Here is a 72089-nt window from a genome sequence, read left to right as displayed (position 1 = left end):
AGCTGAGAAATGAAAGACTTATGTGATTCTCTCCCTCACCTAACCGATATGATTCTGCAATCTGTATATGGGGTAAAAATGGGAGTTCATAATCCGTTTGAATCAAATGTATGAAATATGATATGTCAAGAGCTTTGTAATGTTTTGAACAACTAATAATAATAAAATAAAAATAAAAACAAATTGCATCTGTAATTCAAGTAAGAAAACTCTTTGACCAGAATTCATGAGAAAGTAAAAGCTGAAACCTTTGGGATATTTCCATGAATTCCATAAGCAACCTTTTTCTTAAGTGATTTCAAATCATCTTCCTCTTCAATATGAAGCAATATCCATCTGATACATTTAGTGATCTCTCAAGGTACTCTAATGTAGTAGAAAAAAGATGCTTCCTGGAACAAGCTAATGCAAAAAGCCAGCTTGTCAGGAACCCCTGTCAATAGACACGACATTCTAAGCAAAACTATTGATTCAAAGTCGGGCTGAAAAAGCACATGCTGGCGAAATTTATAAGATAATAGTACTTTTCTTTTTGTTTTTTAAACTAATAAGTGGTATCCATCATTAATAATTCTTCTTAATTATGGAATCTATTTCATGAGGTCCTTGAAAATCCAGGATTTCATCTTGAGTAGTCTCTGTAATCATTTGAGAAAATGAGAATCACTTTTGGAAATGAGGTCTTCCTGGAGAAATTCCATTTACTTTGTAAGAATTTTATGACTATATATATATATATATATATATATATATATATATATATATATTGTTTTAAAAATTAGATGCATTGTGCATACAGACAAAAGATGAGTCATGTTGGCACTCTAAATACAACTGGGTAACCACCAGTTGTATAGCTTACAATGCTCCATCTTCATGTGTCTCAAATTCTTTCAGATGGTAGAGACATCATGAGATCATTTTTTAAAATACTATTACTTTTGCACAACTTTCCCAGTTAAAAAAAAAATCAAACTATATTGCAATAAATGCAATAAAAGTAGTTTGCATAATACAATCACTACTATATACCTTTTGAAAGGAAAAACTAATTACCCAGTCAAGTATCATCATCAACCATTTTCAAGGCTTTTATAAATATTCACATATGACACTTTTTTTTCAGTGCTGGTGATTGAACCCAGGGCCTTATACCTGCCAGGCAAGCACTCTACCACTGAGCTACACCCCAGTTCTTCATGAATTTTAATTCAATGAATTTTAATTCAATACTAACTAGCATAAAAGTAACAGGTTTATATTTATAATATGATTAATAATACTAAGATAAATCAAGAGCTGAATTTCACTGAGAAGAACCAGTTGTTACTATAGCTTTTAATAAAATTATTAGAGGAAAAAATTAAAAATAGAAGTCTATTGATTATCAGATTTTTTCTGATAGACATGAGAAAATAGATATTATAAATTGAACATCCCTAATTCAAAAATCTGAATTTTAACTGGTAAATGTATGCAAATATTTTAAAGACCATCAAAATTCAAAATCTGAAACACTTTGGCCTCACAGTGTTTATTTTGGATAAAAATACTTAACTTGAATTCAATTTTAGCCTTAGGACAGTTTTGAGAATACATAATCTCCTTTATTTAAAAAATTTTTAATTTGTTTTAATTAGTTATACATGACAGTAGAATACATTTATGCACTTTGATATATCATACACAGATGGGATATAATTTCTCATTTTTCTGAGTGTACATGTTGCAGAATCATATTGGTCATGCAGTCACACATATACATACAGTAGGAATGTCTGTTTCGTTCTACTACCTTTCCTATCCTCACATCCCCTCCCCTCCCCTCGCCTCCCTTCACTTCCCTCTACCTAATCTAAGGTAATTCTATTCTTTCCCAGTGCCCCCCCACCCCACCTTATTGTAAATTAGCATCCACATATTAGAGAAAACATTTGGCCTTTGGTTTTGGGGGATTGGCTTATTTCGTTTAGCATGATATTCTCCAACTCCAACCATTTACAGGAAAATTCTATAATTTCACTCTTCTTCAAACTGAGTAATATTCCATTGAGTATATATACCACATTTTCTTTATCCATTCATCTATTGAGGGACACCTAGGTTGGTTCCGTAGTTTACCTATTGTGAATTGAGCTGCTATAAACATTGATGTGGCTGTGTCACTATAGTATATTGATTTTAAGTCCTTTGGGTATAAACCAAGAAGTGCAATAGCTGGGTCAAATTGTGGTTCCATTCCCAATTTTTTGAGGAGTCTCCATACTGCTTTTCATAGCAGTTGCACCAATTTGCAGCCCCACCAGCAATGTATGAGTGTACCTTTTTCGCCACATCCTCACCAACATTTATTGTTGCCTGTATTCTTGATGATTGTCATTCTGACAGGAGTGAGATGAAATCTTAAGAGTAGTTTTGATTTGCATTTCTCTAATTGCTAGAGATGTTGAACACTTTTTCATATATTTGTTGATAGATTGTATTTCTTCTTCTGTGAAGTATCTCTTCAGTTCCCTAGCCCATTTATTGCTTGGATTATTTGCTTTTTGTGTGGTTTTTTGGTTTTTTTTTTTTTTTTGGTGTTAAGTTTTTTGAGTTCTTTATATATTCTAGAGATTAATGCTTTATCAGAGGTGGATGTGGTAAAGATTTTCTCCCAATCTATAGGCTCTCTACTCACTTTATTAATCATTTCCTTTGCTGAGAAAAAACTCTTTTAATTTGAATCCATCCCATTTTCTTAATTCTTGATTTTACTTCTTGAGCTTTAGGAGTCTTGTTAAGGAAGTCAGTTCCTAGGCCGACATGGTGAAGATTTGGACCTATATTTTTCTTCTATTAGGCACATGGTCTCTGTTCTAATGCCTAAGTCTTTGAGGGACTTTGAGTTGATTTTTGTGCAGGGTAAGAGATAGAGGTTTAATTTCATTTTGCTACATATGGATTTCCAGTTTTGCCAGCACCATTTATTGAATAGACTATCTTTTCTACAGTGAATGTTTTTGGCACTTTTGTCTAGTATTACATAACCATATCTATGTGGGTTTGTCTCTGTGTCCTCTACTCTGTATTATTGGTCTACATGTCTATTTTGGTGCCAATATGATGCCATTTTTATTACTATAGCTCTGTAGTATAATTTAAATTCCAGTATTGTGATGCCTCCTGCTTCACTTTTCTTGCTACGTATTGCTTTAGCTATTCTGAGTCTCTTATTTTTCCAAATGATTTTCATGATTGCTTTTTCTAATTCTATGAAGAATGTCATTGGTGTTTTAATAGGAATTCCATTAAATCTGTATAACGCTTTTGGCAGTATGGCCATTTTGTCAATTCTGACTATCCAGGAGCATGGGAGATTTTTCCATCTTCTGAGGTTTTCTTTAATTTCTTTCTTTAGTGTTCTATGATTTTTCTTATAGACATCTTTCACCTCTTTTGTTATATTGATTCCCAAAGCTTTTTTTTTTTTTTTTTTAGGCTATTGGAGTAGTTTTCCTAATTTCTCTTTCAGTGGGTTCTTTGCTAATGTATAGGAATGCATTTGATTTATGGGTGTTGATTTTATATCCTGCTACTTTGGTGATTTCATTTATTAGTTCTAGAAATTTTCTGAATTTTTTGGATTTTCCAGATATAGAATTATGTCATCAGCAAATAGTCATAGTTTGAGTTCTTCTTTACCTATTTGTATCCCTTTAATTTCTTTCTTCTGCCTAATTGCTCTGGCTAGAGTTTCAAGGACAATGTTGAATAGAAGTGGTGAAAGAGGGCATCCTTGTCTTGTTCCAGTTTTTAGTGGGAATGCTTAGTAAATACAAAAAAGCAGAGATAATACCCTGCATTCTATCAGACCACAATGGAATGAAATTAGAAATAAAAGATAAAATAAAAAATAGAAGATACTTAACAATGGAGACTTAATACACAGTTGAATGATGAATGGATAGTAGAAGAAATCAAGGATGAAATAAATAAATTCTTAGAGGTAAATGAGAACACTGATATAACATATTAAAATCTCTAGGAAACTGTGAAGGCAGTACTAACAGAAAAAATTATTGCACTGAGTGCATTCATTAAAAGAATATAAATTCAACAAATAAATGACCTAACACTACATCTCAAAGCCCTAGAAAAAGAACAAATCAACACCAAAAGCAGTAGAAGACAGTAAATAATTAAAATCAGAGATGAAATCAAAACAAAAAAAAATTGAAAAACTTGACAAAAAAAAAGTTGGTTCTTTGAAAAAATTAATAAAATAGATAAATCCCTGGCCATGCTAACAAAGAGAAAAATAGAGAAAACTCAAGTTACTAAAACATAAGATGAAAAAGAAAATAGCAGAACAGACACATCTGAAATACAGAAGATAATTAGAATTATTTTGAAAATTTATAATCTAATAAAATAGAAAATATCAAAGACATCAACAAATTTCTAGAGACGTAGGACCTACCCAAACTAAATGAGGAGGTCATACATGATTTAAATAGATCAATTTCAAGTTATAAAATAGAAAATGCCATCAAAAGCCTACTAACCAAGAAAAGCCCAGGACCAGAAAAGCCGAATTCTACAAGACTTTTAAAGAAGAATTAACACCAATACTCCTCAAAGTATTCCATGACATAGAAAAGGAGGGAACCCTTCCAAACTCATTCTATGAGGCTAATATCGCCCTGGTACCAAAACCAGACAAAGACCCACAAGGAAAGAAAACTTCAGACCAATATCCCTGATGAACACAGAGGCAAAAATTCTCCATAAAATTCTGGCAAATCACATACAAAAACATATTTTAAAAAAAATAGTACACCACAATCAAGTGGGATTCATCCCAAGGATGCAGGGTTGATTCAACATATGGAAATCAATAAATGTAATACATCATATTAATAGACTTAAAAACAAGAATATGATCATCTCAATAGATGCAGAAAAAGCATTTGACAAAATATAGTTCACCTTCATGTTCAAAACACTAGAAAAACTAGGGATAGTAGGAACATACCTTAACATTTTAAAAGCTATATAAGCTAAACCCAAGGCCAGCCTTATTCTAAATGGAGAAAAATTGAGAGTACATAACATTGATTTCATAACCAATGAGAAATGGATATCATTTGGGAATTTATTATAACTGCTAGAGTTTCCTTAAGAACTTTATTTTATGTTGTTTTGGCAATTAATTTAAAGGAGTATTAAAATATATTTACACAAAAGGGCTATACTAAGAAATCAGAAAAAATAAATATTATATATATATATATATATAAAAGAATTTGGGGAAACTATACCTCTACACATCAACTTTAACTAAAAGAGTGTTTTAGTTATTTTATTAGTTACCAGTGCCTTAGTTCTGTTATTAGTTACCAGTGCCTTAGCTGAGACAATTTATCAGATCATTTATAAAATCAATATCTTTACCATGCTTCCTTTTCTGCTTAAAATTTAAGGAGTTACTTTCTTTTTTTAATTTTTTTGTTTTAATTAGTTATACATGACAGTAGAATGCATTTATATACTTTGATATATCATACATAGATGGGTATAATTTCTCATTTTTCTGAGAGTACCTATTATAGAATCACATTGGTCATACAGTCATATATATACATAATGTAATAATGTCTGTTTCATTCTACTATCTTTTTTATCCCCACATCCCCTGCTGCCTTCCCCTCCGTTTACTTCCCTCTACCTAATCTAAGGTAATGCTTTTTTTTTTTTTTTTTTTTGCCTTTATACATGTACTTTGTTGTTGTTGTTGTTGTTGTTGTTTTTGCATTATAATTCTTAATACACATATATACCACAATTTTTGTATCTCTGTTTGTATATAAAGTATGTTGACACCCAATTCAAGTCTTCATACATGTACTTTGGATAATGATGTCCATCACATTCCACCATCCTTGCTAATCCCCTGCCCCCTCCCTTTCCCTCCCACCCCTCTTCCCTATCTAGAATTCATCTATTCCTCCCATTCTCCCTCTCCCTACCCCACTATGAGTCAACCTCCTTATATCAGAGAAAACATTCAGCATTTGGTTTTTTTGGACTGGCTGACTATATTTAGCATTATCTTCTCCAACGCCATCAATTTACCTGCAAATGCCATGGTTTTGTTCTATTTTCATGCTTTTAATTTTTACCATGCTTCCATGAGTAAAATTCCATGTGTATATATGCCACCTTTTTTTTATCCATTCATCTACTGAAAGATATTTAGGTTGGCTCCACAGTTTAGCTATTGTGAATTGTGCTGCTAGTTTTTGATGTGGCTGTGTCCCTTTAGTATGCTGTTTTTAAGTCCTTTAGGTATAATCTGAGGAGAGGGATACCTGGGTCCAATGGTGGTTCTATACCCAGTTTTCCAAGGAATTTCCATGCTGCTTTCCAAATTGGCTGCACCAATTTGCAGTCCCCCAGCAAAGTATGAGTGTGCCTTTTCCCCCACATCCTCACTAACACTTATTGTTGTTTGTCTTCATAAAAGCTGCCATTCTAACTGGAGTAAGATAATATCTTAAAGAAATGCAAATCAAAACCATTCTGATTGCTAGAGATGATGAGCATTTTTTCATATATTTGTTGTTTGATTGTATATCCTCTTCTGAGAATTGTCTGCTCAGGTCCTTAGCCCATTTGTTGATTGGGTTATTTGTTTTTTCAGTGTTTAGCTTTTTGAGTTCTTTATATACCCTAGAGATTAATGCTCTGATGTGTGAGGGGTAAAAAATTTGCTCCCAGGATGTATGCTCTCTGTTCACAAATTTCCCTCAATGCTTTGCATTTCTTCTAAATAATATGGTGAAATACACATACTGATTGTGTTAATGATCCTACTGATCCATCATTGAAAATTACTTTTAGTTACCAATCATCTGATAGATGCAACATGTACTTTTTCAATATAATTTAAGGAAAACAATTGGAAATCACTACACTTGTAAATGAATGTTAGAGGTCATGAGAGCAAAATAATTTTTAAACTTATGGCAATTATGCCCAGATGAACTTCAAAGGTTATAAAATGACTATTAATTGAATCTTGACTCTTTACCTAGAAGTGCATTATTTAAATGGACAGTCAATAAGAGTTGAAAAAAACTTTAAAAATGATAATTTTAAGTTACCTTGATCAATAGAACTTTTGATAATTTATTTTTATTTTATTATTAAGTACTTAAACAATTCATCAAAACTTGGCACTGCATAATTAACTTTTTTGAGTTATAGAAGTTGTCACATAACCTCTTATTTTTCATAACATAATTAAATAGCTGAGGCTGGGTATTTTACAAATAAAAGATTTATTTAGCTCAAAGTTCTGCAAGTTCAAGGGCATGGCAATAACATCACCTTGGATCTGGTGAGGATCTCAGTGGATAGCATCATAATGGCGTGAGCCTTTATGAGAGGAAAAGACTATATCACTACACAGACAGTAAAAGAGGTTGGGGTGTGGCCCAACTTGTTATTTTATAATACTCACTGACTCTCTACTCTGCTATATATTTTTCTTTGCATTCACCTGATATATATTTTTGTGCTTACACCTTAATCTCACACTCACCAGAATTTAAGACCCATGACAATAAATACTTTTGATGTTCTCTTTTGTATTTCCAGCACCTAAATCTGTGCTACATTTACAGTGCATAACAAGTGAATGGGAGTATCTCCAACTTCAATGAACATAAAATTTAAAAGAAAACATACAGGGTTAATAATGGACTATTTTGTCAGGTATGAACACTCTAACAATGACTTATTTCCTGAAACAAAGAAATTTTAACACCAAAAAGCACCAAGAACCCATTATACCAGAAACAAATGAATGTATTTAATTGTTCTAGAAATTTACTGTAATTTAAAAATATTATAATAGTAAGAATTCCACTGCTTCAAATATAGTGGTTGTCAACCCTCATCTGGGTTATGCCAACATGATCTAATATTTGCACCTATTTGAGGAATGATCTGATACACTCTCTCAGCTAAGGCACTGGTAACTAATAACAGAACTAAAATATGAAGATATATATAAATGCAATAAAAAGAGGTTGGATTATTGATTTAAGATGAAATTGGAAAATGTCTAGTGAATTTTTAGAATTTTTAACCAAAAGGAAAGAGTTATTCTCTATTGGTATGGTTTGAGGAATATAAAATGAATAATATGAAGGAAATAATTTTTTCCATCTATCCTCAAATTACCTGCCTAACATTGTGACCACAGATGAAGCTAAAGAAAGTTGTGAGATTTACCTGATACCTGAGATCTGGGTGAGCCGAAGCAGACCTTGCTGACTACCTGCTCTTTTATGTTCTACCTCATTGGCACTATAAATGTAGCACAGTCCCATCCACATGTAATGCACACGAGATGTCATTTTATGCCTTTGCTTCCTTGCTCTTTCTTTTGTTTTTGGTCTTTTACTCTGTGACTCAGATCTTTTAACGCTAGTAATTTGGAAAGTACATATGCTATTTTACTTGTATGTCATAAGCAAGCCATAAGTCTCTAATGATCAACATCAAGAATGAAATAAGCATTTCCTCTTTCAATGATAGAACAAGAAAATTCACATAGATATCCATGCCCCAACACTTGTTATCCTCTTTTTGGTATGGTTTTGCTTTTTGATTATAACATGGGTTATAATCTGGAATTATTTTTTAGGTACATCATCAATTTAAAAAATGTTTATTTCATCTTGTAATCACACAACCATTGTTTACTATTTTGTTAAATTTTTTTCAGTACTCAACATCAGTATTTTCCTCTCATGAAATAGTTTTTATTTTGATGTATCTCTTGTTCTGCTGTATATGTCTTCAGCTTGTGCTTGTTGGGGCGTTGAAAGTGGCATAGGTGAGCATAGGAAAGGCAGGACTGTTCCTAACTCAAACTCCTGCCCTCCAGGAGGTCTTAAAGAGTAAGACAGGATTTTCCCCCATCCTGCAAAGGCTGCCATGTCTTCACTATTTCCCTGGAAAGCTTAGGAGTCTTTTGACTCCTGTAATTTGTTCTCATCTGTGATGTCCCATTTGCAGTATGTCTCTGCTGCTGCCGCTGCTCCCCTAGTGTTGTTCACTTATCACTCCATCAGACTGGGAAGAGCAGTTCTGAAAGGAAGACTTAATCAAGTCTTCAGATACCCTAAGTTAATGCCTCACCTATGAATATTACTCAAACTCCATGGAAGACCTTTATCGAGCCCAGGCTGCCTCGATCTTGCACCTGAGTGGGATATGCACTCATTTCGTTCTGGTCTTAGTCCCTACAGAGAGAAAAACCTGGGTTAGTCAAGATCCAAAATAAAAACAATCATTTATTTTTACCTATTTTATTTTTGACATTTTATTTGGCACTGAAATCTTTATTTAAAAAAATAATTCAGAGCAAATAAACATATGAATAGTGACTGAACATGGAAACATGCAATATAAATAAACACAGGACAATTAGCTATGAAATAGTGTCTTTGTATTTTAACAAACATCAAGGAAAGTGGCATCCCAAGTAAAGCCATCCACAGTCAAGCCAGCAAACACTTTGAAAAAAAATTCAGTGTTTTTGGCTAGGAATATTGGATTCTCAAATGTCAATAAACACCAAGAACTGTCCAAGTCAACCAAGAATATCATTTACTGGCAGTCCCTAGGAATCTCTCAGAAATTTTTTGGTCATTCATGACTATTTGTTGACAGACAAATCAAATATTTTTCTGTTCTAAAATCACATGAAGAACATCTTTTTATAGTTTATTATTAATATTCCTTTGCATATTACTTATTGCAAACATTCTTACAAATTCCTATGATATTGCTAGGAATTCAGAATAACTGTTGAACCTAAGTTAAAATTTTCAAAACATATTACTGTGTCTAATGAGGTCAGCTTCTCTGATCTGTTAAGCTATCTTCCAAATTACACTCAACTGGCTAGGAACATTAGGTCATAAGTTGCTTCACAGCAGAGAACAGGTAGGTTCACTGGACTAATTAGCTGGGATCAAAGAATAGACCTACAGTACCTTGAGCTGTTAGTTGCAGATGTCTAAAAGCTTTGTATAGGAATTTGCCTCCCCACCTTTTGTTTTATAACAACAACAACAACAACAATGAAAGTTTAAGTGATACAATTTGTGGGGCTCCAAACTTTGGGCAAATAAAATCAAGAAAATTGAGATAATACTTCCTCTTTTGGATAACAATAAACTCTACTTTCTAGTTTATGGTAATCATTTGAAATAGCTCTTGTTAGCAGTAAACTAGAATGTTTCTAATTGTAATTAAGCTAACATTTTGATAGTGCAATAAAGTGATTGAATTTTCATTTATATACACTTCAGACTTTACAATTTAAAGTATATGCATTTAAATGTTATTAGCTACTTTTAACCAATAGATGAAACCAAGCTACTACTAATTTCATATGCATATGCATGTTTCTATGAAGCAAAGGAAAAGAAAATGTTTAGCCTTTGTTTCTAGTTAATTAAACAGTTGTTGGATGTTAAGTACCTTTTTCCATTCCAGGATCTAAGAATTCAATAAAAATTAGGTGTTAGAGTCTTCCTATTATGCAAAGTGTTAGAAATTGGATTACTGCCTAACTATAAGAAAAATGGGTTTTTCAGGTAGAAAATCTCTAATGATAGTTTCCTTAATGTCATAATAAAATGGTTGTTGGCTTTTGCTTTGTTGCCAGAGACCCACAATTTCTATTGTTTTTTGTAGAGAAGGAGATGACTTTTATTAGATGGAACAAATACTTATTTGACACTCACCAACATTAGCCAATTTGGGAAAGGGAAGAATTAAGTATTGTGCTATTGCTCTATCCTTCACTAAGTAAGACTGCACCATGATTTCCTTACTTGTTTTTCAAGTTCTCTCTAAGCCCTTAGTTTGGAACATCTCAAGCTGGCTTGATCCTCTTTTTAGCTACACTCACTGGGTGATTTCAATCAGGCTTGAGATTTGATTCTCCATTCCTTTGTCAGTGCTTTCAAATTCTTATCTCTGGTCCAGATCTGGCTCCTGAATTCCAGTCTCATATATCCTAGATGTACCCTCCAGGACACGCCACCAGTGATCCACCTCCTGTAGCCATGCCCCACCTGCCCACTCTTACCGAGTACATTAATTTCACCTCCAAATATTCCTGCATTATCAGATTTCAGGGATACCTCATATTCAAATTATAACACCCACTATTTCATTTCCTTATTACTCCCACTGTAATATAAATTCTTTGAGGGCACCACTTTTCTTTCCCATTGGTTCATGGTGTCTCCTGAGCACCCAGTACACTATCTGCACATAGTTAATGCTCAACAATTATTTATTGAATAAATGGATGGCAATGAACAACCATGCTCCTCAATTTCTAGTACATGAAAATTCATGTGTGAACTCGTAACAGGAAAAATCTGTCACGTTACGTTCTATAGTACACCGTTTTCTTTTCCTGCCTGTCTAACTCTTTCATGTAACTACTTCTCCTTTTCCCCTTCACTTGTCCAGCATCTAGTGCTCTCTTCCTGCCCTTTGCTTCTACTCAGGACACTCAATTAAGAGAGGCAGAATAACACAGAGAAGAAGAAGCCTGTCTGAATTTGTTCCTCAAACTACTACCTCTGTACCTTTGTTCTCACTACTATATATGCAGGAACTTTCAGAAAACATCCTTTGGGTATTGATCAAAAAAAATATGTCCCCAACTTGCCCAGACTGAATCTCATTAAATATCATATTGGCCATTTTGGATTTTTTGCCTTTTGGTATAAACTTCAGAATCAGTTTGTCAATGTCCACAAAATAGCTTGCTGTGTGGTGCTGAGGATTAAATTCAGGAACTAAGACCTACTAGGCAAGTGCTCTACCACTGAGTTACATTGCGCCCAGCTGGGTTGCATGGATTTGGAACTGCACCAAATTTATAGATTAGGTTGGGAACAATTGATGTTTTTATGATACTGAGCCTCCATACCCATGAACGTGGAATATCTATTTATTTAGTTCTTCTTTGATTTCTTTTATTAGTTTTATAGTTTTTCTCACACAGATATTGTATATATTTTGTTACACTTATACCCAATTATTTGACAGTACTAATGATATGTTTTAAGTTCAGATTCCAACTATTCATTGCTGGTATATAGAAAAGTGATTGATTTTTGCATTATAAACTTGTATCCTATAATCTTGTTTAATTGGCTTATTAGTTCCAGGAGTTTGGGAAGGGGTTTGTTCTGTTTGGTGGTTGTTTTCTTTTGCACGTGTTCTTTACACTTTCTTTACACTTCTCTCTAAACAAACAGTCATGTCTTCCACAAAGTTCTATTTCTACCATTCCAATCTGTACACCTGTGTTGCCTTATTATATAAGGACTTTCAGTACTGGGTTGAAAATCAAATATCCTTAGCAGACATTTTTGCTTTGTATTCTCATTTTCACCTTGAATATTTCACTGTAAAGTATGGTGTTGGCTATATAAATTTAGATGTTACTTATAAGTTGAGGAAGATTTTCTTTATTCATAGTAAAGTAAATTATTGTTTGATTTTGTCAAATTCCTTTTCTGCATCTGTTGATGTGATTGTATTTTCTTCTTCAGCCTATTGACCTGATGGATTCCATGAATTGAGTTTTCCAAGTTGAACCAGTCATGCACACTGGAATAAATCCAGTTGGTTATGGCACATAATTCCTTTTAGGAGTTGTTCATTTCAACTTGCTAATATTTTGTTGAAAACTTTCATCATCTGTAGTTTTCTTTTCCTGTAATGTGTTTGTCTAACTTTAATGTTAGGGTAGCCCTAGCTGGGCACAGTAGCATACACCTATAATCCTGGTGGCTCAGGAGGCTGACAGGAGGACCGAAATTTCAACACCAGTCTCAGCAACAGCAAGGTGCTAAGCAAGTCAGAGACCCTGTCTCTAAATAAAATACAAAATAGGGCTGGGGATCTGGCTCAGTAGTTGAGTGCCCCCTGATTCTAATCCCCAGTACCCACAATATAAATATAAATATATAAATAAATAGAGTCAAGCTGTAATGGTCCTTAATGTGATGTACCTAGCTGTTTCAAAATACATGAGGCAAAAATTGATAGTAGATTCATCTCTTTCTTCTTATAATTATTATTATTGTAATTATACTATTATAGTTGGAAAATTGAGTACCCTCTATCAGAAATGGACAGATTCAGAAAGCATAAAATATGGAAAGACATAGTTGAATGAATAAACTAAAGGTCTCAGTACCCACAATATAAGTATATATGTGTGTATAAATATAATATATATATATAAAATTAGGGTAGTCCTGGAATGAGTTAGTGAATATAGTGAATATTCCCTGTGCTTCTATCTCTGGAAGAAATTGTAAAGATTTGGTATAATTTCTTCTTTAAGTTTTAAGAGTTCACCAGTGAACCCATCGTGACTTAGTGCTTTAAGTTTTAAAGGGCATTCATTATTGACTCAATTTCTTTAATAAATGATCAATGTTATTCAGATTGGTGTTTTTTTTTTTCCTGAGTGGGTTTTAGCATATTGCCTTTCAAGGAATTTATCCGGATTATCTAGTTTAACAATTTGCAGGCATGGAATTTTTCATAATATTTCTATATTATTAACTGTTATGATTTGGATATGAGGTGTGCTGCAAAGTTACTTTGTTGATGCAGAAGGTGGAATGATTAGATTATAAAAGCTTCATCCTAACCAGTGGATTGATCCATTTGATGGACTAATAGTTTGGGTTACTGGGTGATAACTCCAGGCCAGTAGGGCGTGGCTTGAAGAAGCAGGTAACTGGGGCTTAATTTAGGATTATATACCTTATCTTTGGTTCCTTGTGTCCCCTTCTTCCTAGCTGTCAGGAGCTGAGCAGGTTTCTTCCCTCACACCCTTCCACCATTAGAAATGGAGCTGGTCAACCACGGGCTGAGACCTCTGAAACCAAGAACACAAAACAAACTTTTCCTCCTCTAAATTGCTCTTGTCAGCTATTTTGAACACAGTGATGAAAAGCTGACATCTTTTAACGTCCATGGGTCTGTGGTGATGCCCTTTACTTCATTTCAAATATTTTGTTCTCCCCAGCCCCCTTGCTCTTCTTCCTTAACCTGGCTAAGGCTTATCAATTGTATTGATCTTTTTAGAGTACTTTGATTTTGATCATTTTCTATGTTGATTTCCTGCTTTCAATTTAACTTATTTCTGCTCTAATTTCTATTTTCTTCCACTTACGTTGGATTTTTCCCTCTTTCTAGTTTCCCAAGTGTCAAGTTTATATGATCAAATTTAGATATTGTTTTCTAATTCAATGTCTAAATTTCCCTGTAAGCACTGCTTTCACTACATTTCACAAATTTTTATTAATATATATTAAAAACACAATTTAAGTTTTAGATGGACACCATACCTTTGTTTTATTTATTTATTTATTTTTATATGGTGCTGAGGATAGAACCCAGTGCCTCACATGTGATAGGCAAATGCTCTACTACTGAGCTATAGTCCCAGCCCTGATAAATTGTTTTCATTTTCATTTAGTTCAAGAAATTTTTAAATTTTCCTTGAGAGCATTTCTTTGATTTGGGTACAATATAGAGAAGTGATTAATCTCAAGTGTCTGGGTTATTTTCTAGCTATCTATTATTGATTTCTAGTTTAATTCTATTGTGTTCTATAGCAGACATTGTGTTATTCCCACTCTTTTATAAATTTGATATATTTCTTATCTTTTTCAATGTCTAGGGAAAATGGACCCTTAGTTTCTTCATTCAACTATGCCTTTCTATATTTTATTCTTCCTGGATATGTCCACTTATGTTTTCTGGGTATATCCATTTCTGATAGAAGGTATTGAAGTATACAGCTATAATGGTATTACAAGGAGAAAGAGATGAATCTACTATCAATTTTTGCCTCATGTATTTTGACACTGTTAGGTACATCATATTAAGGACCATTACAGTTTGACTCCACTATCATGTATTACTCATTTTCTATGCATATCTATTTGAATATCTAGGGGAAATGGGCCCTTAATTTTTTCGTGTGATAAAATTGATACATTTTGTCCACATATATATGTATACAACTAAGACAATACTAGTTTTACAAATCAATAATCACCTATCTTACTATATTTAATGAACTTTTAGTTTCAGTATTATTGTCTACTCTAGTCCAATGGTTCTTTAAAATTTTATCTAAGCCAGCTGTAGTAGTACGTGCCTACTATCCCAACCACTTGGTAGGCTGAGGCAGGTGGATTGTCAATATGAGGCCAACATGAGCAACATGGTGAGACCACTGTCTGAAAAAACAAATTCTCAGTCCACTAACTTGAATTTACAACTCCGAGTTGTAATCCACATGGTGAAAGACATTAAGTAATGAAATTCAGCTTTTACTTCTTTTCTTCCATGTGATATTTATAGATTTATCAACTTAGATGCAAAGAATGTTTTAAAAATTCTGATAATTTTTAATGAAATTCATAACATATTCAGACTGTATTTTGACACATATGATGTTAGGTACATCATATTAAGGACCATTACAGTTTGACTCTACTGGCATGTATTACTCATTTTCTGTGCATATCTATTTCAATATCTAGGGAAAATGGGCCCTTGATTTTTTTCATGTGATAAAATTGATAGGCACATGCATATTCTATTTCACATTTCGTGCATGAAATTTCCCTACATGGGACAACAATGCAGTTGTGGGTACCTATAACAACAAGGTATTTTGGACTATATCTTGTCCTTGGTTTCTTGCTCTGTGTGCTTCCCAGCTGCCGTGAACTGAGCCCTCTACCTTGCCCTGTGTCATGATATCCTGCCTCACCTCAGGCCCCAAGTAACGGATTCAGTGTCCACGAAGTGAAACCTCTGAAACCGACAGCACAAAATAAACTTTTACTCTTCTAAGTTGTTTTTGTCAGGTATTGTTGTCACAGTAATAAAAAACTGACTAACACATTGAGGAGTTCCAACCTATGCTGTTGGTCTCAAAAGTTATATCTCAAAACTCTGAGTATTTCTAGACCAATGATCACAGACAATATGTGTGTGCATGTCTCTAAAAGGATTTTATATATTCTGTTCATTCTCAAACAAGCATTTAAAATGTTGGAAACTGGAATTTATTCACTCTGCTTCTCTTTCTAAATACTTATTTCCTGCATAAGTGGCAATTAATTTGACAGTCTCTATTTCATATTCTTTGAGAAGTGAGATTGTTTGTGAACCTGCATCTCTTTGAAGTATTGGTTTCCATAAGTTGTCTTTGATAGGAAAACTTCTCTTAAAGAAATTTTAAAAATGTCTTTTAGGAAATTGATAAGTATAGAAATATTAAATGCCAGAGACAACATTCTAAATACTGCAGACGGAACAGCACTCATCAAAATACTTGCACTTAACAGAGCTCATACTATAGTGGGGAGAGATTCACATCTTTGTTTTTATGCCAACACTGCATGGAAACCTTATGGTATCCCTTCACTTTCAGTCCATGTAAGTCCTTAGAGGTGCCTACGTTTTCTTATTAATATCTCATTCTTTCAGTTTGAATATCTTACTATTGCATTTCTTGTAGAACAGACCTGGTGGAGATACATCCTCTCAATTTTTTTTTTTTTGTATGGGGATGTTTTTATCCCTTCCTCATTTCCAAAGGATAACTTTGCTGGGCACAGTATTCCCGGTTGACTGTTTTTTTTTTCCCTTCAGTACTGTGAAATTCTCATGCTACTCTTTCCTGTCCTGAAGGTTTCTGCTAAGAAGTCTGTTGTCAGGCAAACCAAGACACCACTATGTAATCATTGTTTGTTTTTCTTGTAGCATTGAGAACTTTCATTCACCTGTGAGAGTTTAATTACAAGGTGTTATTTTGGTCAGTTTTTTCCACTGCTGCCACCAAAAGACCTTAGAAGAACAAGCAAGGGAGGAAAGGTTTATTTGGTGGTTCACAGTGTCAGAGTCTCAGCTCATAGATGGCTGACTCCGTTCCTTAGAGCCTGAGATGAGGCAGAACAACATGGCAGAAGTGTGTGGCAGAGGAAAGCCGCTGGGAACATGGCTCCAGGAAGCAGAGGGAGCTCTGCTCAACAAGGACAAAATATAAACCCCCAAGGGTACACCCAGGGATCCACCTCCACAAGCCATACCCTCCTTACCTCCAGTTACCACTCAGTTAATCCCTATCAGGGGATTAATTCACTGATTGGGTTAAGGCTCACATAACCCAATTATTTCACCTGTAAACCTTTGCATTTTTTTCTATGGGAAGTTCTATGTTATTATTTTTCTACCACTTTATCATTCTCAAGTCCTTGAACCCCAATAACCCAAATATTTGCTCTTTTAATACTATCCCAAATTTCCTATGATCTTTATTTTTTTATTTTCTTTTTAATTCTCCAATTGTGTATTTTCAAAAAACCTGTCTTTGAGTTCACTAATTCTTTCTTCTGTTTGATCTATCCTGATGTTGATGCCTTCTGTAGCATTTTTAATTTCACTATTTTTTAGCTTAACAATTTGATCATTATTTCCAACTTTTCATTAAATTTGTTAGAGAACTGAAATGTTTCTTTGTATTTTCCATTGCTTCCTTTGAAGAGCTGTTTTAAATTATTTGAGAGTTCTCCCATTCTAATTACTGCCAAGTCTGTTTCTGGCACCTTAATTTAAGGATACTAGGTAAAGTCATGATTTCCTGAAAGCTTTCCCCGCTCCCAGCCCCCCCCAAAGCTCTTGATGCTTGTTGGCATGTGACATCACCTGGGTATTGAGGAACTGTACATTTATTTCAGTCTTCCTAATCTGATTTTGTTTGTGCCTTTTTTTTTGTCAGTAATTTTAAGCAGGCTGCTTATTTTCTCTGAGCCTGTTATACTACTAAATGACACCCAGGTCTACATTTGTTTGGAGTCAGCTGTGTTATCATTGTTTCAGTACAAGAAGAAAATTTAAGTCCAGATTTGTCCCAAATATACTATTAGTATGTGGTTCTGAAAGAAACATGAGGGTACCTAGAAAGAATAGTCTGTTCACACAAGCGTCTCTCTCGAGTCAGGGTATGCTTGATGTCTTGTCCGCAGTTACCGGCCTATTGTCATACACTGCCTGGTTTCATGTACACTCACCAAAGATGGACCACCCCTAGGTCACAGCTGTCATCACCAAAACTACCAAACTGTGTCATATCCTAAGTTCCCAGCCCACCAAGACCAGCACAACAGTGGGTTAGGACCAAGGCCATACTGCTATGGGCTAACTACTGTTGAGGTGAAATTGTGGTTGGTACCACTGTAACCATTCACAGGTAATGCCAGCTGGAATAAAAGTTCCATAGACTAGGGTCACATGTCTTCCTGAGTATGATAACTGTTCGAGGGGCTCCATCTACATGCACGCATAGAGATAGAGAACATTAGGATCTGCCCAATATTAGGTTTAACCAGTTAAGAATTAAATTCCAAGGGAAAATCTTATGCTTGCTATTCTGTTCCACCCCAGATAACGGGATCTTGTACTATGCTAGGTCATCCAAGATTAATGTAGTGTTGGTGAAGCCAGTCCCTTGGCCACCTAGATGTAAGCTAAGCTGCATCATGCCCAAGTCTCATAGCCAGAAGAACCTAGAGTCTTATGGGTGCCTCAGGATCCATTCTATAGTTAGAGTAATACAGGCCAAAACATGAGTCCAACCCACTGAGATGTAGGTCTCTGTTTAATGTCAGGGGAGTTCTGTAGCCCTGTCTGTAAGCACTGGTCTAGTGATAGTTGTGCTGTGTAAGGTTTAGGGATGGGTGCCAGAGACAGTCTCTTGGCCACCAAAACTATCAATTATCTGGGTCATACCTGAGTCGACAGCCACAGGGAGCTGCAGAGTTTTGGTAGGAAGTCAGGTCTGTCTCAGGCCTACTCCAAGGCTGGAAACTGATATGGCCAAAACTTAAGCCTGTCCTACCAGTTTGCAGGTGTTCCCTTGATGCCAGAGCTTAGGGGCATCAATTTCTACTGGGCACTTGGTCTCATTGCAGTGGCCCTGGTGCTGAGCTCTGAAAAAAAAATCCCTGTGTTAGCTTTCATACCCTGCTCCCCACTCTGCCACCCAAGGTTGGAGGATGGGTAGCGAAGGCAGTAACCACACAGTTCCAGTGGCTCAGTCTGCAGGTTTGGTCAGGTGGTAAGGTGGGGCTTTGCTCAGCACTGGGCTTCACCAAGGTAGGTCTTGTCCAAGGCCTAAATTTAATTCTCTTTCCTTTCCCCAAGTAGGTGAGATCTCTCTTTGTGCGGGGTTCCTTGGAGTTGAGGGAGGCTTGACACAGGCAATTCTTTCCTTTCTGTCTTCTTCCATGTGAACTTTTGTTTTGTTGTACTAAAAGTAGGCACTATGGTCTCTCACCTGATGTCCTTAACTCTTGCAAAGGTATTTCAGTTTGTGAATAACTGTTTTACTTAAAGTGCTTGTGGGGAAAGATCATCAGATGATCCTACTAAGTTACCATCTTGCCCTACTTCTTCAAGTAAGTTTTTTCATGTGCCTTTATTGATAAAGGCTAGTAGCTTAAATGAACTAATCAATTAGTGAACTCCAATTATATAAGAATAAATAACTCCAGCGAATAGAGGCCATGAAAAAAGGAAATCCATAAGTCACCCTTTTTTATTAAAACCTCTGAATCAAGTGCTCTGGCCCTCTCTCCCTTTTCTGCAAGGAAGGGGCAATTCAGATAGAGCTACTCAAACTGCCCAATAAACCCTGATGATTGATGAGTAGTTTTAGCCTTTCTGTAGTATCCTCTTCCTTCAAAATAGTCCCCAGCCCTCAGACTTCTCAGGCCATCATATTGGAATGATGAGATTCTTTCCTCAAGGATCAGATACCTTTCAAATATACGTGGTGGGGGCAGAAAAAGTGTTTAACTTTATCTACCTGTGACAGAAAGTAAATAATAGCTGACCAGCTTACATCTTATGTCCTGTTCCTTTCTCTGTCGCCTCTTCTAATTCTTTTAAATCATGTGTGTGTGGTGTGTGTGTATGTGTGATCTACAGTCTAGTATCTCACCTTCTATCCTCTGGAATCGCCAGCTTTCCCCACCAAAATGTGGGTCCAACTCTTCAGATCCTTTTTATATAAACTTTACTGCCACACATGAGAGCCAGAAGGAAACAGAATCTACTCAAAGGCTTTTGGTGAATGCTTGAATTTCCATTCATTTTCCCAGCATTAACTGTTGTGCTTGATTTTCTTTCTATTTTTTTCAGAATTGCTGTTCTATTCTTTTATAGTCTACGGTACTATTTCCAGTTCCTTCTGCCACATAGAAAAGAAATATTTATTTAAGCATTTACAATGTGTTTATGAATTTTGAGAAGCTAGAGTATAGTACATACCATTTGTTTTCAATGAGTTTATAAATTAATTGATGGGAAGTCAATGAAATAACAATGTGAAACTAAAGTTCAAGAAGTATCATGAGGCAATATTGGATTAAATGTCCACTTAGTGGCACAAAAAATGATCATAATGTGTTGAAAGGAAGGCTGTGAAAGCTGTCGGTGAAGGCTAAAGAAGAAAGGATTTCACTTGGGACATAAAATATGGATATGATTTAGATAAACATCTCAACAATAAATGAAGGACTTGTAAGATCACAACCTAAGTCGAAGTTGTGAGCAGAGAATGTGCACACTTACTCAGGTAACAGTGAGCACACTTGATTGAAGAAGAGGATCTGAGTGTGTAATACACTAGCATTGCCACAGTTCTCTCTATTGCAAGGAACAGACTAGCTTAGAAGAGGTGCACAAAACACAAGGGACACTCACAAGTTATTGTAACTAAAAACGTCAGCAGTGGAACCTTCACATATCAATTGGACTAGATGTTCATATTATTTCTGGGTCCTCTATCTCTCTGCTTTGCTCTGTCTTGAGGTCTGGCTTTAATTTGCAAATTGGCTGCTTTCACATGATGGAGAAAATGACTAATGAAATTACCTCCTTCATATTCACTTAGCTTAGAAACTAGATGGGAAAAAAAAGAACTGCTTTCTCACAGCACCTGAATATCAATTCAGGAAAGAATGACTGACTTAGTATAGGTCATATGCCCCACATAGGATGCTGTATCTGGAGGAATCAGGTTATTATGAGTGCCTCTGCCTTCATCATGTGCCCCAAACCTGTGACATCTATGGGGAAGAGATGCACAAACACTAGAGAAAGGCATTCTCCAAAGTGAAAAGGAGGCCAGAAAATGATAGGATTAATTATAACAATAGATATTGACATTTATCCTGGGTTTCTTAGCGCAATACATTTGAGATGTACACTTTATCTTAATACAATATGCTATCTATGAACTATGAATCTCAATTCTAATATGACAATTTCTTGGATGATGTCTAATATTTGTAAAAGTTATCCATGTATGAGTTCCTAGGAGGTAAGTGCACTGTCTCTCCTCTCACCAGAGCACCAAATCACTGTTATAAAGAAACAAAGCAGGGAAGGCGATTCAGTCAGATCATGGGGTATATCAAATATATACATAAGGAAATTGGATTTTACTGTGTTTTTATTTGATATTGGCACTGTAACTTAGATATCATTCTGGAAACTCGAATAAATAAAGATATTGAGTCCAACTACAACTAAAAAATAAATATTTAAAAAAATATCCTTTGCTTTTAACTATCTACTGCAAAATTATGAACATTCCCTGCTAACCTAAAGCTAGAATATCCAAATCTGAGCCTCTCTCTCCTCCCTCATTCCAAACTCTCATAACCCTGACATTTTAACTCATAAAAAGTGCTAATAAAGAGTTACCAAATCAAGATGTCAGTGTCAGGAAAGCACAGCCAGCGTGGCTGAATAGAAATGTCCTACATGTGACTCTGCCACAGAAAAGAATCGGGGCAATCAAGGAAAAACTATATTTGAACAAAGATGATTAAAGGAAAACTTCTGAAATTAGCAAGGAGAGACAGGAGCCCCAAACAGCAGGGAGAGTCAAAAAGGCAATCTAGAGAAAAGAACAAAGCAATTTGCAACTTCAACCCTATCGCTCTGGATTACAGAAAAGACCAACACAGCCAGGTAAAAATCAACAGGAAAGTGCCAGCAATCCTGATCATATAGAAGAAGACAGCCCTCCTACAAGAGAATTCCGTGGTCCTTACAAGAAATACACCAATAATGAACTTGCTGAAAAAGAAATTAAGAAAGAAAATCCCATTTACAATAGCTTCAAAAAATAAATTTAGGAATAGACTTATCCATGGAAGTAAAAGATCTCTATGATTACAATTTCTTTCATCAATATTTTATAATTTTAGAGGTTACAAAAAATGTAAAGATATTCTATGGTTCATGGATCAGAAGAATTCATATAGGACATAGCACCCAAAGTGATCTATAGATTTAATGCAATTCCCATCAAAATTCCAATGACTTTTTTCATAAAAGTAGGAAAACAAGCCAAAAATTTATATGGAACCACAAAAGACCCAGAATGGCCAAAGTAATACTGAACACAAATATATAAGTTCATGTACACAAATATATGCATACAAGTGCATATATATGTATACATAATACATGTACACACACACACACACACACATACACAGGAGGTATCACAATATCACAATACTTGACTTTAAAACATATGACAAATCTATGGTACAGGCATGAAAACAGACATACAAAAAAAAACAGCGGCCACCATCTTGGAGAGCTGAAGTAACCACCGCCACTCTCCGACAGATTGCAACAATAAAACAGGTGCGTGTTACTTAGCTCATCTCCCAAACAGCAGGGAATTCGCATAAACTCTTTCCTAGGCTCTCCGGGGGAGGGATTATCAGAGCAAGCCTGCATAAAGACACGGGGAAAACTAGAGACACCCGACCTAGTGTCGGGTGTCTCTAGTGGGGGGGGGGGGCAAGTGGAAAAATTCAAAACAATAGAGTGCCGGGGCTCTCAATAGCCACCCTCCCCGCCCAACAAACAGCAGGCCCAGAGTACAGTCTGAACTGCCGAGAGGCATCACTCAGGGGAAAACTGGGCTAGCAGGAGAAACCAGGGGACTAGAGGCCAGGCCCTCACTACTGGGCGGCTGGAGAACGCACGCCCGCCAGCGAAACTCCACCCGCTGCCCGCACAACTGGGTGGCTGGAGTCCCCCCGCTGCCGGTGACCAACCGCGTCACTGGGCGCCTAGAGATTGCCTGCCCACCAGCGACAGCCGGCCCATTGCCCCTGCAACTGAGCAGCTAGAGACCGCACGCCCGCCGGGGACCGATCATCCGCCCACTGCCTGCACGACTGGGCGGCTGGGGACTGCCCGCCGGCTGGCGACCGACCCCGCGACTGGGCAGTTCTTTGAAAAAATAAATAAGATTGACAGTCCCTTAGCCATGCTAACGAAGAGAAGAAGAGAGAGAACTCAAATTACTAACATACGGGATGAAAAAGGCAATATCACAACAGACACTACAGAAATACAGAAGACAATTAGAAAGTATTTTGAAACCCTATATTCTAATAAAATAGAAGATAGTGAAGATATCGATAAATTTCTTAAGTCATACGATCTGCCCAGATTGAGTCAGGAAGACACACACAATTTAAACAGACCAATAACAAAGGAAGAAATTGAAGAAGCCATCAAAAGACTACAAACCAAAAAAAGCCCTGGACCTGATGGGTATGCAGCGGAGTTTTACAAAACCTTCAAAGAAGAATTAATACCGATACTTTTCAAGCTATTTCAAGAAATAGAAGAAGAAGGAGCTCTTCCAAACTCATTCTATGAGACCAACATCACCCTGATCCCGAAACCAGACAAAGACACTTCAAAGAAAGAAAATTACAGACCAATATCTCTAATGAACTTGGATGCAAAAATTCTCAATAAAATTCTAGCGAATCAAATACAAAAGCATATCAAAAAAATTGTGCACCATGATCAAGTAGGATTCATCCCTGGGATGCAAGACTGGTTCAATATACGGAAATCAATAAATACTATTCACCACATCAATAGACTTAAAGACAAGAACCATATGATCATCTCGATAGATACAGAAAAAGCATTTGACAAAGTACAGCATCCCTTTATGTTCAAAACATTAGAAAAACTAGGGATAACAGGAACTTACCTCAACATTGTAAAAGCTATCTATGCTAAACCTCAGGCTAGCCTCATCCTAAATGGAGAAAAACTGAAGGCATTCCCTCTAAACTCTGGAACAAGATAGGGATGCCCTCTATCACCACTTCTATTCAATTTAGTTCTTGAAATACTAGCCAGAGCAATTAGACAGACAAAAGAAATTAAAGGCATAAAAATAGGAAAAGAAGAACTTAAATTATCGCTATTTGCGGATGACATGATAATATATTTAACAGACCCAAAAGGGTCCACAAAGAAACTGCTAGAGTTAAGAAATGAATTCAGCAAAGTGGCAGAATATAAAATCAACACACATAAATCAAAGGCATTCCTGTATATCAGCAACAAAACTTCTGAAATGGAAATGAGGAAAACCACTCCATTCACAATATCCTCAAAGAAAATAAAATACTTGGGAATCAACCTAACAAAAGAGGTGAAAGATTTATACAATGAAAACTACAGAACCCTAAAGAGAGAAATAGAAGAAGATCTTAGAAGATGGAAAAATGTACCCTGTTCATGGATAGGCAGGACTAACATCATCAAAATGGCAATATTACCCAAAGTTCTCTACAGGTTTAATGCGAGGCCAATTAAAATCCCAATGGCATTTCTTGTAGAAATAGATAAAACAATCATGAAATTCATATGGAAAAACAAAAGACCCAGAATAGCAAAAGCAATTCTAAGCATGAAGTGTGAATCTGGAGGTATAGTGATACCAGAGTTCAAACTGTACTACAAAGCAATAGTAACAAAAACAGCGTGGTACTGGTACCAAAACAGACAGGTGGACCAATGGTACAGAATAGAGGACACAAAGACTAACCCACAAAATTATAACTTTCTTATATTTGATAAAGGGGCTAAAAGCATGCAATGGAGGAAGGATAGCATCTTCAACAAATAGTGCTGGGAAAATTGGAAATTCATATGCAACAAAATGAAACTGAATCCCTTTCTCTTGCCATGCACAAAAGTTAACTCAAAATGGATCAAGGAGCTAGATATCAAATCAGAGACACTGCGTCTGATAGAAGAAAAAGTTAGCTACCATCTGCATACTGTGGGGTCGGGCTCCAAATTCCTTAATAGGATGCCCATAGCCCAAGAGTTAATAACAAGAATAAATAAATGGGACTTACTTAAACTAAAAACTTTTTTCTCAGCAAGAGAAACAATAAGAGAGGTAAATAGAGAGCCTACATCCTGGGAACAAATTTTTACCCCTCACACTTCAGACAGAGCCCTAATATCCAGAGTATACAAAGAACTCAAAAAATTAAACAATAAGATAACAAATAACCCAATCAACAAATGGGCCAAGGACCTGAACAGACACTTCACAGAGGAGGACATACAATCAATCAACAAGTACATGAAAAAATGCTCACCATCTCTAGCAGTCAGAGAAATGCAAATCAAAACCACCCTAAGATACCATCTCACTCCAGTAAGATTGGCAGCCATTATGAAGTCAAGCAACAATAAGTGTTGGCGAGGATGTGGGGAAAAGGTCACACTTGTACACTGCTGGTGGGACTGCAAATTGGTAAGGCCAATTTGGAAAGCAGTATGGAGATACCTGGGAAACCTGGGAATGGATCCACCATTTGACCCAGCTATCGCCCTCCTCAGACTATTCCCTGAGGATCTTAAAAGAGCGTACTATAGGGATACTGCCACATCAATGATCATAGCGGCACAATTCACAATAGCTAGACTGTGGAACCAACCTAGATGCCCTTCAATAGATGAATGTATAAAAAAAAAAAAGTGGCATCTATACACAATGGAGTACTACGCAGCACTAAAAAATGACAAAATCATAGAATTTGCAGGGAAATGGATGGCATTAGAGCAGATTATGCTAAGCGAAGCTAGCCAATCCTTAAAAAACAAATGCCAAATGTCTTCTTTGATATAAAGAGAGCAACTAAGAACAGAACAGGTAGGAAGAGCATGAGGAAAAGATTAACATTAAACAAAGATGAGTGGGGGGAGAGAAAGTTGAGAGAGAAGGGAAAGCATATGGAAATGGTAGGAGACCCTCAATGTTACACAAAATTACATAGAAGAGGTTGTGAGGGGAAAGGGGGGGAAAACAAGGGAGAGAATTGAACAACAGCAGATGAGGTAGAGAGGGAAGATGGGAGGGGAGGCGAGGGGGGATAGTAGGGGATAGGAAAGGTAGCAGAATACAACAGTCACTAATATGCCATTATGTAAAAATGTGAGTGTGTAACCGATGTGATTCTGCAATTTGTATTTGGGGTAAAAATGGGAGTTCATAACCCAATTGAGTCAAATGTATGAAAGATGATATATCATGAGCTTTGTAATGTTTTGAACAACAAATAAAAAAATATAAAAAAATAAATAAATAAGTTTTATGCGAAAAAAAACAGACATACAAAGCAATGAAACAGAATAGATTCAAGCAATTCATCCATGTTTATATAACCAACTGTTTTTTTAAAAAGGCAAGAAGAACAAAATGTGGAGAAAAGACAATATTTTCAATAAATGGATATATAAGTGCAAAAGAATGGAATTAGATCCCTTCTTCTCCCTATACACAAAAATCAACCCAAAATGAATCAAGACCTAAATGTTAAACCTGAGAGTATATAATAACTACAGAGAAACATAGAAAATACTTTAAGATATTGGTGTATGCCGCAGTCTCTCGGCTGGGCACAAATCACGAGTCTCCACATAGATTGTAGATTCAAACAGCAATTCTTTATTCCCGAACTCACACCGGTCGTCTACAAACACGTTCTGGGGGAATCCACGTTCTCTTCCCAAATCCACTCCCTCAAATCCACATTCTGCCCTAATCCACTCTCTCCCAAATCCCCTCCTGCCTAAATCCACACCGCATGGGCTTCTGTCTCTCAAAAAATACTGTCTGACCCTAAGCACTCAAGAGGAACTCAGCAGCAGGATACGCCCTATTCCAAAAGAGGAACACCCTAATCTCCTATTACTAAACCACCCTATTCTAAAGGGGAAACACCCTACTCTCCTATTATGCTAAACTGCCCTATTCTAAAGGGGGAACACCCTAAACACGGATCCTGCCCTGGTCCTTGAGCAAGGTCACCTTTCAGAAGTCCTTCCACTAGACAGCATGGGAGTAAGCTGGCAAGGAATTTGTCATACCTACTTGGCTGATGGCTCCCAGCATCTCCCCCCTTCTGATTAATTAAACAACAAATAATGTGGCTTAAGGACCGTGCCTGGTAGGTTGTCCAGTTCAACATATGGCTCTTACCCGTCATTGGAAAACTGACCTTTAGGCGTCAGCCTCCTGTCTTAGGTTGATACCAATGCAACTGGATCATACCCGTCACTGACTACCGGTCCAGCATACAGCCATACTTGTGGATAGGTCTATGCACCAGTGGGGGGGTGAGGTTCTTTGCCTCACCTCTGTTGGCCCCCAAATTTGGCCTTGGTGCCAGTGGGGGAGTGAGGTTAATGTGGCTTAAGGACCGTGCCTGGTAGGTTGTCCAATTCAACATATGGTTCTTACCCGTCATGGGAAAACTGACCTTTAGGCAACTGACCTTTAGGCGTCAGCCTCCTGTCTTAGGTTGATACCATTGCAATTGGATCATACCCGTCACTGACTGCCGGTCCAGCATATAGCCATTGGCCCCCAAATTTAGACCATCACTAGCAGAAGGGAGGAGGATACAGAAATGCCACGACACCAAGCCAATTGACAGTTCCTTTGGAAAAATTGCATCATTGGTGACACCATCAGCAAAGATCACTGGTGACACCATCAGCAAAGATATGCCAGCATTACCACAATTTGCTGCACTAAACGTAGTTACATAGTCCAGGCAAGTTCTGTAAGCAGTTCAAAGGGGAGGAATCTATCAATCTGTCCGTCTCCTCCCAAAGTCCGTTTCCTCCCAAAGTAAGTTGACTCCTTGATTGAGCATACTTGTTGAGTTATATTCATTGGGATGAAGATAGGAATTCTGGCAATGATGCTAAAAAGACATTAACCTGAAAAGAATTATTAAATATAATGAAAAGGAAAGGTGAAAGTAAACAAACAGATCTGTTAACCTCCTTAAAAAACAATCCTTAACAGCTGTTTACCTGATTTAAATTAGTAAACAAGCAGATATGTTAAGCACCTTTAAAAACAATCTTTAACAGCTGTTTACCTAATTTAAATTAAGCCATTTAAATCACGTGAATAAAAAAAAAATTCGGATCCATTTTCTCATGAGCGCTCCTCATATATAAAATACGCACACACAGACATACAACACAAAACACAAATGTGCAAACAAACGTACAACATATAAGATAATAATAAAGGCCTTGTAGCTTTACCTAGGTGAAATCTCCATTGCAATGTTTAAAAACTCTATAGTCAAAAAAAAATAAAACTGATCAGAAAAACATTAACCTAGGTTTGTGTGAGCTCAAAAAATAAAAATAGAACCTTATGATGTGGGAAAAATGCAATAATAAAATAGATATTGAAAAAAGCATCCTGGTTAATCACAGTCGCAGATGTAAGAATGGCCAAGCTGGAGTTCTGAATATCAGCTGTTATGGATTTGAGTCAAATCATCTTCTTTTCGATGTGTAGAAATTGCTTTAGTTAGTCTTTCTGGAATCCAAATCGGCTGCTGTTCTTCCTGTGGAAAAACAAAAAGAACCCCGACTCCAGAAAATCACTGGGTCAGGATCTTTCCATTGTCCTGTTAGAATATCTTTCCAAAGTACCTTAGGCTTATGTACATTTTTTGGATACATATGTCTTTCCGCAGCATTAAGTCCTGATGAATCCAAATTTAAAAAGTTTAGAGTAAAAAGGGTTATTTTAAGTTTATCTTTGGGGGATATATACCCCTTTCCAATTTTTAAGATTAACTAGGCTTCAAATGACGCAATCTTTTCTCCATCATGAAGGCATCTTAACCACCTTCAAATTAACCTTTTAAATATCATCTATACTGTACTTTTAAGTGTACTTTTTCATTACCTACAGCTTCGCTCTTTTAAACGAGGTTTAGATTCTGTTTAAATCGCTTCAATGTAGTTTACATGGCTGCCCTTCAACCAAGGGCCTTTTTTACTCCATTAAGAAGCTTTGTCTCAATCTGCCATGTACAAATACCTTTTTCTTTTTCTTCCTTTCTCAAACTTTTAAAGTAAGTCTAGTTTCCTCAAAATCTTTTTAAATGGCATTTTACAACTTTTTACTTTACCACACAGAGATTATCTCATTTAGAAACATTTATTTTTCTATTAACCTTTTATATTAAAATATATTTTCACATCTTCAATCTTTTAATATCTCTTTTCTAACCGTTAACCCTTTTTATAAATTTACATTCTGAAATAACCCTTATAAAATTTCTGATTTAGACAAATTACTCCACTTTAATAAGATGAAATACTTTCATGGTTTTTTTTTATGGTACTATAATACTGTAATTGAAACCCAACTGAAACTTCTTATACTCTTTGTATGTAAATTACACCTGATAGAATCTTAACACTTAGTAACCTTGTTTCAGCAAAGATACAGACCAAAGCAATATTAAACTTTTTTCCATTCACCAATTTATGAAAACACACATAATGATTAAATATATTACCTTATGGAACTTAATAAGTAAAGAGTACTTGATTTCATATTTAGTGGTTGATATTTTAACACTCTAGTTTTGTAAATTAATCAGATGTCTGTAAAAACCAAGATCTTAGACAAATGTAGTAAACAGAATTAACCATCTCTTTCTTGTTGAAGAAAAATCCTTCTACAGGATACCATGATGGTCCCATTGATATATTTAACAACTTCTCGTTTAAAAGCCATGGGCTGCATTTTTGTATTGTATCAACATATGCCCTAGCTGTTCTTGGTCTTACTGGGGTGCCTCCTTCTTTTAACAATTTCTCTTCCTTGGAGGTGAACAACTTCAAATCTTGAGCCAACCATTTTCCCCAGTTTGCCTGAGAAAGTTCTAGGAACAGGCAACTTGAAATAAAAACAAAATAAATCAAAAGGAGAACACATTGTTTTTTGAAATGGTCACCCATTCTCTCGCCTTCCCTCAGGGGCGAGCAATTTCACTTACCTCCAAGTTTCAGGCGTTCCCCGTACGGGCCACCAGATGCCGCAGTCTCTCGGCTGGGCACAAATCACGAGTCTCCACATAGATTGTAGATTCAAACAGCAATTCTTTATTCCCGAACTCACACCGGTCGTCTACAAACACGTTCTGGGGGAATCCACGTTCTCTTCCCAAATCCACTCCCTCAAATCCACATTCTGCCCTAATCCACTCTCTCCCAAATCCCCTCCTGCCTAAATCCACACCGCATGGGCTTCTGTCTCTCAAAAAATACTGTCTGACCCTAAGCACTCAAGAGGAACTCAGCAGCAGGATACGCCCTATTCCAAAAGAGGAACACCCTAATCTCCTATTACTAAACCACCCTATTCTAAAGGGGAAACACCCTACTCTCCTATTATGCTAAACTGCCCTATTCTAAAGGGGGAACACCCTAAACACGGATCCTGCCCTGGTCCTTGAGCAAGGTCACCTTTCAGAAGTCCTTCCACTAGACAGCATGGGAGTAAGCTGGCAAGGAATTTGTCATACCTACTTGGCTGATGGCTCCCAGCAGGTGTAGGCAATGATTTCCAGATAGCAAAAAAAAAAACAAAATGTGAAAATAGGCAAATGAGATTATGTCAAACTAAGAAACTTCTGCACAGCAAAGGAAAGAATCAAGAGAATTGAGAGACCACCTACAGAATGGAAGAGAAATATTTTCCAACTATTCATCTGACAAGGAATTGATATCCAGAATATATAAGGAACTTGAAAAGCTGAACACCAAAAACAAAAGTCCAATTTAAAAGTGGGCTAAAGAACTCAATGGGCATTTCTCAAAAGACATACAAACAACCAATAAATACATGGTAAATACTCAATCTCGCTGAACAAGACAATGTCAATCAAAACCACAATGAGAGATCATCTCACTTCTGTTAGAATTGGTCTCATCAGGAAGACAAAGAATAAGAAGCATTGACAAGGAATGTCATTGGTATTTTTATTGGAATTGCATTAAATCTGTACAATGCTTTTAGTAATATGGTCATTTTGATAATATTAATTCTGCCTATCCAAGAACAAGGTAGATCTTTCCATCTTCTAAGGTCTTCTTTGACTTCTTTTTTTAGGGTTCTATAATTTTCATTACATAGATCTTTCACCTCTTTTGTTAAGTTGATTTCCAAAGGTTTGTTTTGTTTTGTTTTGTTTTGTTTTTTGAGGCTATTGTAAATGGGGTAGTTTTCCTTGTTTCCCTTTCTAAGGGTTTGTCACTGATATACAGAAATGTCTTTTATTTATGGGTATTGCTTTTATATCCTGCTACTTTACTGAATTTATTTACTAGTTCTATAAGTTTTCTGGTAGAAGTTTTAGGGTCTTCTAGGTATAAAATCATTTCATCAGCAAATATGAAATTCATCTGGAAAAATAAGAGACCCAGAATAGCTTAAGCAATCCCTAGCAGGAATAGTGAAACAGGTGGTATCACTATACCAGACCTTAAACTATACTACAGAGCATAATAACAAAAACAGCATGCTATTAGCAGCAAAACAGATGGGTAGACCAATGGTACTGAATATAGGACACAAAGACTAATCCACAAAATTACAATTATCTTATAATAGACAAAGGTGCCAAGAACATGCATTGGAGAAAAGATAGCCTCTTCAACAAATGGTGCTGGGAAAACTGGAAATCCATATGCAGCAAAATGAAATTAAACCCCTATCTCTCACCATGCACAAAACTCAATTTAAAATGGACCAAGGACTTAGGAATACGACCAGAAACCCTGCGTCTGATAGAAGAAAAAGTAGGCCCTAATCTCCTTATGTGGGATTAGGCCCCAACTTCCTTAATAAGATTCCTTTGGCACAAAAATTAAAATCAAGAATCATATGGGATGGACTCAAACTAAAAAGTTTCTTCTCAGCAAAAGAAACAATCTGTGAAGTGACTAGAGAGCCTACATCTTGGGAGCAATCTTTACCCCTCACACATCTGATAGAGCACTAATCTCTAGGGTATATAAAGAACTCAAAAAGATAAATACACATACAAAAAAAAAAACAACCCAATCAATAAATGGGCCAAAAACCTGAACAGACACTTCTCAGAAGAGGATATACAATCAATCAACAAATATATGAAAAAATCTTCATCATCGCTAGCAATTAGAGAAATGCAAATCAAAACCACTCTAAGATTTCATCTCACTCCAGTCAGAATGGCAGCTATTAAGAATACAAACAACAATAAGTATTGGTAAGGATGTGGGGGAAAAGGAATATTCATACTGGTGGGACTGCAAATTGGTGGAGCCAATATGGAAAGCAGTATGGAGATTTCTTGGAAAATTGAGAATGGAATCACCATTTGACCCAGCTATCCCTCTCCTTTGTCTATACACAAAGGACTTAAAAACATCATACTATAGGGACACAGCCACATCCAAGTTTATAGCAGCACAATTCACAATATCTAAACTGTGGAACCAACCTAGATGCCCTTCAATAGATGAATGGATTAAAAAATGTGGCATATATATACGATAGAATATTAAGTAGCAATAAAATCATGGCATTTGCAGGTAAATGGATGGAGTTAGAGGAGATAATGCTAAGTGAAGTTATCAAATCCCAAAAAACAAATGCCAAATGTTTTCTTTGATAAAAGGAGGCAGATTCACAGTGAGGTAGGGAGAGGGAGCATGGGAGGAATAGACGAACTCTAGATGGTGCAGAGGGGTGGGAGGGGAAGGGAGGGGGCATGGGGTTAGGAATGATGGTAGAATGTGATGGATATTATTATCCAAAGTACATGTGTGAAGACACAAATGGTGTGAATACATTTTGTATACAACCAGAAATACGAAAAACTGTGCTCTATATGTGTAATAAGAATTGTAATGCATTCCACTGTCACATATAAATTAAAAAATTAATTACAAAAAAAAGAAACACTGACAAGGATGCAGAGAAAAGTAAAATCTTACATACTGCCAGTGGAATTGTAAATTATTATAGCCGTTATGAGAAACATCATGAAAATTTCTCAAAAAAACTGAATACAGAACTACCATATGATCTAGCAATTCTACTATTGAACATGTATCTAAAGAGATGAAATTCTACTAAAAAGATAACTTGCACCACCATGTTTACTGCAGCACTATTCACAGAAGTTAAAATAGGGCGAAGGGGAATGAAGAGAAGGGAGGGTATATAGGAAGAGGAAAGACAGTGGAATGAATCTGACATAACTTTCCTATGTACATACATGAATATATCACAGTGAATCTCAACATCATGTACATCTACAGGACTGGGATCCTAATTAGTATAAGATATATTCCATGCTTGTAAAATTATACCAGAATGTATTCTACTGTTATGTATAACTAAAAAGAAAATTTAAAAAAAAATTAAAATGTGGATCAACCCAGATACCCCTAGTGGATGAATGGGTAAATTCATATGCAGAATGGAATATTATTCAGCCATAAATAAAAATGAAAATTTCAATTGCAGCAGCATAGAATAGAGTTCATTGTGTAAAGTGAAATAAGCCAGACACACAAATACCACAAGTTCCCACTCATTTGTGGAAACTAAGAAGTCCATCTTGTAGAAGAATAGATTAGAATATGGTCATAGAGACTAGAAAGAGGAAGAAAGAATATGGAAGAAGTTCAATAAGGGGCACCAAAACAGTAGAGGAATTACTTCTAGCTCTTTTGTAGCACAGTAGGGTAGCTACTGACTTTAAAAAATCTATGATATATTTCAAAATGTCTAGAAGAGTCCAACACATAGAAATGATTAATGTTTAAAGAAATAGAAATGCACATTATCTTGTTTTGATTCCACATTGTACATATGTATTGAGCTACCATAATCTATCCCAAATATTGTATCTCAACAAACTATCAAAGTAAGTCTGATAAATATTAAAAGCAAAACATACAGCAAGCTCAAGGCAATGATTGACATAAATATAATATTTGTTACACAAGCAAGAGGACGCTTAACAAATTCATCAATAATTTTATAAATAGAGCTGAAAGTCTACAACTTCATAGTCATTTGTGCCTACCTACATGTAGAGAATTCGCTTTGCTCAATGAAAAAAAACAAGTAATTCTATACTTGTGAGTAGGCATGTTCCTTTAGGACTCAATTTATCCTTTCTCAAATGTTTATACTATCTTCTTAGAAGTTCCAGGAGGTTTATTTGGGGTTAGGGGTCATCTTAAAAAGATAAAGGAAAGACTAGTCAGAAGAATCAATTGGCAGAATGTAAAGCACACTGTGGACCAAGGTTCCACACAACTCATTTAAACCTCTGTATCACTGAGATCATCTGAAGAGCAAACTAAATGTTCCTGTTCAGAAAGATATACCCAAAGTGTTTCCAGAGTTAACCCAGATGGTGAACAAAGCCAAATTGCTAACTATGCTTACTAAACACTAGAATATCTATGTTTTTTTTTTTAGCTTTTGTTATAACCAAATATGCTTGTTTGTCCTTGTGAAATGACCTGCTCCCACTGTCAACCTGAGTAATTAGATCAATGTAAGAAAAGAGTGAATATTCTAAAGCATGTATTTTGGGGGTTGTGCTTTTACTTATCTGTCACTGTTCTTTTACATTCTATTTCTTTTGAAGTTTATAGTATATACAAGATTAAAATGCATAGTTTGAAAAAGTCCACAGTACCAAATGAAAAGCTAAAATCTCCCACCCAATTCCATAAACTCCAGTCCCTTCCTTTAGGGAGAAATAACTTTTACCTAATTCTGCTTTAAATTTTTTGGTGGTTAGGATCACATTTCTAAATGACAAGATTAGGCCATGGCTTGGGTAAATGTCCATATATTGATGATTACATTTTTTAACTCACCATGACTTAAAACTGACTGGACTCTGGTCCTTTGAAGCCCGGTTTGTATATTTAATGGGCTTTACAAACTTAACACCTTTAAACTATAATTCTAGATACTATACCAGTCCCTGTCCCAAACTTAGTGCAGACAAATCTTTCCAACTTTTTTTTTCTTTTCTTTTTTTCTTCTTCAGTACTAGAGATTGGACCCAGGGGCACTTAACCCTGAGCCACCTCCCAGCCCTTTTTATTATTATTTTTTTTTGAAAAGGTTTCACTGATTGCTTAGAGTCTCACTGATTTGCTGAGGCTTACTTTGAACTTTGATCCTTCTGTCTTCTCTTCCCAATCTGCTGGGATTGCAGGCACAAAATGCCACCTCAACCTAAGAGTCATCCCCGATTCTCCCTTTTCCTTCTCTCTCTCTCACCAGTCAATCAGCAAGTCACAGAAATATTATCTGACCAAAATAAATCTGAAGTCTGTCCCCTTGAATTCTTCTCTGCTCCACTTAAACAAGCCACCATTGTTTCCTACGGAACACTGAGGACAGGGATCACCTGGTCTCCTTGCTTCAACCTTGCCCCATTTCAATCCATTTTCCACAAAGCAGCCACATAAATCTTTAAAATATTCAATCACATTCTATTAATTTTTCTATTTTAAATTCTTCTACTAAGAGTAAAATCGAAATACTAAGTTGTCACCTACAGGACCTTTGTACCTGCTGATTCTTGCCTGTCTCTTCACACCACACTGAACCACACCCTTCAAGGCCACTAGGCTTCCTCTGCCCCTGTGCCTGAGCACACTAAGAGAGATCTGCTGCAATTCTGCTGCCTCAGCTCTTACAGGACTTCCTTCTCATCCTTTATTGTTTATTTCAAGGTCACTTCCTAAAGGAGCAAACGTGGCTGACCCATCCTGACTTCCTCTCCCTCTGCTTTCTCCTGCAGGTTTTCCAGCCTCCTTGTGGCTAGGGGAGGCCAGGCTCCGCAGGTCTGCCCAATGACACATAAGCTGATGCAATAGCTGTCGTCTATTTATTGCATCCTTCCTTCCTAGAATGAGATGGAAAGCTGGATATTCCTGTTAATTCCACTAATTCCTGTTAAGAAAGGCAGAGCAGGACGAATGATCCTGGGTCCTTGCTGGTGCCAGTAGCACAACATATGAGCCATGAACCAAAACTCCAGACCTCTTATTTCACGAGGCAGGTAACTTCTGTATTGTTTAAGGAACTGTATATTAAGTTTTCTGGTTATCACAGATAAGCATACTACGAAGAGATACAATATACAAACTAGTTTCTATCATGTCACCCTCTTGTACTTTATAACATCTGAATCAAATTATTTTGTTTACTCATTTTACTGATTTATTGTGAGCCCATCCCAGTCAATACATAGTTGCATAAAAAATGTTAAATAAATGAGTCTCAATCATGATTGCTTGATTGACATTAGATCATTTTTACTCCTTGTTATAAAGGATAAAATTTTATCTTACCAATCCCTAAATAATTTTGTTGTTATATTGCATTAGGTCTTCATGGCTACCTTTGACCTTAAGTAGTATTTAAGTTGCAATTTTTTTAGGCATTAACTTTTGAATACATTATCTAAGATGAAGAAATCACTTCTGCATTTTTCTACTATCTCCTAATTCTATGATTTTTTTACTTTGGCAGCTTTTATAATATTCATATTATTTTCTGTATCTAAATTTAACTCCTCTGTATTTTGCCTATAGGTTGATTCTACAAATCAAGAAGTCAACAATATTTTTGAAAATTGTGACTTTATAACTATAAGCCATTCCAGAATAAAGTAGCAAATTAAATTATGCTTGTACCTGTGTCTTAATTCTTTTTAATAAATGTTTTCCAAAAGTACAAAGAATATTTTTTAAAAAACTATGTAGAAATTATAAAAAATATAAGTACTCTTTATAGGATTTTGACTATTTAATAAAAATGGGATTACATTATACATGTTCTACAGTTTTTCTCTTGCACTATTAGGGATATTTTTCCACCTCTCTGTGTATTTTCTTTAGTAGGTGATTAACATTTCACATATGTTCGAAACATTTTAATTCTACTAAAAAATCTGAAATTATTTCTATATCAGTTGCTGTAACATTTGTAACATACACACCTAGTATGTTATATTTGTAAAGACCATAAGTACATGTTTCTGTACAATAAATTACCTAGTCAAAAGATACATGCCTAATATATGTTAGAAGATACAGTAAAAACACTTGCAGCTAAACTGCTGCATACAATGCAGTCCAAATAAACAATTTAAAATTTTCTATTATTCACTTAAAAGGGTTTTTTAAAAAGGCATTTAGGAAGGAAGAGGGGGTAGGGAAGGAGAAAGAGGAGGAGCTGAGGATTAAAAATTCAGTCCCTTAGTTGTGCTAACTTCACTTCAGGTTCTCAACAGCCATGTGAGGACAGAGAGGAGAGTAGGAAAGGTGGATTTAATTAAAGTACAGTATATGTATTTATGGAAATGTCAGTGAAGCCCATTTATTTATACTAAATACCATATAGGGAGTGGGGTTGTAGCTCAGTGGTAGAGAGCTTGCCTAGCATGTGTGAGGCATTAAGTTTAATTCTCAGCACCACATATAAATAAATAATAAATAAATAAATGTTTCATCAACAGCTAAAAAATTTTTAATTAAAAAATAAATTTTGAAAAATTAGTTTTTAAACTAAGTATTAAAGAGTAATTAGTATTTAATAAACACTGAACAATATACTTTATATTAGTGAATTTTATGGTACATAAAATATCTCAAAGCTATTATTTTTTTAAAGTTACAGGTAAAAATCATTGTAAGCATATATTTTAACCTATTATATCCAAAATATTTCAGCTTGTAATCAATATAAAATTATTAAATAGGTATTTTACTTTATTTTTATCATACCAAGTTTTCAAAATCAGTATATATTTTATACTTACAGCATATTTTATTTGAGATGGAAATTATGGTTGGAAATATTAGATCTATATTGCATTCTAACTAAAATTGCTGGTGAAAAATTAGATTCGCACAGTCAAGTTGCCCCAAATATAGGGGATTCAGTTCCTTAGTTGTGCTAACCTTACTTCAAGGTCCAACAGCCATGTGTGGGTAGTAGCTATGGTTTGAACCATGTGGGTATAAATTAACCACATACTTCCATTCCTTCTACTCCCAACATTGACAGACAGGCAGAACATTTACAAGAGGCTGCTGCCCTTTGGTAGCCCCGGAAGCATTTCTCCCACTGGTTGAGTTTCACATTTACAAAGGTGAACTTGTCCTTAATATAAAATGTGTTTGATCCCTTTGTTTTCATCACTGCAATTGTAAAAATTCAACCAATGTTACTAAATCTTGATGAAAGATGAGTGTGAAAACAAAGACTTGTCTCTGTTACATTCAATCCCTTAGAAAACCCAAGGTGAGTCACACATATGCACAAAATATAGAGGTGGACAAGAGGACTATAAATGGGGAAACTGGTAAAAAAAAAATGTATATATATATACACACACACAAGAATTTGTATTTTTGCTCGGTAAATTTATATAAATTCTTGGTAAGCTTTAGAAAAACAAATTTGAAATAATAAGCAATGTTTTGGGTATCCACGTAATCATATAATTTTCATTCTTTTTAACTATTAACCTAGTTAGTTTCTTCAGAAGTTTTACTAATATTTTGCTTTTGTTCCTTCACATTATTCCCTTAATACACTGCTGATTTGACTTTGCTAATTTTTCTTTAGTATTTTGTCCATGTTTGTAGTTTTATTTGTCTGTGCTATCCATGCCTAGTTTGGGCATTAGGATTATGCAAAGCTTTGAAAGATATTAGTATTCTCATTAGTATTCACTGCTAATCAGATACATTTGCTTTGATTTGTCTCTTCAGTTTAGGATTTGGTTGATTTTTTTTTTTTTTTTTTAAGAGAGAGAGAGAGGAGAGAGAGAATTTTTTAGTATTTTTCAATTTTCGGTGAACACAACATCTTTTTTTTTATGTGGTGCTGAGGATGGAACCCAGCGCCCAGCGCATGTCAGGAGAGCACGTTACCACTTGAGCCACATCCGCAGCCCAACTAGTTGATTTTTATATTTGTATAGACATATAATGCAGTTAATTGTGGAAATCACATTCTTCATTCTTTACTTTTTTATCCATTTAATAAATCATTTTAATACATCAGTACCTTGGGTTCTACCACTAGAGTTCTGGTTTTAACAGTTTGTCTTTCATCCTCAGGTTTTAAATCTTCTTTGAAAATTGTATCATCCTTCAATATTAGATATTGATCTTTTTCCATGCAGCAATTTTTGTGGCTAAATTTCTCTTCTGTTTGATATTATATTTCAACTAGTTTCATGACTTATTAAAAATGCAAAATAAATATTTTTCTACTTTTTTAAATTTTTTATTTGTTTATTTATTTTTTTATTTTTTGGTGGTGCTGAGAATCTAACCAGGATCCCAAGAATGCTAGGCTAGGCAAGTGCTCTACCACTGGGCTGTACTACTAGTTTCCCACCATTTTTTTCTTCTTGCATTTGTTTTAGATATGCTGCTTATAAATAATTTTATAGAAACATTTTTGTTGTTTTTTATCATATTAAGTAATATGATAATCCATGTTTCTAAATGAGAATTCAACCTATTTACATTTAATAAAGGTACGGATATATTTGAATATTCCTGTCACATTTTTTTACTTTATAAAAAATTTAATATGACCTCTTGTTAAATTCCCTCCCTTGTGTTGATTGATTGGGCTTTCTCTTTCTTTTTTAATTCTCTAGTGATTTTAACTAATCTAGTTTTTTTTTGTGTGTGTGTGTTTTTTCAATACTCAAGTTCTGTTGAAGTTTAAACATAGGTTTTCTTTATCTTTTTGGAAACCAAAAAGATTTTCATTTTTGCCTTTCCTTTGCTTCTTCTTCACTTTTCTACAACCATTTTCCATGATTGAATAAAATACTTTAAAGTTGTAGTACCAGTTTGTTATTGAATTCTCTATACTTTATGCTACTGTTTCTTAGTAATCCTTTGTTTGCAATTACATCAAAGTTTAAAACATTACCAATAATTACAAGTTTTACCATTCTTTGTTCACCACTCTTCTATTCTATTTTTTGTTTGTTTGTTTGTTTAGGAGGAGTATATCCTTAAGAATTTTTTTTAAAGGGGGGATTGATTTTCTGATTTTTTCCATATCCAAACTGGGCCTCATTTTGCCGTGTATTTTAGTTCTTGCTAGTTACTTTTGCCCAGAATTTTGAAGACATTTCTCTGCTGTTTTCTAGTGTTCTCCATTTTACTAAGGAAGTCTGATGTTCTCTTACATTATTAATTGGCTTTTTTTTCCCATTCTTACAGTTTTGGGAATTTCTTTTTCCCTTTAAGTTTCAAAATGAACTGGTCTGGGGTTAGGGCCCAAGTGTTAATACTGCTTAACACGCTTTCCCTGGAGACACAATTGTTTGTCCAGGATAAGATTAAAGAATTGTTCTTGGAATTCTTCCCTGGGGATAAATGCCACAGCCAGCTGCTCTAATTAGAGCCAGATGAGGGTGAGTGTGTAAGCTCTCTGGACAAACCTTATGTTTCCCCCTTCCACCTTCAGCCTGCTTCTGCAACCTTCTAGTGTCCCTGGATTCTGAGCTGGAGCCATTTCTGGTCCTTCATTAGATTTTTCTCAACTCCGCAGCAGACTTTTTCTGCAACTTTTTCCTGGTTTTCTGTTATCCTGATCCATATATCACTTTGTGATAGAAATAGAAAATGAGATTTTTGATACATTTTCTAAGACGTTTAAGAAAGTAAGTTCTTTATATGTCATTTCAAAAGGACTTGAAAGAGATAAATGCTCAGTTGGCAATCATGAAAGATACAGAACAGAGTGCCTTGTTCTCTAGCCCACATGGTTGTCTTACATTTCTGATTGCTTCACATCGTACACTAACTCAGTCTTTAACAATTGAGACTAACACTATTTTCCTTCCACATGCACCTTCTTGATCCACTGTGTCCTTGAGTAAGTTTGGCTTTAAGAGTGGGGTTCCTCTCCAATACCTGACCTGATGTTAACACTCAGTCTGAATGGATATATTTTCTTCTTTCCTTTGTGCTTACCTGAGGTGATAGCCAATCTTCCTTTTAGGATATAATATTTCTATCCAAAGACAAGTTTAATGTTTTTCTACTAAAGACTTACTCAGTGGTTACCTGTTGTTCCCTTTTAACTTTCTTGGCTTTGTTTTGTACCATTACTCTGAAGACAAGTTTCCGTCCATTTCTAATATAAACACTAAGTGATCACTATATCCAAACATTGTATTACTCAGTTCAAAACAGAAGCTCATGAGATCAGACTGTCCATTCTCCCACTGTAAATGCATGTTAATTCTCTTTTATTATTGCATTTTTCCCACATCATAAGGTTCTATTTTATTTTTTGAGCTCATACACACCTAGGTTAATGTTTTTTTGATCAGTTTTATTTTTTGACTGGAGTTTTTAAACATTGCAATGGAGATTTCACCTAGGTAAAGCTACAAGGACTTTATTATTATCTTATGTGTTGTATGTTTGTTTGCACATTTGTGTTTTGTGTTGTATGTCTGTGTGTACATATGTCCATATTTCATATATGAGGAGCGCTCATGAAAAATGGATCCGAATTATTTTTTTTATTCACGTGATTTAAATGGCTTAATTTAAATTAGGTAAACAGCTGTTAAGGATTGTTTTTAAAGGTGGTTAACAGATCTGTTTGTTTACTAATTTAAATCAGGTAAACAGCTGTTAAGGATTGTTTTTAAAGGAGGTTAACTGATCTGTTTGTTTACTTTCACCTTTCCTTTTCATTATATTTAATAATTCTTTTCAGGATAATGTCTCTTTAGCATCATTGCCAGAATTCCTATCTTCATCCCAGTGCCAGTGAAGACAAACTACAGCTTCTATGATAGCTATCACAGTAAACTGTATAAACTGATGCATCAATGAATATAACTCAACAAGTAATGCTCAATCAAGGAGTCAACTTACTTTGAGAGGAAACGGACTTTGGGAGGAGACGGACATATTGATAGATTCCTCCACTTTGAACTGCTTACAGAACTTGCCTAGACTATGTAACTATCATTTGGTACAGCGAATTGTGGTAATGCTGGCATATCTTTGCTGATGGTGTCACCAGTGATGCAATTTTTCCAAAGGAGCTGTCAATTGGCTTGGTGTCGTGGCATTTCTGTATCCTCCTCCCTTCTGCTAGTGATGGTCTAAAATTTGGGGGCCAATGGCTATATGCTGGACTGGTAGTCAGTGACGGGTATGATCCAATTGTGGTGGTATCAACCTAAGACAGGAGGCTGACGCCTAAAGGTCAGTTTTCCGATGACGGGTAAGAACCATATGTTGAATTGGACAACCTACCAGGCACGGTCCTTAAGCCACATTAACCTCACTCCCCCACTGGCACCAAGGCCAAATTTGGGGGCCAACAGAGGTGAGGCAAAGAACCTCACCCCCCCCACTGGTGCATAGACCTATCCACAAGTATGGCTGTATGCTGGACCGGTAGTCAGTGACGGGTGTGATCCAGTTGCAGTGGTATCAACCTAAGACAGGAGGCTGACGCCTAAAGGTCAGTTTTCCGATGACGGGTAAGAACCATATGTTGAATTGGACAACCTACCAGGCACGGTCCTTAAGCCACATTACTTGTTATTTAATTAATCAGAAGGGGGGAGATGCTGGGAGCCATCAGCCAAGTAGGTATGACAATTTCCTTGCCAGCGTACCCCGATGTTTCTTTAGTGGAAGGACTCATGGAAATAGGACATTTTGCAGCGACATTGCATGTAAGGTGACCTTGCTCAAGGACCAGGGCGGATCCGTGTTTAGGGTATTCCCGGTTTAGCATAATACGAGATTAGGGCGTTCCCCATTTAGAATAGGGCATATCCTGCTGCCTGAGTTCCTCTTGAGTTCTTAGGGTCCGACAGTATATTTTGGGAGACAGAAGCCCAGTGGAGGTGTGGATTTGGGCAGAGAACGTGGATTTCCCAGAATGTGTTTGTAGACGGAATAAAGAATTGCTGTTTGAATCTACAAAGCTGTGAGTGGCTCGTGATTTGTGCCCAGACAGACTGCGGCACACCTTCTTTTCTATCCATATCAGAATCAAATTCTCTCTGACCCTTCCCCTGCCAGGCAGACAGAGTCAAGGGCTACATCTTCCTCCTAGATTCTCATGGTAGAACTGACATTGGGAAAAGTGTCATCCTAGCACATTCATGCTTCCATAAATGATACTGATTGAAATTGAACTTGGATTTAGACCTAACACAAGTTGTATCTGATAAACTGGGAACATCACCAGCCTAAAGGCACAGATTGACCTGAGTATGGGGAAGAAGGCAAAGGCTCCTCCATTACAAAATCACCCTCAAAGTTAATGTAACAGTCTGCGTGAATTAACTTCTACATAGGATGCAATGTTGTCTAAGGAAAGGTAGTAACAAGGTATCAGTCGGAAGCCACAAACACACAATTAATATCAACAATTATTTATGACTTAAACCAACAAAACACCTTTCAGGCAAGAGTATTTACTGCTGAATTTGTGACATTGTTTAGAATTACTATTCATGGTAAAAGTAAGACCTGCTTTTATTCCTGTTTCTAAATTCTCTTGGATAAATTCCCTTTGATAATCCCTCCCTCCCCTCATGGCCTGTACCTGAAACAGATCACATCCACTGCCCTACCCTTGATGTGCCAGTGGGGAAAACTAAGTCTTTTGGTATGTTTAAGAGTTGTCTCAGTGCTTTATACACATCAAGGGTAGATATTTTTCCTAATTTACTGATAAAAAAAAAAAAACTACAGTTAAATTTTGTGAGGTAATTAGAAGAAAACAAAGCTAGATCCATCAAATTCCAAAACCGTTTCTGGTGGACCCCAAAATACCATATAGGAAGGAAGGAGCTGTGGTTTCCAGCCCTAAACTCTATGTTCCTGGTGTGAAAGAGCAGGCCTCAGTGAACTGACCCCTAACTGCCTTCTGAAGCAAAAATCGATCATTTTATTGGGTGCTCTCTCTGGGCTAGGCATGACCTCGACATTTTACATGTGCCATTTGTTAAAAACAATGATGACAAGTAGTGAACCAGGTGAGCAGGTTAAATAACATGCTGAAGGAACCCAAGAGTTGGCAATGGAGCTGAGATTTTAATTCATGCCTGACTCATAAGACACACTCTCTTAACCTTACATGCTTTAAAGTGCACATTTTGTGATAGATATTTGTGAACCCACAGAATGAAAAAGAAGTTTTGAAAATACATTCTGTTTTATAAGACTACATTCTGAGTTCACATACATTTGTTTTTATTGTACTGAAAAAAAAAAAGACTCTCAACTGTTAATGTCTACACATAAGTGGACATTAGTGTCAAAAGCTGGGAAAAGGGAATAAATTTGATTTTTAGGTTTCAAAAAAAGAAAGAAAGAAAGAAAATCACAATGAATAAGTCAAAAGTTTTAGGTCTGAGCATGAAGTGAAGGTATAAGCAGGGAAGGAGTAATGTGGGAAAGATCCTCATTAAATTGCTTAGGATAGAAACCACACCTGCCTCAGGAATCGAGTCTCTTTCTAAAGATATTAGCAGTCTTGTCATTTTTGTCTTGCTTGTGATTTCATGTGATTATCCTCATGGTTAGACTATAGAGTAAAAAGATAGCTACCTACTGGAGCAAGTCGTGTTTTTATAGAAAGCTTGGAGAAGGTTATCACCTCTCTTTGCAGCTGGGTGGGAAGCCATTAACTAAGACTGAACTCATGGAGAATTTTCTGGCTGATGTGCAGTATTGGCCAGAAGAATAGAGCGCCAGGCCACGTTTCACCTACTCCAGGTTTTGCCAGGGGACAGCCCCATTTGCTCCCAACTGAACACAGCTCATAAAATCCATTTCTGTCCGGTAGCACTTGAGCATCAGCAGCTCATTGAGAATTTGTCTGGATTAGATTGAACAGATGGAGTTGAGGATGGAGAGGAAGAGATGAAGGCAGAGATTATTATAAAGGAAAAAGTGAGACCGTTTGGTGACTGAAGAACAAGTATTCAAAGCAGCATCCAGGAGTTTTAACCTGAGTGGTTGGGAATGGATACAGCTTGATAGAAATGTAAGCCAACAAGACCATTGAGGAGAAATACTCTAAACAGACAAGGACACCTTCAGGTTAATGTGAAAAGAAATATGTTCAAGTTCGCCAAATTAGGGGTAAAAGGGGCAGTGATGTTCTTCAACGATCAGATCAAAAGCCTCCAGAGGGCTTTATTCCCTCACAGTCTTGAATAACATGATGAATAACTCAGTCTCCCACTGGGATTCCAGGCACTTAGGAAGAAAAAGTGGGGAAATTAATCACTTCCCCATAGAGTCCCACTTTTTCCCTCTCATACAGAACATTACTAAGTGCTGTTTTGTGACAGGGACCATTTTCGGTTTTCCAACATGCACTAACCTGCTTGATTTTCTGAGGCAGCAGCTATCATCACGACAATTTTTCTCAAAAAGAAACTAAAGCTCAGACCCAGGAGTCACATCTGGACACAGAGAGCCTGTCATTATCTCTTACCCACACTGCCTCACAGCTGCACCGGGACCTGGAGGCGACATGAACCAGCAACCCAGCAGCCAACACGACACTTCTTCCCTGCTGGAAGTTCAGTGGTAACCTAAGGTCCGCCTGATCCCCAGCTCTGCATTCCAGAATTCCAGCATGGTGGTGGTTGGCTCTCAGAAGTTCTCTATTGTCTGTCCATTTGTTACCACCGAAATCTTGGAACCCTGGAGCCTGCTGGAGTTCCAACTCACTGAGGGCCATGCTTAATAAAAGATTCCACCTTCTCCTTCCATTGTAACTGTGTATGTTTCTCAGTCTCTCTTTACATCAAGCCTGGGCATTCAGTGTTTTATCTCTTTAGTAACACAGATGTTTTGGTACATGCACATGCATGTGTGTGCACGCACGCACACACACACACACTCAGCCACTTTTCTCAAGAGTTGTCTCAAAGCCAGGGTTTCCACCTCTTTCCCAGGCCCTGATTTTATGCCTACACTACTTTTTTTAAACACTGATATGAATTCCCCTTGATGACCCTTGTGTATACTGACAATTGCTCTTATTGGATCCCACCAGAGATTCCAGTGTAAAATTCAAGGATAAAGCAATCTAGTGTTTACATATATTTTTTTCCCCGAGCCTACTTGACTTCCATGTAAATTTGTTTACCTTCCTGACCTTCCCTTCAACCTATTTTGAACTTAGCCTATTAAGGAATTTGAGAAGGATACTTGTTTTCCAGGATGAAGTGTCTAATTGCTTCACATGAGTAAAAGAAACCCAGCAATCTTCCCAAATCAAAAAAAAAAAAAAAAAGTCCACCCATAGATGACAAATCCATTGGCAAACTTGCATAATCATTTATCTAATTAGCAAGTAGTTCTCTAAATATTCCCTTACCACACACACCCTACATAGGAATGGTACTACAGAGATGAGATTATACCAGCACAGATTATTAAGAAATCCCCTTTATATATTACAGTTTCTTATAATGAATATTGGCTGCAACCATCTAATAGTTCGGTAAATTTCTATTATATAGGTCCATACATGATCCAGGCACATGTGCCAAATGGTGGGAGTATGAAGATGAAGATATTATCCAGGAAAAATCATTTAGTCACACCTATTAGGATGACTATGGTAAGAGAAGGAGGGAGAGGAAGAGAGAAGATAAGAGCAATTGTTGCTAGGATATAGAGAAGTTAGAACCCTTTTTCAATGTTGGCAAGAATATACAATCGTGCAGCTACTATAGAAAACAGTACAGTGGCCCCTCCAAAACTTAAAGATCAAAGAGCAATAATTGGCTCATATGGTAATTCTGAGTATATACCCAGAACTGAAGGAAGGGACTCTGAGATCTGTAAATCCACACTCATAGTGGCTCTGATCACAAGTATGGGTAGAAACAATCTATGTATGGGTGAACAAATAAGCAAAATATGGTGTATATCTACTATGGAATATTATTCACCCTCAAAAAAGGAAGGAAATTCTATTATATGCTATAACATGGATCAACCTTGAGAACATTATGCTAAATGAAATAAGCCAGGCCCAAAAGTACAACTTTTCTATGATTCCATTTATCTGAGTTAACTAAAATAGTCAAATTTACAAAGATATAAAGTAGCATGGTGTTTACCAGAAGCTGGGAGAGGGGGGAATAGAGAGTCACTATTTAATATGTATGGAGACTCAGTTTGAAAAGATTAAGAAGTTTAGAAAGGATGGTACTGATGGTGTACAACAACATAACTACTCAATGCTACTGAAGTGCACATTTAAAATGGGTGAAATGGTAGATTTTATTTTACCACAATTGAAGATATTAGGCTTTAAATAAAGGGTTTCATCGAATATGGGAGAGAGATCTATGAAGAAGCAGTTAGGCAACAGTCTAATGAGTGCTGAGACATCTGCACCGTTGCTACTCTCTAGATTCACACAGTGCACATGTTAAAACACGTTTCACAAGCAGTCCTTTCATCTAAAGTCACAAGATAAAGAACAGGGTGTTACCATTTTGAGATGTTAATCACTGAGCTCCAATAGGGGAATTAAAAATGTTTAACAAAAAATACAACAATTCTAACATACGCAGGGTCCAGTTCCAAAACTAGGTTAAGACTATGAAGCTGGCAGGGGTGGGGACATGGAAAGAAAGGAAATAACTAGATCACAGAAGTTCAAGTCCAGACACTAAATGATTGGCAGGGCTTTCTGTCTACGGTTTGTCACACAGACAGGTAGAAACAGGGAACAGCAGGAAGCAGTCAGTGGCGGAATCCAGTGTTAGTGCTTGGAAACTTTGTAGTCTCCACTTAGGAGAGCTGCACGTCGCCTCCCTGATAGTCAGCACTGAGTCCAGGAGCTGTGGTGCCCGTGTGCTTTCAAAATTCACTTAATCCCCATCCTATCCACCCTATCTAGAGTAATTTTTCTTTCAGTATCCTAGGACTCACGTATTCCTAGAAGATAGAAAGGGGAGTGCTCTGGACAACTGACAGTGATGTGAGGAGGAAAGAAAGTCCCTACCTAGATAGGACATTATAGGTGGAACCAGATCAATCCCTCTCATTATCTGGGACAGCGTTGGAATGGAGATCAACTAAATTCAAGAACCAATATAGCATAATTAGACATAGAAAGTACTAAATATCCAAGCACTATTCCTGAAAACTTCCAACAAATATTCTGTCAATTCTAGAGCCAATAGAGCATAATTAGAAATATAAAGTACTAAAAGCTAAATATCCAAGTACTATACCTGAAAAATCCCAACAGCTATTCTGTGTACGCAGGGTTACAGGGGTATATGTGTGTGTTTTAATATTGAACACATGAATTTGCATGTCATACTTGCACAGGGGCCAAGCTTATTATCCTCTGTATTGTTCCAATTTTAGTATATATACTGTTGAATGAAGCACTTTAAAAAATAATAATAATTCAAATGATAATGAGATCCATGATAAGGCTCTTCTGGACAGGGGAACTAAAAGAAACCCCCAGCCCACATTTAAGAACACGACTAGGACCATACTCATGGTTCCTATAAGACTTAGACACATCCCTGACACAACACACAAAGTGAAAAAACATAGGAATCACAGTCGGGACAATGCAAGATGTGGAAAGTGATCCAGCCCGACCACAATGCATGTCAAAACAAATTCCTGAAACATTTTCAACCAGCCTTCCCAAATGTCATTTTAGTGGCTCTGTCACAGACTTGCCTTTTTTGGACCCCAGAAACAAAAGAAAATCAGGCTGGTATCTGTAGCCCACTAAAGACTCTGAACTAGGGTTAAGAGTCCTGCAGCCTTAACAGTCCTGTGTCAGTACATTGCTCTTCATTAAAAAGGGTCAGCCTAATGTCAGATAATGGAACTCTCTGGTCCCACTGACTTTGTCACATCATTAGCTGAAATTATCCGTGAGCCAATATGTGAGCAATTTCTTGTTATTCACACATTAGCATCCAGCATCTTGGGATTCCAAACCTCTTAGCAATAATTTAACAGTAAGACCACAATGTTTCTTTGTTTTCTAGTGAGAGTCAACTCATGTGATTCTCTCCAAGTCCATTAGGTATTCTTTTCTGTTCCTTCTGGCAATTCTTCCCCTTCTCAATAGCATCTCTGAATTATTAATTTGCTTGCGGTACCAAATGCAGACAGATGATTGAAAAAGGGGACAATTTTCAGTGTGAATCTCATTTCATACATGGATACTAACCAGAGAGCAGCCCTAATGCCATCCATGTGAGGTTGGTGTTATATGTGTTGATCTTATGACACCAGTGGATGGCCTTACTGTTTAAGTGCAAATGGTAAGATACTATATAGTTTTTGCAAAAACAATGTATTATTTAAAAGACTTTATGCCTAATGAGGTAGAATACCAAAGAATTAAATATTCAGGAACTCTACATGAAAATCAATTTTTCGTTAAAACTATATGTATCTATGAAAGCTAAAGCAAATGATTGAAAACACTACTAGTGTTTGCAAAAGAAAAGTTTTCTCTTTGAGGTATAGCATTTATTCATGGATTATAATTAATAGTTATTGAATATTACTTCTGAGGAAAAAAAAATATGGATTTCTATCCCTAAGTAATTTTCAGATTTACACTCTTGGGAGATGGATAATTTATATTTAATTTTAGTACAAATCAGTTGTAGTTCCGTATAGCTCACAAGAAGGTTAGATTCTAAGGTTAATTGTTAGGTAGTTTAAACAAAAAATGTGTGGTTAAAACGTACTTTGAAAATCTCTTAAGTCATTCATAAAATGCAATATGCATAGTTTTACAGTATTTTAAGTATATAATGTATACATTATACCATACACAAAATAACAAAAATATGCAAAATGTCCTTTTATATTAATTTTCTATAGAAATGCACAAGAAAACTGTTGCTAAACTATATCCATTGTTAATAATATAAAGCAAATAATGAAACACTACTCAAGGAAATTTGTGTCATGAAATTGGTATGAACTATAAGGATTCAGAAGAGGAAAATGGCTGGCTTCTCCAATTAACATTTTCCTGATAGAACAACCATCTGCTTTTAACCCATTTTGTTCCATCATCCCAGATGTGGAACACCTTTAAAAACTTACATTGAGGGCTGGAAATATAGCTTAGTTGGTAAAGTGCTTGCCTCACATGCACAAGGCCCTGGGTTCGATCCCCAGCACCACCAAAACAAAACAAAACAAACTTACATTGAACAACAGATAAACCACTTATGACAACTTCCAAATAACATTTGAATATTATGTTCATAGAGTTAAAAACATGGGTCTTCACTAAAACCCAAATATGTTATAGTGCACTGAAGAAATAGAACTGATAGAACATAAAGAAAAAAATAATCTTTAAGGAATTGGCGAATTGGCTCATGTGATTTTAGACCCACAGAAGAGCTGCAGATTGAGTCTGAAGGCAGTCTTCTGAAAGAATCCCCTCTTCTTAGGAGCAAATCAACTAACTGGATGAATCCTGCCCAAATTATCAAGGATAATCTGCTTCACTCAAAGTATACTGATTTAAATGTTAATCTCATTTTTAAAAATACCTTCACAGAAACATCTAGAATAAAGTTTGATCAAATACCTGATTATTATGACCTAGACAAGTTCACACATAAAATTGATCATCTCACACAATTTTAAGAGGTTTGTATAAATGAGGGATACTCCAGCTATAGCTCACAGCCACATTTATATGACTCACAAAATCCAAAGGCCAGAATCAATGTATTGACAGGTGAATTGCCCCTAAAGGCTGAGAGAAGGCTCTGTCAAGGCTTCTCCCCTTGACTTACAGATTGGTGTCTTCTTGCTGTCTGAGTCTTTTCACATTATCTTGCCCCTATGCACCTCTGTACCGGAATTTTCCCTTTTTATAAGGACAAAAGTCATATTGGATTAGCACCCACCTTAATGAACCCACTTTAACTTGATTGCCTCTATAAAGAGGCAAAAATTAAAATCTCCAAATAATATCACACTCTGAACTAACAAGGGTTACGACTTCAACATAAGAAGGTGGGGGGGTGCAGATTGCCAGGCAAGGTGGCGCATGTCTGTAATACCAGCTGTTCAGGAGGTTGAGGCACTAAAATCATAAGTTCAAAGCCAGCCTCAACAAAAGCAAGGCACTAAGCAATTCAGTGAGACCTTGTCCCTAAATAAAATACAAAATAGGGCTGGGTTGTGGCTTAGTGGCCAAGTGCTCCTGAGTTCAATCCCTGGTACCCTTCCCACCCCAAAAAAGAATGAGGGGTTCAGTCAACCTATAATAAACATTATATAAAAAAAAATCAACATGAACCATGGGACTGTAAGCAAAGCTCCATTTTGCAAATGTTTTCTCTTAAATCCTTGATCAATTTGCTACAAAGACTGTATCTTCAACAGAACCAATGTAAATAAGAATCAAATTAAATTACCTGAGACTTGTGATTTGCCTGAAATTTCGCCATTGCTACCAAATTTGTCAGCATTACCTCCCACAACCAACTGTCAAACAATGGCAATTACACTTTCTTTATTACTTCTCAATTCCCCTGAAACTTTATATTTACCTTTCACTTGGTAACATTTCACACACAAAAGAATTGACTATTTTATTGTAATTTTTGTTTGTACTTTTATAAAAAATTTATTGTTGTATGCTATTTACTATTCCATTTTATAAATGTTTTTGAGACATGATATGTTACATATATTTTATATAATGTAACTATTTTATATTACACTAATATAATTTATGCTTCTACATAGGCACTTTGCTATATGTAGCAAAATTTTAAAAAATTCATTGGGAGTTCTTGGCATGATATAAGGCATTATAATTTTTTTCTCCTTTAAAATAATGGGAAATAAATTTATAGTTCGTGTTCCCATGCAGAGCTGCTGATTTTTAGAGATTGCTTACTGATTTCTGAGTTGTAAGATAATAAAAAGGTAGAAATTGAACTGTGATTTCATGAAATTTGCTTCATAAAAATTCAAGAAAGTTCTTCAAGCTAAGAAAAAAAGACACTCAGGTGCATAAATACAAAAGTTCCAAACATTTGGGCACACTAGTTACAGGATGGCATTTGATTAGGAGACAGTCACAGAGGAAGGCTTCATCTGTAAAATTAGAAAAGGGAGGGCCTTCAGTTCCAAGATAAAGAGGTGAGAATTTACTGATAAGCAACAAAGAGGTCAGTGGTATTATCATGAATGGAGAATCCAGAAAGCTTGCTTGGGTGGTACAAGAGGAAGGCTAAAACTAGACAGAACATGACAAGTGTGAATTAAGACGGATTAAAATCTTCAGGTGCCCTCTACTGGTGGTTAAGGAGTGATGCAACTCAAGTGAAATACTTCTATGCCACTAGAACAAACAGGAAGGAAATTCTCCTCCTCAGAGTGAAAAAATGCCAAAAATAGAGTCACACAAAGCTCTCCAACAGTCAACAACATAAGCCTCCATAAAGCAATCAATATACAATAAAAAATGGACAGCTTAGAATGAAAAGATCTATCTTCTCTAGTGTTTAAAGAATAATCTGTCATTTGTGGAGGGGAAAAAAAGGTCTAAAATCTTTAAACACTTTTAAAAACCTGAAAATAGTTTGGAAATGAATTTGTAGACTTTTGTTCCAGTTGGCTTTCAAGATAAATTGGAAGGTCTGTGAGAGAATGTAGTTCAAAACATTTCCTAAAATCTGTTCACCTAAAACCATCAAAAGCACATTTTTGAGACAGTTTATGGTCTGAATTTGGAACAAGAGAAAATAAGGTCACACCATTCCAATTCCTTGAAAGGAGCTTTAATGTGATATCCCATCCAGTACCCTCTCCAGCATCCCCCCGCACCCCCCTCCTTGCTCTGTCTTCTCTCTCCTTTGCCTTCCTCCACATTGAGACTAAATCCCTTTTCTCTAGAAAGAAATGACAAGAGACAGTGACCAAAAGTATGGAGGAGAAGAGGCAAAAGAGAAGTATTTCATTGTCCAACTCTGCATTAAATTTTCAATTGTTTTTGGCAGTATGCTAATGAGTTTTGAAAATAACCAGCAATCTGCAAACTTAGATAAATCAATTAATATCTGTTTCCACATTTCTAAGATGTGTAAGATGAAGAGGACAGCAAGCACATTCTATAACATCCTTTCCAACCGTAAATTTGAAAGTATCATTTTTAATTGAAGAACTCGAAGTTGCCCCTACTCCTCTACCACCGTTGTACAGAAGAGGAATTCAAGGCCCAGAAACATTCCATGGTTTTCCTAAGTAGAAGACACTGAACTAGAAGCAAGACGTTTGACCACTGTGGGTTTTCTGCTTCATTCTTAGTTCTTTTTACTTAAATTAGAAAAGCCATCCTACATTTCAGAGATACAAGCTTTAAATATATTCAAATGACCAGTTCTAAACCAAATTAAATTATTATCCTAATGATATTTAAGTGCAGGTGTATGTAGATATAGATATCTCTGTGTATGTGTATTTACATACATCCCTATATTCTTCTATATATGTATGTTTTTGGTGTTCTATATATAAGAAAACAATATTTCGTTATGCAATTAAGTATTACACATTATTTAAAGATTTTAGTTCTCTTAAGCAGACTTGGAATTTTCTTCCTGAAAATACCTACCCTTGTATTTCCACTCTATTCACCTTAGTGGAATTGTCCATCTGATCTCCCACATGATATTTCTGTTTTATTCATTTAAAATCAGCAATTTTACTAGTGGTGTAGTAAAATTTTCCAAAAATATTAAAATGCAATTCTTAAACAGCAGGCATGACTGCTTCCAAATCTGTATTTTCTATGTGGTCTGGGTAAGGTCTGTTTGGCACATTATAGAAAAGGATTGAGTGATAAAAAAACTTGGATTAAACCATTTTACAAATGGGTGTTTACAGACACATAAGAAGCCAGATCACAAGCACTATGTTAAAAAGTCAAATAGATGGCACAATGTTCAGTGATGGTTTTAACCAAACCAGCATTCAGTTCCTCTTCTTTAAATGGTACCACATTGCCTTCTGAAGAACTCTTTCCTCTTTTTCTTACCATCAATGGAGAGCCCATGTGGCAAGCCTGACCAATTTCAGCCCTCATCCTTCACACTACAGCAGGTGGCCCAGACTGAGCAAGACAAAGTGTCAAATCTCCATTCCTGTCTCAATCCCACAACTTGTCTAATTATATTACACTTTAAGTGTCTTTGCTTTGTCTTTCTTTTCCAAAAAGAAAGACTATATTATCTATCATCTATCTTATTAAATTTTTCTGATGAAATGAGTTGACACACAATTTTTGAAAATGTTATTATTAAGTCAGAGGGTCTTGTTTTTTGAGAGACAGTGGGGAAGGGAGAGAATGGAAATCCATTAATATGGACCTACAATTGCACTGCAAGTGTAAAAATGTTCAGCTCAAATCCTTTAGTAAGTATGACTGATAGGCTTTTCTTAAAATAAAAAATACAGAACTGAAATTTAATCATAAGTAATTCTGTCCCGTCCATTTAAAGAGTGCAATTCAGTGGTTTTTATTATATTCACATAGTTGCACAATGATTACCACAAGAACATTTTCATACCACAGGAGGAAATCCCACACCAAGGCAGAATGACATATTATAAACCAAGGATTCAGTCTCCATTCAAACTGCCTGAGACCAGAAGTGTTTCAGATTTCTACAATTCTGAAAATTTCAGAATATTTGCATAACTTTAGACCATTCACACTTAGGTCATGAAAAAATATGATACATCAGTTTCTATAGAAGTTGATGCACCTCATATTTGTAGTTTGTGTCATATTTTAAAATATGTACTCACATGTGTGAATACATTTGCTGTTCCCAACGCAATGCTGTGCTGTATCAGGGCATATTGACCATATTTTATAAAACAATAAAATTAAAACAAAAATATTAAGACCATTAATTTGTTGAAGAGAACAAATTAAATTCCAGATCTCCTGATTCTAATCCTATAAATCCTTTGTTATTTTTATTGCACAATGTTTTATGGATTGCAGATAAGCTAATTATATACATCTCTAAAGTAGAGTGACTTCAAAAATTCTTCCATTGCTCAAAAAATAGTCAAGATTCGATGTTTTCTGAATATCTATGTTATTCCTTTTTCTATCATTATTAGCCATCAAAATCTCTCTATAAAAATGAAAAACTTTTAAGCCTTTTTTCATTTATTAAGTGTCATTTTAAGCCTGGTGTTTGAGAAATTATGATTGTTACCAGGGTGAAGAACTGTAATATCAAACTATTCATAAATCATTCCTAAGTGAACCAAATGAAGGAATGAAATTAGATAAACACTGAGTTTCTTTCATTTAAAATAGAACTCATACTTAATAATGATATGAAAAATATATGCAAAAATTGAACTCAATATTTATTGAGCACCCACTATATGCCAGGCCTTGCACCAGTTTAGCAATTGAACAGTTTGCTCTTTCATCTAAGGTTGTAATTGGATTTACCTCTACATTCTTCTGATGTCTAACCTAAAACACTAAAAATATAGGAATACAACCCTTCCCCTAGTAGGCCAAGAAAGAAAAGCTGCTTACTTTAATTAGCAAAAAAATAGAAAAATAATTTTAAATGATAAAAAGCAGTACTAATAAGAGTGTGGGAAGACCTAGTTCTTCTACAGAGCACTACACTATATGTACAAGGAACTTCAAAGACATCAACTGTTTTGACCTCATGATTTCATTTCTAAGAACTTAGCTTTATGAAACAATCACTGACATTCATAAAATGATAACAAAAGAATGATCAATTAAATATAATTTATAATAACAAAAATTGGGAAGAAGATGGTTATAATAAGAATGTCATCAGCAAGATGGAAGAACAGGAGGTCCCCAGCTCAGTTCCATACACATGCAATGATCTAACAGCCATTCACAGCAAAAAAGGCCTTTATGAGACCTTTGGGATCTAGCACATTTCAAAACTCTGGTGAAGTCCAAGATCTAGGAGAGCCACTTTGAGAATTCAGACCTGTAGACTTGGTGTCAGGCTCATCAAACTTGCCAGCTATAGACTGAAAGGATACCTATATGCCGATAGCTTTAGCTCCAACTCTCCTTGACCACAGTAATACACCCAGCCATGTCTACCAAAAGAGGAGACATGTCCACCTGTGCCTCTAGTGATGCTAACTTCATACCTAATTATGAATGGATTCCAAAGCGGATCTGTGATCTGTTCTAGACCTGCTCTACCGTAGAGCAGGTCTAGAAATGCCCCAGAATTCACAAGCATCTGGCCTCTGGGAATCCCATTCATACCTTAGGTACCTGAAGTTAGACTCTCTGAGGGATGTCTCCTCTTTTGGTAGACATGGCATTACTGTGGTCCAGGGGAAGTTTCACCCCCTCAAGGAACCCATGGAAGATAGACCCAATCAACCCCAAGTGGCAGGCCTACTGACCTTGGTCTCAGTAACAGATTGTGCAAAGCAGTCCTATGACCAACTCTAGCTCCACTCTTCCATAGTCAGTCCTGCCCACCCAGGCACCCAGCAAGAGACATGCCTGTCTTTACCTCTGTAATAGGCCTCAAACTGACTAGTCCTTGAAGCAGCCCTGTGACATAGTCTCACTCTAATGCAATCCCAAGGAAGTTCTGCCCACCCCAAAATCTTCTTAGGGACCCATGCTTGCTTAGGGACTTGACAGGATCCATGCTTGTGGGTCCCCTGTTAACAGGCCCACTGTCTACAGACTCAATGCAGACCCAACGCAGACCCAGAAGCAGTCTATCATATGGCTCTACCCTTGCCTGACTGACATTCATGAGGCATTAGTCCAAGGACCTGGAAAGAGAAGAACATAACTGGTCGAAACCATTCTTTTAAGAAAGAATTGTTTGTTCCTTCGCTGTACAGACATCAATACAAGGCTACGTGATCACAAATAATCAGACAAATGATGCCACTATAGGAAACCAATAAAGATCCAGTGCCCAACCCCCAAAAATGAAAATCTGTAAACTGACAAAAGAATTCAAAATATGACTTTAAAGAAACTTGGTAAGTAACAAGAATATAATACATAAACAAAATTCAAAGTTCAATAAGGGGGGAATATTTTTTAAAGGAATCAAATAGAAATTCTGGCACTAAAGAATATAATGAGTGAACTAAACTAAAAGAAATAGGAATAAACAGCACACTCAAATAAGCAGAAGAATCTTTGAACTCAAAGGCCATTTGAAAATGAGTCCAATTTTTTTAAAAAGAATGAAAAGGAGTGAAGAAAGTCTATGGATTTATGGGACTCCAACAAGCAAACCAAGATTGATACACATTATGGGAGTTCCACAATGTGGAAGAGAAAAAAAAGAAAAAGAAAAATAGAAAGAGAAAATAAGTTTGCTGCTTATTTAGAGAGATAATGGCTGGAAATTTCTCAAACCTTAGCAAGGATACAGACATTCTGGTTTATGAAGCTCAAACACCCCAAACAGGATCAACCCAATTAAAATTAGACCAATACACATAGAATTAAATTATAAAAAGCCAAAGACAAAGAAAATTAAAAAGCAGTAAAAGAAAAGGGATTTAACATTAATAAATCTAAAAGCATATTTCTCAGCAGAAACTTTTCAGAACAGAATATAGTGGATGGTATACTCAAAATATTAGAATAAAATATGTCAACTAAGATTACTATGCCTATCAAAACAGCCCTTCAGAAATGAAGACTTTTCAGACAAATGAAAGCTGAGTAACCATCGCAAGACTTGTTTTACAAGAAATGCTAGAGAGTTCTTTAAGCTGAAAGGAAAGAACATTAATTAGTAATATGTAAATATACAAATCATTGAAAAAGTAAGTATATAGTCAAATTCAGAATACTCTAATACTGTAATGTTGGCATATAAATTGCTTCTAGCTCTATCGCTAAAAAATTGAAAAAATATTAAAAACAACTATAGGTACAATTTCTTAATGGATAGGAAATATAAAAGATGTAAATTGTGACATAAACAACAAAATGGGTGTAAGCAAAAGTGTAGTTTGAAGTTATCAGCTTAAAATAGACTGATATTATATAAACTTCATGGTAACTACAAGGAAAAAATTCCTAGTGAATGCCTAAAAGATAAAGAGAAGGGAATAAAAACATACCACCACAATAAAATCATTGACTCGGAAAGTAAGACATCAACAGAGGAAGAAAGGAACAAAGGAACCACAAAAAGATCAGAAAACAATAGCAAAATTCTTACCTTGAAAGGTAAATGTATAAAATTCTCCAATCCAAAGGAATAGATTGTCTGAATTAATTTTTTTAAAAAAACCAACTATATATAGGCTGAATGTGAAGGGATGGAAAAAGAAATCTATGCAAATGATAACCAAAAGAAACCAGTTTGCTGTTCTCATATCATACAAAATAGATACAGCCAAAATCTACACAGACACAAAGAAGGTCATTTTAAGATAAAAGTGTCAATTCAACAAAAAGATATGATTATATATATTCACCCACTAAAGGATATATAAAGAAAATAACAACATATCTGAAAAGAAACATTTAGTAGTTCCCCCTTTACCCACTCACTGAGTATATGCTCAAATACCACTGGTGGATGCCTGAAATCAAAAGCATATCAAATTCTATAACTTCATGCCTTTTTCATATTATCTAAGCATTTATCACACATTATGGCCATAAATTCTTCTATTTGAAGTGTAATAAAATTAGCATGAATTTCTTTTTCCTTCTTTACAATTTCATAAATATAAGATTTATTCTTACCATAGACCTTAGCAATGTCAGCATATACTTTTTAATTAAACTGGGAACTTTCATCTTTTTATTTAAAGGAAACACTTCTCTGCTTCTCTTTGGTTTATCCAAATTGCCAGCATCACTAGTCTTGTACTTTGGGTTCATTATTAAATAAAACAAGAACTATTTGACTGTAAGCACTGTGGTACCATAAAAGCTGATCTGATAATCAAGTCAATTACTAAGTGAATAATGAGTAGTTAGTGGATTCACCAGACAGAGATGATCCATGTTCAGAGGAGAATGGGGCAAGACAGTACCTGATTTAATTGTGCTACTCAGAATGGTGTACAATTTGAAACTCATGGAATGTTTATTTCTGGTATTTTTTCATTTAATATTTTTCAACTAGAGTTGACCGCGGTAACTGAAACTGCAGAACACAATCATGGATAAGGAAACTGCAATACCCCATTTTTGACAATGGATATATTATTCACAAAAATAAATCAATACGGAAACAGTGGTACTATTACTATACTCAAAAAATGGGTCTAACATACATATACAGGCTTTTCCACCCAACGGGAAAAGAATACACATTGTTCTCAAGAGCACATTAAAAATTTTCCAGGACAGATCACATGTTAGGTCACAAAGGAAATCAACAAATTTAAGAAAATCAAAATCATTCAAGTATCATTGTGACTTCAATAGCATAAAACTACAAATCAGTAATAGTAAGAAAACGGGAAAATAAACAAATACTAGGCAACTAAACAACACGCTCTTGATCAACTGTTAAATCAAAGATGAAATCAGAATGGAATTTTTAAAATCACTCAAGAAAAACAGAAAAAATAAAACATACCAAACTTATGGTATGCAACAGAAACAGAGCTACTAAGGAAGTTTTAAACAATAAATGCCTACATTAAAACAGAATAAACATACAAAACAAACAACCTAATTTTATACCGCAAGGAGCTAGATAAAAAACAACCTAAGCCCAGTGTAAGCACAAAGAAGAATAAGATTAGAACAGAAATAAAGAATAGGAAAAATCAACAAAAATAGGGTCAGTTTTTTGATAAAGCAAATCAAATGGACAAACCCTTTAGCTACAATAAGAAAAAGAAGACTCAAGGTTGTAATTGAAACAAGAAACATTATAATAAATGCTTTAAAAATGAAGAGAATTGGGGCTGGGGTTATAGCTCAGCGGTAGAGCGCTTGCCTCATACACATGAGGCACTGAGTTCAATCCTCAGCACCATATATAAATAAATAAAATAAATACAGAAAAGATAATGTGTCAATCTTTTTTAAAAAATCTTTAAAAAAAAGGAAATGAAGAGTATCATAAAGAACTGTCATGAACAACTTTACATAAACGTATTTGATAATCTAGAAGAAATGAATAAACTCCTAAAACCTTACAACCCACCAAAATTGAGTTGAGAATAAACAGAAATACTGGACAGGGACTGGGATATAACTCAATGGCAGAACACTTGCCTAATATTTGCAAGGCCCTGGGATCCATCCCCAATGTTGGGGTGAGGTGGGGAGGAATATAACAATATCAAAAAGGGACACTGAATCCAGTAAACATAGATCTCCCAGTAAAGAAAGGCGGAGCACAAGGTGGTTTTCTGGGTGAATTCTATCAAACATGCAAAGAATTAATACAAATTCTTCTTAAACTCTTTCAAAAGAATAGAAGAGGGAATGCTTATAAACTTATTTTATGAGGCTAGCGTCACCCTGATACCAAATCGGAAAAAGACCCCACAATAAAAGAAAATTGCAGGCCCAAATCCCTGGTGAACAGAGATGCCAAAATATTCCCCCAAACAACAGCGAAATAATGTTTAATAACATACAAACACACACACACACACATACAAGATCATACACACTGACCAATAGGATTTATTCCTGAGATGTAAGGATAGTATAACACCTATAAATCTTTGCATTCCTACACTCTCATGATGGATCTGCTGAAAAAGAAATTAGGAAAATTATCCCATTCATAATAGGTTAAAAAATAAAAATAAAAACAACGTACATGAAAATAAATCTATCAAAGGGGTGAAGAACCTCTATAATGAAAACTGTAGAACACTAAATATAAAAATTAAAGAAGACCTCAAAAGATGAAAAGACTTCTCATGTTCTTTGATAGGCAGAATTAATATTGTCAAAATGGTCATTCTAACAAAAGCACTTTACAGAGTTTATGCAATTCCCATAAAAATTCCAATGACATTCTCCACAGAAATAGAAAAGGCAGTCATAAAATTCATTTGGAAAGATAAGAAACCCAGAATAGCTACAGTGATGCTTAGTGAGAAAAGCAAAGCAGCAAACATCACAATATCAGACCTTAAATTACACTACAGAGCTATAGTAACAAAAACAGCATGAAACTGGTACCAAAATAGATATGAAGACCAATGGAGTAGAAAGCAGAGAAAACTCCACATAAATACAGTTACCTCCTAGTAGACAAAGGTGCCGAAAACAAATGGTCTCAGAAAACTGGAAATCTATATTCCTATCTCTTATCCTAAACAAAATTCATAGTGTATCAGAGACCTAGGAATTAGACCAGAGAACTTGTACCTGCTAGAAAAAAATGTATCTCAACACTCCAACTTGTCAGCTCAGGAACTGACTTCCTTAACAAGATTCCTAAAGCACAAGAAGTAAAATTCAAAAATCAATAAATGGTATGGAATCAAATTAAAAAGATTCTCCACAGCAAATGTACCAAGCAAGAGCATGAAGAGGGAGCCAAAAGCATAGGAGTAAATTTTGGCCACCTGCTCCTCAGATAGAACATTAATATCCAGGATACACAAAGAACTCAAAAAATTTAACAAATCAATAAATGGGCAAAGGAACTGAAGAGACAGTTTTCAAAAGAAGAAATACAAATGGTCAACAATATATGAAAAAAAAATGTTCAACATCTCTAGCAATTAGAGAAATGCAAATTGAAACCCACGCACACTCTATAGTCCGAATGGCAATTATGAAGAATACAAGTAACAATAAATGTTGGCAAGTATGTGGGGTAAAGGGTACATTCATATGTTATTGGTGGGTCTGTAAATTGGTTCAACCACTCTGGAAAACAGTATGGAGATTCCTCAAAAAATGGAAATGGAACAGGTTTGACTCAAGTGATACTACTCCTTGGCATATATCCAAAGGATTTAAAATCAGCATACTACAGTGATACAGCCACATAAATGTCTATATCACAATAGTCAAGCTGTGGAACCAACCTAGGTACCCTTCAGCAGATGAATGGATAAAGAAAAGGTAACATATATACACAATGGAGTATTGCTCAGCCATAAAGAAGAATGATTTTATGACATTTGCTGGTAAATGGGTGGATCTGGAGACTATCATGCTAAGGGAAATAAGTCAGTCCCAAAAGATCAAAGGTAGAATGTTGTCTCAAATATGCAGAAGCTACTTCAAAATAAAGGGGTGGGGCTCAAAAGTAATATAGGATCAGTGGAGTAGACAAAGGGAAATGAAGGGAAAGTAGGAAGGATGGGATCGGGAAAGACAGTGGAGTGAATCTGACCTAACATTCCTATGCACATATATAAATATACCAGAGTCTCACCATCATGCACATCCACAAGACACTAATTTAATTTAAAAAATAAAACTCTATGTAAATAGCAGAAAGATCAGTGGAGTAGAAGGAAGGGAACAGGGGGTAGGAGACAGGGAGGGAAAGGGGAAATGCTGGGGACTGAATTCAAACAAATTATGTTCCATGCTTTTATAATTATGTCAAAATAAATTCTGTTCATTTTTTATAACTAGAAAGAATCAACTTTAAAACACAATGGTTAAACATATACAATTCAATTGATTTGTTACAACTTGTTAACAAAATATTAGATCATCTCAGTACAGGCAGAAAAAAATCATTTGACAATTTTCCTCATCCCTTAATGGTTACAACTCTGAATGAAATAGGTATAGAAAAAATTTACTTCAGCATGATAAAGACCATATATGAAATACCACGACAAACATCATAATCAACTGGGAAGACCTGAAGCTTCTAAGATCTGATACAAGGTCAGGATGCCCACTCTCACAACTTGTTTTCAAAAGAGAAAGGGTTTTCAGTAGTGAGGGCAAAAAATGGGAGGTCCTTGACAGTAAGGAGCAAGGACTCTTTCCATGAAAGGTTGAAGAAGTTACTGAGTCCAAGACTAAAATCAATGAGCCCAATGCCAAGAAAATGAAGAGAAGCCATTTATATATTTTCTTGGCTTTATTTTTACCTGTTCTATTTCTCTTTCATTGGTCCAGCAAAATGCTATTAAAATGATATTATTTCTCAACTTAGAATATTTTAAAAATAGAAAACTATGTTAAAATCTGTTTAAATAAAAACTGTAATCATAAGACTTTTAGGGAATTAGTATAACTCCTGGAGACTTAGACTTAAAGGTGTTTTCTGGTTAACTTCTACTTTTAAGGCCTAGGCTGTGACATCATTTCCTCAGGGAAGTCTTTTCTGAACCTCCAACCAAGGCTTTTTATAGCCACTGTCACCTTTGTTTGAATTTCAGTGACTAACTGCACACACACACACACACACACACGACGAAGTTCCACAAAGCAGTGACTATGAATTCTGTATCCAGTATATTCTCAACATCTGACAGATTGACAGCTTACCCATACCACAAAATGTTTTTGGAGGAATCAATAAATGGCATGTGTCTGAATTCCCTTATGATTCCATGCCAGAAAGTATTCCAAGGTTTTAGCATTCAGCTTTGACATATGGTATATATAGGATCTAAAAAATGAATCTGATTCACAGAACAAATCAGAAGATCAAAAAAGAATCATGGAAATATGTACCTTAACTGAGTGATATGCAAAACTAGTAATACATTAAGATTATGAATATATGTCTATGGTGATGCCATTATTGTCTCAAGTGAGGGAAGAAATCAAGATACTAGCCCAAACCTAGATACTCTTTTGTGCAAAAGTATGTATCTACCAGACTCCTCTGAAACCAGATGCACCAATAGGCAGAAAAATTTTTGCCTGACACATTTCCCCCAAGCTGATCCTTAGATATTGGTCTAATGACTAAATTGCCAAATGAACACAGGAGTCATATAGTTAATAGATACACTGCCTGGGTGTGAAAATTTTAATAATAATCTTTGGTCTGAGTCCAACATAGAATATTTAGGTTAGGATCAATGAAACCAAATTCTGACATAGAAGGAAACTGCAAGTGATTTTGGAGAGATGCTTCTTGTGTTAATAAATCATCACAGTTTGGAAAACTTAGAATGGAACCACTGTTTGACCCAGCTATCCCACTCCTCAGTTTAATCCCAAAGGACTTAAAACAAACATACTATAGGTCACAGCCATATCAATGTTTATAGCAGCACAATTCACAATAGCTAAATTGTGGAAACAACCCAGAAGCCTTTCAGTAGATGAATGGACAGGGAAACTTTGGTATATAAATACAATGGAATATTACTCAGCAATAAAAGAGAAGAAAATCATTGCATTTGCAGATAAATGAATGGAGTTGGAGAAGATAATGCTAAATTAGCCAATCCCAGAAAACCAAAGGCCAAATGTTTTCTTTGATATGAGGATGCTGACTCATAATGGAGGGGGGAGCATGGGAGGAATGAAGGAACTCTAGATAGGGCAAAGGGGAGGGAGAGGAAGGAAGTGGGCATAGGGTTAGGAAAGACGGTGGAATGATTTGAACATCATTACCCTAAGTACGTGTATGAAGACACGAATGGTGTGAAAATATTTTGGTTACAAGCAGAGACTTTAAAAATTATGCTCCATATGTGTAATATGAAATGAATTGCATTCTGCCATTATATATAACAAATTAGAATAAATAATTTTTTTTTAAAAAAAAAAGAAGAACAAGAAAGCCTTTGATGGGTTCATTAAGAGACTGGGCACATCTGAGGAAAGAGTCTCTGATCTTAACAGTATGTCACAAGAAATCTCCAAAACTGAAAAGCAAGTGAACAAAAGATTGTAAAACAAACAAACAAACAAAAAACTGAATATCCAAGACCTGTGGGCCAAAAGATTATTAGAAGAATAAGAAAAAAGAGAAAAGAGCAGAAAAAATTTGATGCATTAAAGACTGAGAATTTCCCCAAAATTAATATCAGACAACAAACCACATCCAGAGAACTTGATCAACACCAAACAGGATAAGGGCAAGAAGGAAAAAACAAACAAAGCATACATAGGCGTATCAGTTTCAAACTCCAGAAAAATCAAGAATAAGAAAATCCTGAATGAAGACAAAGAAGAAAACCACAAATGGAGGAGCAAAGAATGACATAAGAAACCCCTTGGAAGCCATGTTAATATGGAGAGTGAAAGAAATATTTAAAGTATTGATAGGAAAAAAAAAAAAACTTCAAACCTAAAATTTTTAAAGCTATGTATAATTAACCTTCAAAAGGGAATGAGAATATGTATACCACATTTTCTTTATCCATTCATCTATCAGCTTTAAAGAATAAAATTATGGCATTTGCTGGTAATTGGATAGAGTTGAGAACATTCTTGCTAAGCAAAATAAACCAATCCCAAAAAACCAAAGGCTGAATGTTTTCCCTGATATGAGGATGCTAATTCACAATGTGGAGGGCAAGGAGAAATAGGGAAGAATAGAGTTACCTTAGATTAGGTAGAGGGGAGTGAAGGGAGAGGTGCATATGGGCATAGGAAAGATAGTAGAATAAAAAAGACATTATTACCTTATGTACATATATGACTGCATGACCAATGAGATTTAAAGTACACAAATGCATTCTACTGTCATATATAACTAATTAAAACAAATCAATAATTTTTTAAATGGAATGAGAAATAAAATTTCTCAGATAAACAAAAATTAAGGGAATATGTTGTTATCAAACCTGCCTTGAAATAAAAGTTTAAAAATAAATAAATAAAAGGTAAAAAAAAGTTTTTTAAAAAGAAGGACAATGATATAAGTCAGAACTTGGGTCTTCATAAAGAAAGAAAAACAAGGAAGGAATAATTGAAAGTAAAATAAAGTTTTATTTTCATCATTCATAATCGATCTCAAAGATAATTTTCAAAATAATAAAGGTAATGATGTATTTGATTATGTATGCTTATGTATGTACTATAATTATACATTTATGTGTAAGTGAATGCATTACAGCAATGTCACAAGGAGCAAAAGAAGACTATTTTAAGGTATTCGCACTATCTGTAAAGTGGTATAGTATTACTTATGTGAGGACTTGGATAAGTTGTGAAGGTGTATTGCAAGCCCTAGAGAAACTACTAAAAAGGTAAAAATAAATGCAACTGCTAAGAAAAGTGAAAAAAAATGGAATCAGATAAATTACTCAATTAAAATCATAAATATAGAAAAAGAGTGGAACACAAAAGTAGGGACCAAGAACAAGGGCAACAAACAGACACAGGAACAACTAGGGCAGTATTGATCCAACTAGGGCAGTATTGATCCAATTATCAGTAGTCACTTTGAATATCTAATGTTCTAAATGCACCAATTAAAAGAGAGGACGTGTCAGAATAGATCCAAAAATGAAATTTAAAAGGGCCCACTTACATGTTTTCTACAATAAACCCACTCTAAATATAGAGAAAAACATAGCTTAATAGTAAATGCATGGAGAAAGATGCACCATTCTAATACCAATCAACAGAAAGCAAAAGTACCTATTTAACTGTCAGAATGAGCAGGTTTCAGAGCAAAGTAAGTTCTCGGGAATAAAAATGGGGACTGCATAATTATAAATGGGCTAATTTTCAAAGACATAGTCATTAACATATATGCATCTACATCTATATATACATATACAACACAGTATAAAAATATACATGACTAAAACATAGAATTGCAAGCAGAAACAGATGAATCAACTATTGTGGCTGGATACTTCAACGTTCCTCTAATGGACAGATTCAGTGAGCAGAAAATCTGGGAGGACATGGTTGGACCCAACACCACCTTCATTTAGGGATAATGAATATCTATGAGCCACTTCATCCAACAACAGAATACCCATTCTTCTCAAATTCACATGGAATAATAAACAAGATAGATCACATTAATGGTCATAAATCACACATTAATAAATTTACAACAATAGAAACCATAAATATTTGCTCTCAAACACAATGGAATTAAACTAGAAATCAATAACAGAAAGATAGCTGGAAACACAAAATCCTTGGGAACCCAAAAATGTAAAATATTTTTACAGAGCATATGAATCAAAAAATTCTCATGAGAACTTTAAAAAATATTTTAATTAGTGGCTGGGATTGTGGCTCAGTGGCAGTGCACTTGCCTAGCACATGTGAGGCACTCAGTTTGATTCTCAGCACCACATACAAATAAATAAAAATAAAGGTCCATCAACAACTAAAAAATATATTTTAAAAAGTTTTAATTAAATGAAAATTAACACAACTTATCAAAATTTATTTGATGCAATGAAATCAATGCTTAGAAGAATACATACAGTGCACATATTAGAAAAGCAAATATAAAATCTATCATCTAGCCGGGCACAGTGGAATAATAGGTGAACAAATAATCTGTGGCACATGCAGGCAATTAAATATTATTTAACACTGAAAAGAAATGAGCCATTAAGCCACTAAAAGAGGGAATAAACACGTTACTAAATGAAAAAAGCCAATCTCGAAAGGCTATAGTCTATACCCTTTTTGTAATCAGCTATGACATTCTGAAAAAGGCAAAGCCATGGAGACAGCCTGCCAAGGGCTGGAACAAGGGAAGTGTAAATAGATGGAGAACAGGATTTTTGGATCATTAAAACTGTTCTGCATAATACTGTCATCTACTTCTCTGCATAATACATGTCGTAAATTTGTCCAAACCCATACAAGGCACAACACCAAGATTGAATGTATGTAAACCACAAACTGTGGGTGATATTGATACGTCAGTGTCGGCTCATTTTATTCTTTTGTCCACCCAAAAGCTATCTTATTTTCTTTCCATGGGAAAAGCAATGAGCCTACGCAAACATGTCACTTTGTGGGAGACCCTGATAGTGAAGGAGGCATTTTTTTTTTTTAAAGAAAAATCTAAAACAAAACACCACAACAAACTAATAAGAGATCAAGAGTGGGGTGAAATGTTCAAGATTTTGGTCTGATCAATGCGAAAGATAAGTGGTAATTAAGTGAAGAGAGCAAAAAAGGACCCTATGGCTCATGTCCCTTGCATACCCCTTGTTACTGTCTGTTTTCTTCTTCCACCTACCTACACCCTTGGAGGAAGTGGTATCAATAAACATGCAGAGCTTGTATTTCCTTGTATTGTGATAACCTAATCCATAAGAAGTTCCCTAATGTCTCTTCTTTAGTGTTTCCCATGTGGTCTATGAAAGGCACTGTCCTTCTATTAGACCCAAGAAAAAAGAGGAGGAAGATGCATATTGACTTACAAAAATACTGACAGAAGTCTCAGTCATTTGTATTACCGGGATATGGTAAAATGTCCACTAGCAAAATAATTTGAAAATTGGATATCCTCAGCACATACCAAACCTTTCAATACATTGATACCATGAAAGACACTGTAAGGAAATGTCACTCAGACTTGTGTAAATGCCAGAAAGCTTTGAGATCAGTTTTCTACAACAGTCTTTCTCATAAACAGCTTATTCACATCCTCTGTAGTTTTTCATTTGTATGGATCTCAGTGCCTAAAATGAACTGAAAAATTGAGGATTCTCCACCTGAAACTGAATATTTTTAGGCATGCATATACAGAGATTTAAAATCTTTTGAAGAAAACTACACAACTCTCTAGATTAGGGGAGGTAATATCAACAAGAATAGTTCTAGAAATTGATGATGTGCCACAAATGGAGAAGTCAGGTTGAGAACAGTATTGTTTGCTTTGTGTTAAAATGGGATTGATACTTGGTTTGTTTTACTTAAAAAAAAAAAAGCTTTATATGCTAATATATTGTACTAATCTCTAAAGTAAGCTTCATTGTCTTTCATTTAGATTGGAATCATAAAGCTCTGGTTTTTCTGTAAAAAAAAAAATACTGCTCATCCTTAAATTTCAGCAGACTTACAAAGAACACCTGTGTTGTTTCTTTCTTTAGCTAGATAGCATGAAACTGGATTCAAGAATTTAAACTTAAGTGGGTTTAAACTAGAAGACATTTTGTTCTCTATAAACAGGAAGATTGTAACATCTCCGTATTATGGCAATAACAAGGAAAATAAATATATCACAACATAAATATTAGAATTTTATTCTTTTGTCCACCCAAAATCTATCTTATTTCCCTTCCATGGGAAAAGCAATAACAACAAAAGTATTTAAGGATTTACATCTTCACTTTTCATTTAGAACATGTTTGTATTTGGGGGGATGTTATACCTTGGAAGAGCTATAATAATGCAATTTGGGGTCCATGAGTAAAGTTCCAAAGCTCACACATCTCAAAGATTATTCTGAGAAAGGGATCATTCCTTTGCAGCACCTTCTATGCTTAATATATGAATGTAAGCAGCAGCATCACATTTTGGTTCCTAAATTTAGTTCAATGAAATTATTTCGTTTTAGAAGGAATAAAGTGAATAGTAAGCTGGATTTGTTTTTAAATAACTCAAGCAAATTCCCTGAGAGTGATTCAGTCCTTCCTTGTTTGCTTGTCTTCTCTCCCCCGCTCCACCTGTTCCCCCAAAGGAAACCAATCTTACAGGCAGTCGTTTTTTTCGCTATTGGTCAAAAAGATAGTTTACCTTGCTTCAGGTGGTTGTGCTCACCAGTGAAGCCTAGAGATAATGGAATTTAGAAGCTAAAATCAGAAAATCAATCCAACTTAAATGAGGCCTCTTATACTTTAGGCAGAACATACTTTAAATCCCCTCTGAATTTTTTCAAAAACTGGAGACCACTCCCATTCACTCTTATGTAGTGTTTTCTAAATTTACATATATGCATTCACATACACACAGAGCTACAATTTTAAGGATTACTTTCATAACTAAATGCTTAATATGAAGTGTATTTTATGAGTCAAATGTATGTCCTTTTACTCTTGGGAGAAAGAAATGAGGCAAGAATTTTCAATACAACATTTGAAACAATAGTGCAGGATGAAGGGAACAAAGGTTTCCACTTTTTAATACAAGTTTCAGGAAATAACAGGTTTTTTCTTTTTTGTATTTTTTTTTACATGTCAACTGTTTCTTTTTAACATGATGCCAAACTAGAGGCTATTATTTTGTTTTTAACTTTGCTTTATTTATTGATTTATTTTTTATTATATGGTGCTGAGGATGGAACCCAGTGCCTCACACATGCAAGGCAAACACTCTACCACTGAGCCACCACCCCAGCCCTCTTTTTTGTATTTTAATGCTTGGACTTTTCTGTACACTGAGGAGCACCCAATGGCTTTTGTCATTTAATTCTTAAACCAAGTTAGCAAATGGTTCTATTTTCTCTTTTAGATCAATGAATTTAAGAGCAATACTAAAGTTCACTGAAGGTGTCTTACTTAAATGAACTGAGTCTCCCAACAAACTTATTATTCATTCAGTTGAAGGAAACAAATCTGAGAAAAGCCAGCTAGAATTACAACTCAGGCACCTTTCTCAAGGCCTCTGAGCCTTCTTCCCACACAGTCTAAGATTTTACTTACATTCTTCCTTTCCGCACCAAACCTGGAATTTTTTCCTGTCAATCTTTAAACCCTATCTTAAATGTGCATCACCTCTTAGATCTCTTGGAAACTCAAGAAAAGAAATTGAATAATACACGACGCTGCTGACCTTCTAATACTGGCTTTGTCTGCCCGTTCTTCTAAGCACTGGTTGAGTCACACCTAAATGAAATCATCACCACTGGCAACTTCCACAAATATTTATTCCTACTGTCTTGAAACATTCATATATTAAAGAAAGTTCTAGGTTCTGTTGAATAAATTAGTTAATAAATACATACATTAGTCCTCTTTATGGTTTGTATCTGAAATGCCTATGTGTCCAGGGCTTGGTTCCCAATGCAGTAGAGTTCACAGAGGCAGCTTTGGGGAATGATTGCATCATGAGAGTTCTGACTGCATCAGTGGATTAATCCACTGAGAGCCAAGTAGACTATTGGGAAAAGGTGGAAAGTGTAAGACTGGGTCTTTGCAGGTATGACCTCGGGGACTGTATATTGTACCTAGCCACTTATCCCTCTCTCCACCCCCACTCTACTTCCTGGTTGCCATGAGCTGAACAGCTTTCCTCTACTAAGCCCTTAACAGTGACCATGGACTGAAACCTCTGAAACCATGAACCAAAATAAAGCCTTCCTTTTTCAATGGTTTACTTTACATCAGGCATTTTGATCATAAGACTGAATAGCTGACTTATACACTACAAATATATAAAGAGAACTACATGTCTTGCTAGACCACATCCATATAGGCAATGGAGAACTTACAAGATATACAATAGGATAATTCCACACTCTCACTTAATGATAGAAAATCATTAGGGTGCAAATATGGCAAAGAGTGAATGAAACTGAATGCAGAAAAATTTACTAGGATTTCGTTGTCTAAGCTAGGCTAAAAAAAAAGATGGTGGATCTGTATCACAGTGAGAGAAGTTGAGAAATAAGGTAGAAGGAAAATTTAATTGATGAGAACCCAAGAGAATCAGATAGAAGCTGCGTATCAATAGTGAGGTGGAAAGATGCATAAATCACTCAAGAATAAAA

The 72089-nt window shown here is 35.6% G+C and overlaps 1 long non-coding RNA gene and 1 other non-coding gene across 2 annotated transcripts; one reads left to right on the top strand and one right to left on the bottom strand.

The window, feature by feature from the left end:
- The first annotated feature begins 36238 nt into the window (after positions 1-36238).
- On the top strand, positions 36239-37098 carry LOC143399497 (uncharacterized). Its single transcript, XR_013091410.1, has 2 exons — positions 36239-36470; positions 37006-37098. It is a non-coding gene; the product is annotated as an uncharacterized LOC143399497 (long non-coding RNA).
- Positions 37099-48768: 11670 nt separating this feature from the next.
- LOC143400538 (U6 spliceosomal RNA) lies at positions 48769-48873 on the bottom strand. Its single transcript, XR_013091461.1, has one exon. It is a non-coding gene; the product is annotated as a U6 spliceosomal RNA (small nuclear RNA).
- Positions 48874-72089: the final 23216 nt, after the last annotated feature.

Source organism: Callospermophilus lateralis, chromosome 5 (assembly GCF_048772815.1).
Source record: "Callospermophilus lateralis isolate mCalLat2 chromosome 5, mCalLat2.hap1, whole genome shotgun sequence".
NCBI lineage: Eukaryota > Metazoa > Chordata > Mammalia > Rodentia > Sciuridae > Callospermophilus > Callospermophilus lateralis.
Note: the sequence above shows the minus strand (reverse complement) of the source record. Positions and strands in the feature narration are given on the sequence as shown.